Below are 72,089 nucleotides of genomic sequence, written 5' to 3'. Positions count from 1 at the left end.
GTTATTAATATCATGAATATATTTGTGTTTAGTGCCTGGTACATGGTGCCTTGTTGTGTTGTATTTTGTGCCTTTAAATCAACGCAGCAGATCCAAGCAACAGCAGCCTCCTGAGCACCACACCCTCTGCTGAGGAAAAGCAGCCGTACGTGAAACCTCCCCCCACCAGCCAGAAGAGCCACCACAGATGATTGTTAAAAAATACTATGGACAGCTCTACTCCAACAAACTAGACAACCTGGAGGAAATGGACAAATTCCTAGAAAAATACAACATTCCAAAACTCAATCAGGAAGAATCTAAAAATCTCAACAGGCCAATAACTATGGAAGAAATTGAAGCAGTCATCAAAAAGCTTCCATCAAACAAAAGCACAGGACCAGATAGCTTCACAGGGAAGTTTTACCAAACATTCAAGGAAGAACTAAAACCTATCCTCCACAGACTACTACAAAAAATTCAAGAGGAAGGAACACTTCCAAGCTCATTCTATGAAGCCAGCATCACCCTAATACCAAAACCAGGTAAAGACAACACAATGAAAGAGAATTACAGGCCAAATATCCCTCATGAACATAGATGCCAAAATCCTCAACAAAATCTTAGCAAATCGGATCCAGCAGTACATCAGAAAGATCATACACCATGACCAAGTAGGATTTATCCCAGGGATGCAAGGATGGTACAATATCCACCAATCAATAAACGTGATACATCACATAAACAAATTGAAAGAAAAAAACCACATAGTCATATCAATTGATGCAGAAAAAGCATTTGACAAAATTCAACACCCATTTTTGATAAAAACTCTCAGTAAGGCGGGAGTAGAAGGATCATCCCTCAACATAATAAAAGCCATATATGACAGGCCCACAGCCAATATCATACTCAATGGACAAAAACTAACACCATTTCCCCTAAGAACAGGAACAAGACAGGGATGCCCCCTCTCACCACTCCTGTTCAACATAGTACTGGAAGTGTTAGCCATTGCAATTAGGCAAGAAGAAGAAATAAAAGGCATCCAAATTGGAAAAGAGGAAGTAAAACTGTCCTTATTTGCAGACGACATGATATTATACATACAAAACCCTAGAGACTCCATCAAAAAGCTACTAGACTTAATATATGAATTTGGCAATGTAGCAGGATACAAAATTAACCCCAAGAAATCTGAGGCATTTCTATACACCAATAGTGAACTTTCAGAAAGAGAGATTATAAAAACAATCCCGTTTACCATCGCACCAAAAAAATTAAGCTACCTAGGAATAAACTTAACTAAAGAGGTAAAAGACCTCTACTCAGAAAACTACAGGACATTGAAAAAAGATATAGAGGAAGACATAAACAGATGGAAGAACATACCGTGTTCATGGATTGGTAGAATCAACATCATTAAAATGTCCATACTACCCAAAGCAATCTATAAATTCAACGCACTTCCCATTAAAATACCAACGGCATACTTCATAGATCTAGAACGAACTCTCCGAAAATTCATCTGGAATAAAAAAAGACCTCGAATAGCTGCAGCAATCCTGAAAAAGAACAAAGTAGGTGGGATCTCAATACCAGATATCAAGATGTATTACAAAGCCACTGTTCTCAAAACTGCCTGGTACTGGCACAAGAACAGACATATAGATCAATGGAATACAATAGAGAGCCCAGAAATCGGCCCGAACCAATATGCTCAATTAATATTTGACAAAGGAGGCAAGAACATACAATGGAGCCAAGATAGTCTCTTCAATAAATGGTGTTGGGAAAATTGGACAGATATATGCAAGAAAATGAAACTAGACCACCAACTTACACCATACACAAAAATAAACTCAAAATGGATAAAGGACTTAAATGTACGACAGGATACCATAAAAATTCTAGAAGAATCCAAAGGCAAGAAAATCTCAGACATATGCCGAAGCAATTTCTTCACTGATACAGCTCCTAGGGCACTTGAAACTAAAGAAAAAATGAACAAATGGGACTACATCAAAATGGGAAGCTTCTGCACAGCAAAAGAAACCATCAACAAGACAACGAGAAAACCCACTGTGTGGGAAAACATATTTGCCAATGACATATCTGATAAGGGCCTAATCTCCAAAATTTATAGGGAACTCATACAACTTAACAAAAGAAAGATAAACAATCCAATCAAAAAATGGGCAAAGGACCTAAATAGACACCTTTCAAAAGAGGACATTCAGAAAGCCAAGAGACATATGAAAACATGCTCAAAGTCACTAATCATCCGAGAGATGCAAATCAAAACAGCAATGAGGTACCATCTCACACCTGTCAGACTGGCTATCATCAACAAATCAACAAACGACAAGTGCTGGAGAGGATGTGGAGAAAAAGGAACACTTGTGCACTGCTGGTGGGAATGCAGACTGGTCCAGCCACTATGGAAGACAGTATGGAGTTTCCTTAAAAAACTGAAAATGGAACTCCCATTTGACCCTGTGATCCCACTTCTAGGAATATATCCCAAGAAACCAGAAACACCAATCAGAAAGGATATATGCACCCCTATGTTCATAGCAGCACAATTCACCATAGCTAAGATCTGGAAACAGCCTAAGTGCCCATCAGTAGATGAATGGATTAGAAAACTGTGGTACATCTACACGATGGAATACTATGCTGCTGTAAAAAGGAAGGAACTCTTACCATTTGCAACGTCATGGATGGAACTGGAGAGCATTATGCTAAGTGAAATAAGCCAGTCAATAGAGGAAAAATACCACATGATCTCACTCATTCGTGGACAATAGAGACCATTATAAACTTTTGAACAATAATAGATGCAGAGGCAGAGCTGCCTCAAACGGATTGTCGAGCTGCAGCGGGAGGGCCGGGGAGGGTTGGGGGGCAGGAGGTGGGGGGGTAGGAGATCAACTAAAGGACTTGTATGCATGCATATAAGCATAACCAATGGACATGGGACACTGGGTGATAGGGGAGGCTAGGGGACTTTCTCGGGCGGGGGGATAAAATGGATACAAAAAAAAAAAAAAAGAATAGCAATTGATCGTATAGGCCTTTTTTTTAAAAAAAAAAAATAAAACATAGTGATTAATCACAAAAAAAAAAAAAAATGGGCAAAGGACCTAAATAGACACCTTTCAAAAGAGGACACTCAGAAAGCCAAGAGACATATGAAAACATGCTCAAAGTCACTAATCATCCGAGAGATGCAAATCAAAACAAAATGAGGTACCATCTCACACCTGTCAGACTGGCTATCATCAACAAATCAACAAACGACAAGTGCTGGAGAGGATGTGGAGAAAAAGGAACAGTTGTGCACTGCTGGTGGGAATGTAGACTGGTGCAGCCACTATGGAAGACAGTATGGAGTTTCCTCAAAAAACTACAAATGGAACTCCCATTTGACCCTGTGATCCACTTCTAGGAATATATCCCAAGAAACCAGAAACACCAATCAGAAAGGATATATGCACCCCTATGTTCATAGCAGCACAATTCACCATAGCTAAGATCTGGAAACAGCCTAAGTGCCCATCAGTAGATGAACGGATTAGAAAACAGTGGTACATCTACAGGATGGAATACTATGCTGCCCTAAAAAGGAAGGAACTCTTACCATTTGCAACAGCATGGATGGAACTGGAGAGCATTATGCTAAGTGAAATAAGCCAGTCAATGAAGAAAAAATACCACATGATCTCACTCATTCATGGATAATTGAGACCATTATAAACTTATGAACAATAATAGATACAGAGGCAGAGCTGCCTCAAACAGATTGTCAAACTGCAGCAGGAAGGCCGGGGAGGGTTGGGGGGCAGGAGGTAGGGGGGTAAGAGATCAACCAAAGGACTTGTATGCATGCATATAAGCATAACCAATGGACATAAGACCCTGGGGGATAGGGGAGGCTAGGGGATTGTCTAGGGCGGGGGGAAAAAATGGACACATATGTAATACCCTTTGTAATACTTTAAGCAATAAAAAAAAAAGAATATTATTGACTAGAGGCCTGGTACATGAAATTCGTGCACTTTTGGGGGTGGGGGTCCCTCAGCCCAGATTGCAAGAGGGCACAGGCCAAGCCGAGATACCCCACCAGTGCACGATCAGGGCTGGGGAAGGACACAGGAGGTTGGCCAGCTGGAGAGGGTTCCAGGACATGTCTGGCCTGTCTCACTCAGTCTCAATCTGCCGGACACCAGCAGCAAGCTAACCTACCAGTCAGAGTGCCTGCCCCCTGGTGGTCAGTGCATGTCATGGCTAGCGCTTGAGCTGCCTTAGCATATCATTAGCATACAGTATTATGCTTTGATTGGTTGAACTGATGACCAGACGACCGGACACTTAGCATTTTAGGCTTTTATTATATAGGATTATATTCCCTATGCTGTACTTTATATACCTGTGACTCTTCTGTAACTACCAATTTGTGTTCCTTAATCCCTTCACCTTTTTCACCCGTCCCACCAAGTCCCTCCCATCTGGCAACCGTCAAAATGTTCTCTGTATCTATGAGTCTGTTTCTCTTCTGCTTATTTGCTTATTTTGTTTTTTAGATTCAATCATTGATAGATATGTATTTTTTTAATGTAGTTTTATTGATTTCAAAGAGGGAGAGAGAGATAGAAACATCAATAATGAGAGAGTATCTTGGATCAGTTGCCTTCTGCATGCCCCACACTGGTGATCAAGCCCACAAACTGGGCCTGTGCCCTGACTGGAAATCAAACCATGACCTCCTGGTTCATAGGTTGATGCTCAACCACTGAGCCACACTGGCTGCGCAGATATATGTTTATTGCCATTTTATTTTTCAGATATTTCTTCTTCTTCTTCTTCTTCTTCTTCTTCTTCTTCTTCTTCTTCTTCTTCTTCTCCTTCTTCTTCTCCTTCTCCTCCTCCTCCTCCTCCTCCTCCTCCTCCTCCTCCTCCTCCTCCTCTTCCTCTTTCTTTTTCTTCTTCTTAAAGAAGAGCCTTGCCCTAGCCAGTTTGGATCAGTGGATAGAGCATTGGACTGCAGACCAAAGGGTCCCAGGTTCCATCCAAGGGCATGAACCTTGGTTGCAGGCTCCTCCCCGGCTCATGCAGGAGGCAACCAATTGATGTGGTTCTCTCACATTGATATTTCTCTGTCTTTTCCTCTCCCACTCTCTCTAAAAATCAATGGAAAAATATCCTCAGGTGAGGATTTAAGAAAAACAAAATAGAGCCTTTAACTTTTCATGTAATACTGGTTCGATGGTGATTAACTCAAGCTTTTACTTGTCTGGATGTTCTTTATCTGACCTTCAATTATAAATGACATCTTTGCTGGGAAGAGTAATCTTGGTTGTGGGTCCTTGATTTTTATCATTTTGAATATTTCTTGCCAATCCCTTCTGGCCTGCAAAGTTTCTGTTGAAAAATCAGCTGAAAGTCTAATGGAAGCTCCCTTAGAGATAACTAACTGCTTTTCCCTTGCTGCTTTTAAGATTCTCTCTTTGTCTTTAACCTTCGGCATTTTAATTATGTTGTGTCTTTGTGTGGGCCTCTTTGGGTTCATCTTGTTTGGGATTCTCTGCATTTCCTGGGAAGTTTTCTGTCGTATTTTCAAATAGGTTTTCAATTTTTTGCTTTCTCTCTTCTCCTTCTGGTACCCTCATGATACAAATGTTGATGTGCTTGAAATTGTCTCAGAGGCTCCTTACACTATCCTCATTTTGGGGCGTTCTTTTGTTTTTTTCTTTTCTGATTGGATGTTTTTATGCTTCCTTATATTCTAAATCACTGATTTGACTCTCAGCTTCATCTATTCTACAGTTGATTCCCTGTAAATTATTCTTCATTTCAGTTAGTGTAACCTTCATTTCTGACTGGTTCTTTTTTATGGTTTCTATGTCCTTTTTATGCTGTTGAAGTTCTCACTAAGTTCATCTACTCTTCTCCTAAGTTCATCCTTATATCCAGAATTTTGAACTAGGTAGCTAATAGATTGCTTGCCTCCATTTTATTTATTTATGTATGTATGTATGTATGTATGTATGTATGTATGTAATCCTCACATGAGGATATTTTTCCATTAATTTTTAGAGAGAGTGGAAGGGAGAGGGAGAGACAGAGAGAGAGAGAGAGAGAAACATCGATATGAAAGAGACACATGGATCTCTCACATACACCTGATCAGGGCTGAGGATTAAACCTGCAACTGAGGTAAGTGCCCTTTCCTGGAATTGAACCTGGGACTCTTCAGTCTGTGGGTTGATGCTCTATCCACTGAGTCAAACTGTCTAGGACTTGATCCCATTTTTTTTTTTTTAGTTCTTTTTCTGAAGTTTTGTTCTGTTGCTTCATTTAGGACATGTTTTTCTGTACCCCACCTGGATACCCCACCTGGACCTGGATATCCCACCTGTACCTCTTAGAGCCAAGGTTAAATAACTTTTGGTTTCCTTAAAACCCCTTGCCCCAGCTGCCAAGGTTAAATGCACAACTGTAAAAGCTTGCCTGGCCTAATACAAACAAATCTTTAGAAACCACTAAGGTAGAAGGCCCTGCCCACACATCCAAATCCAAGCCCCAAAGCCACAGGTCATGGCATTCCCCAAATCCTCTCCTTCTTAACCAAAATCCCACTGTTTTAATATTTCAACACTCCCAGCCAAGGACCAAACACTGGAATCTCTGAAGGGTCAGGTCTCTTCTCATCTGAGTTATTAATCAATTGAGGGAACAAAACAAAGGGTGGCAAATGAAGACCAAAACATCATCAACATCCTATCTAATAACAGACAAACATGGTAATTGACCGTACCTTCGCTATGCCACCCATCGGCTAATCAGCGAGATATGCAAATTAACCACCAACAAAGATGGTGGCTAATTTGCATACTGCAGGCAGGGAGGGACAGTGCAGCCACCAGTGCCAGAGCTGCCATCCAGGCCCCCGTGTGAGACCCCAGAAGCTGCCCAGAAGCCGGTGATGAGGGGAGATGGGGGTCCCCTGCCCAGGCCTGACACCTCTGGCAGAGGCATCAGGCCTGGGCAAGGGGCTGATCTGGCGATAGGAGGGTGATGGGGGTTGACGCCTCTGGCCAAGGCGTCAGGCCTGGGTGGAAGGTGGAGCTGGCAATCGGAGGGGCCTGGGGGGTCCCCTGCCCAGGCCTGACGCCTGGGCCAGAGGCATCAGGCCTGGGCCGGGGGTCCAAGCCGGTGATTGGTGTGAACTTCAGAGGAAACACCTTTTCTGACCACTCATTGGCTAAGCTCCCTGTATGCCACTGGTAATATTCTTAGTAACTTGGGTAATAAGAATCTAAAAAGGTGATCTAGGGTTTTTCACCACACTCCTGGCGAAAAAAATGAAGGTCTGCTGCTGGAGGGCTAAGAAATGTCGCATCCTGCCCTAGCAGGTTTGGCTCAGTGGATAATGCCTTGGCCTGCCTACCAAAGGGTCTGGGTTCAATTCTGACCAAGGGCATGTACCTAGGTTGCAGGCTCCTCCCTGGCCGGGGCCCAGGTCAGGGCTCATGCAGGAGGCAACCAATCAAAGTGTTCCTCTCACTTTGATGTTTCTCTCTGTCTTTCCCTTTCTCTTCCACAGTCTCTAAAAATCGATGGAAACATATCCTCAGGTGAGGATTAAAAAATAATAATAAAGAAATTATTATTATATGAAAGAAACATCTTCAAAATGCCTAAAGAAAGTTGTCATTTTTTCATGGTGAAGGGACTGGAATCCGTGTTGATGAAAAAACCTTGCTGGCTGTGGTGACTGGCAGTGGCTGCAGCAGTGGGGTGATGGGGCTGGTGCCTTCCCCTGATCAGCCCGGTCACCTCCCACAAAGGGAGGCCAGACTGCGGCTTAGGCCTGCTCCCCAAGGAGAGCAGGGAGCGGGCCTAACCATCAATAAGGACATCCCCTGAGGGCTCCCAGTATGTGAGAGGGGGCAGGCTGGGCTGAGGGACACCCCCCCCCGGTGCACGAATTTCATGCACTGGGCCCCTAGTTAATAATAATAAATATAAATAAATTTTGAGGTTGAAATAGAGACCATGACTAAATTAAGCAGATGGCCAAGTTCTAATAAAGCAGAATACCTGCTCCATCCTAAGGGCAGAATGGATGGGCTTGAGTGGAACATGACGTTTGCTTTTCCCAAGATTACCAATCAAGTTAATGACTGCACAACCCCCTCCCGCCCCGCCTCCCCCAATGGCTGAGTACAAGGCCACAGGGAAAGAGGCTAGGAGAAGAACTAATAGGACACCATTTATTTGGAAGGAAACATAACATGGAAGAATTGTTCTCTTGCCAAATTATTTTATGAACCAAATTGTTAATGCAAGTCCATAATCCTATATCTATATGATTCCAAAGTCAAAAAAGCTCTGAAACAAAACATTTTCTTACACATTTGTGGAAAACTCATGTGGTGGCAAAATCTGACCAGACTTGATACAAGGTTATCTATGGTCTTTGTTGATTATTGATGTTTTCATGCCAAAACATCAATGTGTGTAATTATGGGGTGCTTTCCCAGATCCCACTGAGTGTATTTTTTAATTTATTGATTTTTTAAAACTTTTTTTTTTTTTCAGAGAGGAAGGGAGAGGAATAGAGAGATAGAAACATCAATGATGAGAATCATTGATTGGCTGCCTCTTGCATGCCCCACACTGGGTATTGAGCCCACAACCCAGGCACGTGCCCTGACCAGGAATCAAACCTGTGACCTCCTGGTTCATAGATCAATGCTCAACCACTTAGCCACACCAGCCAGGCCTAGTTTATTGATTTTATGAGAGAGAGAGAAAGAGAGAGAGAGAGGAAAGGAGAGAGAGAGACAGACATTGATTTGTTGTTCCACTTATTTATGCATTCATTGATTGATTCTTGTATGTGCCCTGACCAGGAATCAAACCTGCAAAGTTGGTGTATTGGGACATCACTCTAACCAACTGAGCTACTCGTTCAGGGCTGGGTGTGTTATTAAAAACACAGTACATGTCCCATGTTACCTTTCTAAAAAGCCAGACAATTCTAAATGATTTGAATTATGAAACATACTAGACATCAAAAGTTTTTGATGAGGAATTGTGTTCAGTGTGGAGATAATAAGTTGGTTGAATATAAATTAGTCAGCATCTTGGGAATGTGAGGAAAGCAAGTGTAGAAGAGGAAAAATATCTTTATTCTGCATCCTTCTAAGTTCTTGGTTAGTCCCCTATAACAAAAGGCAGGCTAATAAAAGAAAAGCTTATCAATTTATTTAACTAATTTTTACATGACATGGAAACCTTCATAAGGAAATGAAAACCCAAATAAGTAGTCAAAGCTGAGTTTTTTATGCTAGGTTTAATGAAGAGTGGAGAGTTGTGGGAAAATGTGATAGGATGAAAAAAGTATGAGTTAAGTGTAGTAATCTTGGGGAAAGAGCAAAGTCTCTTTTCTGCTTTTCTCCAGGTTTAGGGAGAGCATTTCTCACATAAGGTTTTCTGTCCTGCTTCTGGGGAAAGTCAGGAAAATTTTTCCTGCACATAACGCTTCTCAAGTTCCTTCAGCTAAAGATATTCTATCTGTTGGCCCTGGCTGGGTAGTTCAGTTGCTTAGAGTGTCATACTGTACACCAAAAGGGACAGGTTCATTTCCTGGTCAGGGAGAGTCCCCGGAGACAATGGATAGATGTTTCTCTCTCACATCAATGTTTCTCTCTCTCCACCTTCCTTCTTCTCTCTCTAAAAATTCAATAAAATCATTTCCTCAGGTGAGGGTTAAAAAGCAAACAAATAAAAGAATCAACCAATGAATGCATAAATATGTGGAACAACAAATTGATCTCTCTCTCAAATCAAATTTTTAAAAAAATTTCTATGGCATTTTTGGCATTTCTATGGCAAGATGGCATATTTTGGGGAAGCATATTCTGAACACTGTCACAAGGGAGGGAATTTGTTTAGGGTCCTTACTTGGGTTGTGAAAATAAAGGTGAGAGTTTAGAGTAATTAGAATATCCTTGATAATTTATTTTTTTTGGGCAATTACATATATACAAAAAGGACACCTAAGTAAGAGAGGATCATTCCATCCGGAAAGGTAGATGCCAATGCAGAAATGCTGCTGGCACAGTGCCTGGAGTCATAGCGGTGGGGTGGGGGCATTGCCAGTCACCTGGAGTGAGCTGGAGGCCCAGGAAGATCATCCCACTTTTCTACAGAAGGGCCCAAGTAAATATGTCTCTCTTCTTCGCATCCGGTTCTTGAGTAGGGGCAGCTGGGGATTGAGAAAATGAAAGGAAGAGACAGACACAGAGATGGAAGAAAAAAGCTGGGGCCGGGTGGGACCACTGTCCTCTGACAGGGACAGTGACAGAGACCCAGTGCCAATCCAGCGTGCTTATTTTATACAGCAAAAAAAAGTAAGTTTTACTAAAAGTCAAGACAAAGGAGATTATGTGCATTCTTGGGTGGGCCCCAGTCGTATTCATTCCTGGTGCTTGGCTGGATTTAAATAACAAAACCTACTCCCTGGCACCTGGGCTGAAGGTCAAGCTGACAATACTCCTGCCTTTTGGCAAAACGTGTTTCCAGGATGTGGCTTTGCCAACAACGCCACTGGCTTCAGCTTACAATAATTAAAGAAATACCCATGTGCCTTCCCAGGCGCTCTCTACAGGCCCAGACTGAGGTGTGCAAATGACAAGTCTATGCCAAGAAGGATTTGAATTCTTTTTTTCCTGGTTGATGAGGAATTGAAAATTTCCTGATTCAATGCTGATGACATAGTTCCATATAAATAGCCCAAACCATCTGGACACAATCAGGCCCTTCCTGAACCTGCCCTCTTGGAACATGGACAATATACAATGAGTCTTCTAACAGCCAACTCTGCCTTAGTGTGCAAAAGCATATGAAATTATTCCACTAGCAATGGAAAGACACAGGTACATCCCAAGACAATATTTTCTTCTGAAGAGAATTTCTGATTGCTACCCATTTCTGATTTTGGAGCCATGGAAATATATCTGCCATAGATTTGCAGAATTTTTGTTAGTAGATAGAAGTCATTTGTTTTCACCTCTCAATCAGTGAAGGGTTTTCAAGCTAGAGGATGTAAATAACCACTAAATAATAATGAGGTGATGATACCTCACCGTTATGGAGCACCTACTCTATGCACAACACTAAGCGCCTTGCAAGGGTGATCTCATTAAATAATGTGAGTAGTTACCATTTCTTGAGCACCTTCTCTATGCCAGGCACTTAATTTACACACATTTAATCCTCACATCATATCAGCAAGCTGAGTAGTATTCTCACCTGCCATTTCACTAAGAAAGAAACTGAGGCAAGTGAGTTAAGAAATTTATCTGTAAGACAACAGAGTGACTAAGTGGATGAGTCAGGGTTGAGATTCAAATGTTTAACCCCAAAGATGGCCTAGGCACCATGCCGGGTTCAAGCCCCAGCGGTCCAGGGGTTTCCAAAAGTGTGGACGGCGTCGGCGAAGAATGAAGGACATGGAGACAGCGTTCAAGTCATCAGCATAGTTGGGTTATTTTTATTGTCCTGTTACAGCTGTATTTATACTCCTTGATTCTATAAGCATGCCTCTAAATCACGGTATGTTTTGGGTCCTCCCTTGACCTACAGTTCCTTGTTTTATGTTTATAGTTTCTTATCTGACCTTTGCTAAAAATCTTATCTCTATCTAGTTCTGTTGATTTTAATCCTATCCATTCTATTCCAAAGGTTAGGGCTAGTTTGTTATCTCCATTCCAAGGTCACTACTCTACTGCTCTACTGTTAAGCTACAAGGAAGTAACTGAAGGAGATTATCCTATTCTGTGGCCCAAGTAAAGGTTATGTCCTTTTAACCTTGCTGGTGGTCTTCCTTGGGACTGCCCTGCGTCGGCAGGTTTTCATAGGCTTTGGTGCTTTCTCTGGTGGGTAGAACCCTGGGGGCCTAGCAAGTCCCAAATTTATTGCCAACAGTCTTAGTCTAAGTTCTTCATAAGTAGTACACGGTATTTCTGCAACACTAGGGGGTTTTACTGATTTATTCCCTTCCTTAGTCCCATTAATCCCTAAGTCCAGGGAAACATCCCCACCTGGGGAAACAACCTTTCTCGGGGAGGTGGCCCTGTTTAGAACACATAGCGCTAAGAAGGGGAGCAAACATATTAATGTTGTGCCCAGATTTCAAGATTCCCAAGAACCCACAGGGAGCCAGCGAGTCCGATGCAAAAGCAAAGAGTCATTTATTTCAAACCTAGGTTTGGCTCCCCTGCCCCCCCTTACTGGCACAGCAGCAGGTGGCAGAGAGAGGGAAAACTCTGTGTGGAGAGAGGTTTTATAGGGGGTTGGGGTAAGGGGAGGAGAAAGGACTGTGGGCCCTGCCGATTGGCCAGGCGCGAGTCGGTGTCTCATTACACAGGATGTGGTCATAGTGATGGCGTGCACTTCCCTTGACTATCATTGGCCAGTCCAGAGAAATCCTGGGCGTGGCCAGCAGCGGCTTGGCTTCTGGGAAGAAGCCTTGCTGAGCACATGGCCAAGGTAAGATGGAGGGCATAGCCCTTACCCTGGGGCAAGGTGGAGAGCGTAGTCCTCACCCTTTCATTAAGAACAGTATGCCATATACGTCAGGTCCCTTGAAACATATGCTGTGTGGATGTTTCTTCCCTGAAGCGACTGTGTCAAGCAGCAAGGATGGACCGGATTTGGGCAGCACCAGCCAATCAGACTGTCGTGAGCAAGGGAATGTCCCTGAAAAGAGTAGCTCGCACACGTTTGTGTCTTTCCACAATGACAGGTTTATTAGGGGAGACCTCCCCAGTAAGCCAATAAAGTCACATGCAAGTTATACACAGAACAGGGGAGCTATTGGTTCTACTTCTCTGGAGTCCAGAGGGTAATGCCTTAGGAGGCTGTTGTGAAATTAAATCTATGTTTGGTACTTATACACATAGTAGATGCTCAATAATTGTTAGCTTTTTTTTTTTAAGTCCTCTGATTTACACTCCTGATATTAGCAAACATAATTCTCACAAAAGTCCAAATAAAATAATCTGGGATGAACTCTACTTACTCTCCCAAACATAATTCTTTAGTTCACTCTCAAGGTGATCTGGTCAACCCCAGCATCTTGCCCTGGAACTAAAACCTTTGCGTATTCTTGGCTTCAATTTATCTCCTCTCAGAATAGAATCTCACACTGCAACCACCACCCCAACTGAAGCGAATAAAGTATTTCTATTATCTTGCTTCCATTGCTTAAATGTATATACCTACTCTGTGGCAGTTGCATTTAATTTGTAATTGTTCATTTGCATGTCTATCTTTCCACGGCATTGTTTCTTTAGGAAGAGGACCAGATCTTTTCTTCTTAGCACCCCTCAGAGCCCAGCATAATTCTCTACATATTATAGATGCTCAGAAACTAAGCAGAATGAATAAGAGAATGAACGAACAGTTTGAGTCTCTAGTTCTACAACATTGATTCCGGCTACCTAGACTGACTTCTTTCTCCATTCCACCTTTTCCCACCCTCCAGACCGCAGGACACCACACAGGTTCTCACTGTCGGGACAGACAGACACACTCCAAAAGCAAACCACATGACACACACAGCACAGAGGCTTGAGAGCATGTTCCTCTGAAATGAAGTGGGTCTTATCTGAGTTCTGAGAGAGAGAGAGAGAGAGAGAGAGAGAGAGACTGGAAAGAAATTTTCAATTCCAGGTTTGGTTTCACAGGCAGCAAGAACTTTTAAAAACTGCTTCCAGAACAGAAGGCCCTGTTTTCTAGCGCATCAAAGGAAAGGAACTTTGATTTAAAAATAAGATAGTAGCAGAGCCCAGAGAGTTGGAGAACCTTTCACTTATTCTGTTTTGGGAGACTGGCTAACATGAAGGAAGGATGCTGAGTGGATGTGCTGATAAGAAGTCTCATCCCATCATTGTTTATATTTTTTTAGCTTGAGGGTCTGAGATCCTTTTAAGAATCAAATGAAAGGAAGAGGCTCTCTTGCTAGAAAATACGTTTACAGGCTTTTGCCTGGCTGGCACATGTTTCTGTCGGCCTTGCACGCTTTTGAAGAAGTACATTTGCCTGTCCGAGAGAGATTTTCAAGTTCCCGTGGCGCCTGTCAAGAGCATTTCTAACCACCACACCCCCGGCCACCAGCACTCACTGAAGAGACCAGGGCTGGGGACCTGGCCTCTGACCAGGCAGGACGGGGTAGCACCGCCCCGAGGCCCTGACCCCACCACGGGCCTCCCCTTCCGGTCTCCACAGCCCCAGGATCTGGCTGAGCGCCTCAAGCAGCCTGGCCTGCGGGGTCGGGCTTTGCCTGTCGCCCGGCAGGACGGGGTAGCCCCGCCCACGAGGGCGGGTCTCCAGGACGGAGCTTCCGGTTCCCACCTGTTCCTTCCCAGGTAAGGGAGGCGCGCGCCCGCCTGGCGGAGTTGGGGCGCGCTGGCCGTGCGCGTCCGCTGTTCACCGTCTGCGGGGCGGCCGCGGACCCCTCAGAGGCTCAGGGCGAGTCCGAGCCCCGGGAGCCGGTCCGGAGGAGCCCGAGGAGCGCCCGCTGCCTCCCCTTGCGGGACGCAAAGTGGAAGTGCGGCAGGTGAGCCTGGCGGGGCAGCGGGAGGCAGCACCCCAGACGGCACTGGGCAACGAGGGCGGGGGAGGAAGAGAAGTCGAGAGTGAAGAGAAGGACAGAGGAAAGGTGTTCTGAAGGCCGAGGGAAGCGAGTCTCCGCCCGAGCGGAGTGCCCCCTGGGTCACATGCCACTGCGATGCCTCGAGGAACACTGCCCCGACCCGCGGGGCATGCAACGTGGGTGCCGTGACGATTCCTGTAAGAGAATGAGAGGATAGGAGACGCGAAGAAATGCAGGCAAGACAGGAGTCTGATCAAGCCTCAAATTTTTATTTTACAGCGGCAGAATATATATTGTTCCAGGGACGGGGGTGGGTAGCAGGGGTGGGTAGCAAAGCTTATAGTAATAGCCTATCAGCAAGTGGCAGCTATTTGCTTGTGGTGTGTGACAAGTGGTGTGTGACGGTTATTCTTAATTGCTGACCAAACCGCAGGACGTACGTGGTTTCTGGTAACTAGGAGTTCCTACCAGAAACTTATTGTTCTTAAGATGGCTTTGCCGTGGTTTCTGGTAACTAGGAGTTACTACCAGAAACTTATTGTTCTTAAGATGGCTTTGACTAGGCCAGTTTCTCCGATAGCTCCCAATATTTCCTCCCTTTTTCTTTATCAAGGGTGGGCTTTAACCGACTGGGGGAGTAGGGACTTGGTTCCCCCTGTGGGATTGTGGAATCCCACCATTAGTGGCTCTTGGTATCTTTTGGGGAGGAGAGGCAGAGCAAATAGCTATGTATGGATACCAACCTCTATGCAAACCAGGTGTGCTCACGGGGAAATCCAGAGGCGGTTGAATTTTTGTCACCTTCCCTTGCAGTGCTTTGCCGTGCACCCAGGTCGGTGCCCATGCCTTTCTCCTTCTATGGGGAGTAGGCAAGCATCCCTCTGGCTTTATGCTGTCCCCGCAGGGAGGGAGTTTTGGCAATCATTATAATCACGTTCACGGTCTAACATGGCTAGACGGTGGTAGTGTACCTGAATAGGTTTGGCCAGAATGCTATCAACTTGTTGTTTTATAAAGTTTGTTAATTTTCTAAAGGCCAGGGGCCAAAGGTTAGGAATAGGAAAAAGCTGACAAGGGGGCCAAGAGCAGGAAGCAGGTAGGGTAGGAGTCCATTTAAGCCGCTCCAAAGGGGGTTTTCGAATTATTCTCTCCGTCTCTTCACCAGATCTTCTTGCAGCTTCTTTATCTTGTCTCGGACGATCCCGGATTTGTTGGCATAAAAGCAGCAGCGTTCCTGTAGGGCTAAGCATATTCCTCCCTGTTCTGCTGTGAGCAAATCTAACCCTCTTCTATTTTGTAATACTACTTCAGCTAATGAATCTATCTGATCTTGGAGATCATTGATAGTGCCTGAGAGAGCTTGGACATCATCAATTAGCTGGTTAGATAATTTATTATAGGTGTGTAATGCTGTCCCTAGCCCAGCTGTACCAGTAACTACAGCTCCAGAAATTCCTAGGCCAATAAGTAAAGGGATAAATTAAACAGCCCGCTTGCTACGCCCAGCTTTATAATCGAAGCTGGGTAAGGGAACAGGTTCTCCCCCAGGGATGATGTCAATATCAGGGAGAATACTGGCTTGCACACATAATCCTGTCCAATTTATAGGTAGGGCCGTGTAGGCCATATTTCCCCCACATACAAATACTCGCCCTGGAGCCGGACAGAGGGCAAAATTGTGGTTATCAATAGAAGAGCAGTTCACAAAGCTAGCAAATCCTACATTTAAGTTATAGCTGTTGTTTTGGGGTTTTTTTTGTATGCATGAGGAAAGATCAAATGCTACAGGCTGTGTTCTAAAGGGTATGCTGAGGGAACAATTATGGTAGGAGGTGATATTGGAGTTGTTATCAGGGATGACAAGGGGCATGGGTGTGCCTCGGGTCATACATAGCCAGCAGTCTTCTGCAAGGGAGGGATTGGTGGTATTTAAAGCTTTAAGCGTGGCTTCTAAGATATCAAAGGCCTGAGTGTCTAAATCAATACCTCTTGATTTGGGTAAGGCTAAAGGGTGGTAATGTAGAGGAGGATACATGCTTTTAAGGTATTCTTCAATTTGTTTTTGAATGAGGGTTTCTCTGACTCTGTCTGTTGGTCCACCACCGTCAGATATGTGGGTTGGCGCTTGTGGAGGCCAGCAGACAGGTTTGCCAATCTCGCCACGGCAAGAGGCTTGGGCATATTTTTTTATTTTATTTTTTTATTTTTTTTATTATTTTTTTAAATTAAATCTTTATTGTTCAGATTATTACATTTGTTCCTCTTTTTTCCCCTCATAACTCCCCTCCTCCCAGGTCCCACCCCACCCTCCGCCCTCACTCCCCACCCACTGTCCTCTTCAATAGGTGCACGATTTTTGTCCAGTCTCTTTCCGAATCTCCCACACCCCTTTCCCCCCCAAGAATAGTCAGTCCATTCCCTTTCTATGTCCCTGATTCTATTATGATCACCAGATTATTTATTCACTTGATTCTTAGATTCACTTGTTGATAGATGCATATTTGTTGTTCATAATTTGTATCTTTACCTTTTTCTTCTTCTTCCTCTTCTTAAAGGATACCTTTCAGCATTTCATATAATACTGGTTTGGTGGTGATGAACTCCTTTAGCTTTTCCTTATCTGTGAAGCTCTTTATCTGACCTTCAATTCTGAATGATAGCTTTGCTGGATAAAGTAATCTTGGTTGTAGGTTCTTGGTATTCATCACTTTGAATATTTCTTGCCATTCCCTTCTGGCCTGCAAAGTTTCTGTTGAGAAATCAGCTGACAGTCGTATGGGTACTCCCTTGTAGGTAACTGAGTTTCTTTCTCTTGCTGCTTTTAAGATTCTCTTTGTCTTTTGCTCTTGGCATTTTAATTATGATGTGTCTTGGTGTGGTCCTCTTTGGATTCCTTTTATTTTGGGGTTCTCTGCGCTTCCTGGACCTGTAAGTCTATTTCTTTCACCAGGTGGGGGAAGTTTTCTATCATTATTTCTTCAAATAGGTTTTCAATATCTTGCTCTCTCTCATCTTCTGGCACCCCTCTAATTCTGATGTTGGTACGCTTGAAGCTGTCCCAGAGGCTCCTTACACTATCTTCGTATTTTCGGATTCTTTTTTCATTTTGCTTTTCCAGTTGGGTGTTTTTTGCTTCTTCGTGTTTTGAATCTTTGACTTGATTCTTGCGCTCCTCTGGTCTGCTGTTGGGAGTCTGTATAATATTCTTTATTTCAGTCAGTGCATGCTTAATTTCTAGTTGGTTCTTTATCACAACATTGAGGGTCTCATTAGATTTCTTGAGGATCTCACTACATTTATCAGCGGTCTCGCCAGTCTTTTCGAGGGCCTTACTAAGTTTATCGGCAGCTTCTAGACAGTTCTTGAGAGACCTTAAAAGTGTGGTTTTGAGCTCTATATCTTCCATTTCTGACATTTGCGTCCTGTTTCTTTGTCTCCGCATTTTTTTTATCTTTTCTTGGTGCACCCCCTAGTGGTCTTTGTGCGCAGTCTTGTAGTTAAGCCTTGATTGTTGTCGGTAATACAGGGGTGATTTGACCTCCAGGCTAACTGGCTATGCGAGTCAGCTGTGTCTGCAGTTGGAGAGCTTCTGGGCTGGATCTCTAGGGTGGTGCTAATCTAGCCTCTGCCTGAGGGTAACCAGCAAATGCCTCCCTGCAAGGCTTGGGTGGGGCAGGTCCCCGGGGATCTACAGGGCGGGCAGAGCAAGCGGTTATGGCTGCTCCCAGTTCCGTCCCTAGGGGCTCTGCCTCTCAGAGTCCCAGCAACTGCTGCAAACCTCGGAGAGAAAGCTGCCTTCGAGTTCCGACCGAAGCCAGACAGTCCTGCTTCTCCCGTTTGAGTCTGGGTCCCTAGAGACTTGCCCGGATCTGGAGCTCAGAGTCTGAAACTCCCTCCCGATTGAAAACAACAACCTCGCCCTCCGCCGCCAGCCCACTCCGCGTGCTCACTCCGAACCTGAGTATTTCACTTCAGCAGTGCGCCTCCTCTGAGTCTGGGTATGATATTCTCTTTCCTCCTAGTTGTAGAATTTCCACTCAGCCAGCCTTCCTGTGGTTCTGGATGATGTCTGTTCTGTCCTTTAGTTATATCTCTGAAGTGGTTGTTCGAGGCAGCAATCTCCGGCGTTAATCTATGCTGCCATCTTGGTTTCTCCCTCAACAATCGGCAAGAGGCTTGGGCATATTTAGAATGTCCCCTGCTGGAGGAGTAATCATATTCGCCTCCAAATGAGCCACTATATTTTCTTTGCAGGATGGCGGTGAGCTGTATTTCACCCTCTGAATTAGTGCACTGTTGAACGGTGTTATAGCAGGTAGAGTGCATCTCAGTGGCTATTTGGCAGTCCGAGGGACAAGGCCCTGGCCTGCCATTAATCGTGGGTATGATTTTGGGCTTTCCTACACATTTCCAGCTTGTTTTGTATCCTCCTGTTTTTTGAGGCTCAGAGATAAGGTAAGCAGTGATGGAGCCACAATCAGTTGTTCGGGTGTATTGGTGGGTGTGGGGTGTCACCGCAGTGTTACCTCCCTTGCAGTCGCAAGGGGACCCAAAAAGATCTTTGGCTAGTTCATCTAAGCTCGGGGGGGGGGGGGGGGGGCGGCTGGAGCCCACCAAGGGCGGTAGTTAGCAGGATGGAGAGAATAACAACCGTCCGAGAGAGTATCATAGTTGTAGAGGGTTTATAGATTAATGGCCCAACAGGGACAAAAAGTCTTCCTCCAGGTATCGAATTAGGGTTGCTCTTACAGAAATATCTTACCCGGTTGTTGTCAAATGTTTTCATTTTCCTGTAAGAGAAAAGAAAAATTGTTCTCAGGGATTATTCCCCTGGAGAAGGGCGTTATTTCGAGGGATTAATGGGTTTAATTAGACGTTCAGGTAACCATCGTGGTCCTTCCTCTTGTGTGTCATAGACACATGCAGATCCACGTCCCCAAATGAGAACTGGATCAGGGCCATGCCATTTGGTGGTCATGGGATCTTTCCACATGACTTTAGCATATTGTTTTTTTGTCTCTTGGTGCCATAGCCGGTCTGCAGCAGATTTCCCTTCTGTCAAGTTGGAGGAAGTTTAGGGTGAACAAGGCATGATGTAGAATATTACGAGGAGAGCCCTTAGTGGGATAGATGTCAATTATTTTAAGTTTATTTATAGCATTTTTAAGGGTTTGGTGAGCTCGTTCTATTATTCTCTGACCCTGGGGGTTGTAAGGAATTCCAGTGATATGTTTAATCTGAAATTGATGACAGAAGTTTTTAAATGCTTGTGAGGTATAGCCTGATCCATTATCTGTTTTTATTGTGTGAGGTTTACCTATAGTGGCCAGGCATTGGAGGACATGGGCTATAACATTTTTTGAAGCTTCACCAGTATGAAGGGAGGCAAAGATAAATCCACTGTAGGTGTCGATGGACACATGGACATACTTAAGATTGCCAAATTCAGATATATGGGTGACGTCCATTTGCCAAATCTCATTAGGGAGTAGGCCCCTTGGATTTACTCCTAGGTGAGGAAGGGGAAGAAGAGTAACACATCCTGGGCAATTCTTAACTATTTGCCTGGCTTGTTCTCTGGTAATTTTAAACAAGAGACGTAATGTATGGGCATTTACGTGGTGAAGGTTATGATATTGCTTAGCTTTAGAGATAGGGTCTATTGAAAGGGAACATATGAGCCGAGTGTTTTTGTCTGCAAGGGCGTTGCCCTGAGAGAGAGGGCCGGGGAGATCAGAGTGAGCTCTAAGGTGCCCTATGTAGAAGGGTGTATTGCGTGCTACAATAAGGGCTTGGAGCTGATGGAAGAGAGGAACTGCATTGGTGGATGGTTTAATCTAAGGCACTGTTTCCAACAGAGGAACAGAAAATGCTATATAGGCACTGTCGGTATAAAGGTTAAAAGGGGTGTTGGTTAGTTTTTTGAATACTTGAAGGATTGCATATAATTCAACAAGCTGTGCAGACTTAAAGGGGGATGGGGAGGTATAAGGTTGGTTGTCAATGACATAAGCAGCGGTACCATTAGAGGATCCATCTGTAAATACCAAGGAAGCTCGTTTAAGTGGTATCTTTGAGGTGATTTTAGGAAATATAAATGGATGTAAACGGGCAAAATGGATTAGTTTATGAGGGGGATAGTGGTTATCGATCTTTCCCTGGAATGAGGAGAGAGATATAGCCCAATCATCCTCATTTTGTGTGAGCCAGTTTATTTGTTCCTTAGTATAGGGAAGAATGAGTTGATCAGGGTCTTTGCCAAAATGTTGTCGGCTTTTTTCTCTGCCAGTTTTTAAGAGGAGAGCAACTAGGGAGGGATATGGAACGAGAACCTTGGACGGAGAGGAGGGTAAGTGGATCCATAAGAGGGGGTTTTCTTGCCATAGGATTCCAGTGGGAGTATGGGGTGTGGCACAGATAATAAGAGCAAAGGGCTTGTTGTATGATATGAATGTTATTTGGTGTTGTTGTATAGCTGTATGAATGATGTGGAGGGTTTCTTTTGCTTTTGGGGAGAGAGTGCGAGGGGATAAGGGATCTGGGTCTCCCTGTAGAGTGTCAAAGAGAGGTTTTAGTTCACTGGTTGTGAGTTTGAGATATGGTCTAAGCCAATTAATGTCACCTAGGAATTTTTGGAAGTCGTTAAGGGTGTGTAAATGTGAGGTTTTTAATCCAATCTTTTGTGTGGTGATTTTATTTGAGTTTAACTCAAAGCCGAGATAGTAGTAAGGGCCTTTAAGCTGGATTTTATTAGGGGCAATCTGAAGCCCGAAAGAAGCAAGCTGGTAGGTTAATTCCTGGCTGCATCTAAGTACCTCGGAGGTGGAAGCCCCTGCTAAGAGAATATTATCCATATAATGGGTAATATAGATAGAGGGCCATCGTGTTCTGAGAGGGTCTACGGCTTGGGCAACAAATTTTTGACACAGTGTGGGGCTGTTTGCCATGCCTTGAGGAAGGACCTTCCATTGATATCGTTGCATTGGACCTTTAAAATTAGTGACTGGAAGGCTGAATGCAAAGCGTTCCCTGTCTTGAGGATGAAGGGGGATGGTGAAGAAACAGTCCTTGAGGTCAGTAATGATTTTGAAATGATTAGCTGGGATGGCAATGGGAGAGGGGAGGCCGGGCTGAAGGGCTCCCATGGTAAACATGGTTTTATTAATTTCTCTGAGATCCTGAAGGAGTCTCCACGCTCCGCTTTTCTTTTTAATTACAAAGACAGGGGTGTTCCAAGGAGAGGTAGTGGGCTCTAGATGTCCAGCCGCCAGTTGTTCCTGTACTAACCTAGTGGCAGCCGAAAGTTTTTCATTTGTTAAAGGCCATTGATCTACCCACACAGGGGAATCAGATTTCCATTTGATTTTGTCTGCAGGGGGTACAGGAAAGTCAATGGCCGTTATGAAAAATTTTTACTCCCTAGTCCTGAGCGATCAATTTTGGGATCAACTGAGATAGGTTGTCTGATGCCTTGATTATTTTTTCCAAGTCCTTGCCTAGGGAGGTAGCCCTGATTGAGCATTTGTTGAGTTATAATTTCATTAGGACTACACATAATGAGTTTTAACTGAGATAGTATATCACGACCCCATAGATTAACTGGAAGGTTGGGGACTACATAAGGTTGGACCTGCCCAGAGTTGCCTTCATCGTCGGTCCAGGTTAAGACCTTTGAGCTTTGTTTAGGATTGGTAGATTGGCCAATACCCTTGAGGTGAGTTATAGCAGGTGTAGTGGGCCAAGAAGTTGGCCAAAAATGGGCAGCAATGACGGTGGCATCTGCCCCCGTGTCTATTAGTCCTTTAAATGATTTTCCATCTAATTTAAGGGTAAGTAAAGGTCTTTCAGGAGTAATTTGTTGTACCCAGTACGCATCAGAGGAGCCAAAGGCAGACTCCAACCTAGAGCGTGGAACAAAATTGCCAGAAGTGGAGTCTAAGGGCAATAATATAAGTTGGGCTATTCTTTGTCCTTTAAGAATGGTAATGGGGCCTGACGGGGCTGTAGCTAAAAGTGTAATTTGACCTGTGTAGTCATTATCAATGACTCCAGGAGTAACGTGGAGGCCAGCTAGGGTGGAACTACCGCGTCCTAGGACGAGGCCAAAGGTGCCAGAGGGTAGGGGCCCATAAGTCTCTGTAGGGATAAGTTGAATCCCTTGGTCTGGGGTTAGTATTGTGTCGGAGGAGGAACAGAGGTCCAATCCTGCGCTTCCTGGGGTAGCACGGCAGAGGGAGCTGATGCCTGTGCGGGAAGAATCTGATTCTGTGTTTGAGGGATGAACCTGATAGCCCCTTGGTTGTGTCCCGAGTGAGGGGCCTGGGGCTGGCCCCTCTGGAAGTTTCCCTGTTTCTGGGGGATGGGTTTGCCATCTATGTCTATCCTAGATCGGCATTCATTTGCCCAATGCTTGCCTCTTCTGCATTTAGGGCAGATTGAGGAGGGTGGTGGCCTGCCTTGTTTGCTAGAGGGACAATCCCGGACGAAGTGTCCAGGCTGTTTGCAATTAAAGCACGTTTTTTCTTGTGTGGTTTTAGTATAATCTTTGAGAGCAGCCCCTATGGCCAAGCCTATGGCGTGTGAGGTGCCTATGCCTGAAAGGCTACCACAGCGGTGGGGTCTGATAGTTTCCTGACAGGATGGGTTAGCATTTTCATAGGCGAGATGTTTGATAAAGGCGCTCTCTGTCTCCCCTCCGCCAACTACGCGTTCGGCAGCGTCAGTGAGGCGGCTGACGAAATCACTATAGGGCTCGTCGGGACCTGGCCGAATTTTGGCCAAAGAGGTGGTAGCAGACCCCTTAGGGGGGAGACGTCGCCAAGCCTTAAGGCCAGCGTTTTGGATCTGTGCCAATAAACCAGGGGGAAGGCAGCTTGAGCCTCATTGGTATCATAGGGACTCCGGCCGAGTCATTTGTCTCTTGTCCAAGGGCGGGAAGTTTTACTTTCGCTATTGCGTTGCGCAGTTTCTCGGCAGTTTTCTACAAACTCCGTGCGCCAGAGGACGTAGTCTCCCCCTGATAGTGTAGCACGGGCTCGGGAGAGCCAGTCATTAGGAGTGAGCCAGCGGTCGCTTAGACCCTCGAGTAAGGCGAGGGTAAAGGGGGCAGTGGGCCCATAATTACTTACGGCCGCTTTAAGATCTTTGAGGTGTTTAAGATGAAGGCGGCGGTATTTCTGGCTTGTATTTTGGCTCGAGGTAGGAGCAGAGTTAGGGGTAGGGTCCTCTGTGCCAGAGGTCTCATCGTCCGAATTTTGATTTTGATTTTGGTCTTTAGTCCGGGATTCTGGGGGATCGTCCTCTGGGGAGTCGTCATCCTCCTCTATTTCCTCGGCGGGGGGGGGGGGGGGGGGGGGGGGGCTGGGGTTTTGACTGCGAGTGACAGGGAAAGCATGAACGAGGGGTTTAGATTTTACAGTTTTCGAGGGCTTGGGAGCAGTTTGGCTGGGTGTGAGATGGGTAAGTTCGGCCTCGAGGGCCTGAAGTTCTTTAATGAGCTGGAGATGTTCACGTTTTGATGGAGAATGTCTTTCAACGAGGAGATTCCTGAGTAAGGGAGACTTTAGCTTTTCGAACATGGTCAGAGCAGGACGGGAGTCCCGGGAGAGGCTCGAGAATGGGCGCTAAAAAAGGGGGGTTGTGGGATGGAGGTGATAAGTAGGGAGGAGGTTTAAAGGGGGGAGCAGAAGCAAGTTGTGGGAGAGGGAAATCGTCATGGTGATAGCCTGCGGCTGCCTCCTCAAGGGTATCCTGATCTTCAGGGGGAAGGACATCAGTATCTGGACCTCGCGCAAAAGGGGCTTGGGACGGGTAAAATTCTTGTGTAGGGGCCGGGGGATTAGAGGGGGGTTTTGGATCAGGTTTCTTTGGGGTTTGGCCTGGAGGGTCAGATTTGGGGTTCTCGGGTATGTCGACAGAAATAGAGGGGCAAATGGAGGGAGGGCGGGATGAGTCTCTAAGGACAGTCTCGCCAGTTACAATAAGATTTTTGACATCAGAGTCATGGGAGTGGACTTTAAGGATATCATTAATAAGATTCCAATAGCTAAAAACAGAAACAGGAACTTTCTCGGGGCCAAAAACCCGATAATAGTCCTGGAGAGCGTCACCTACACGCTTCCAACATTTAATATCAATAGTGCCTTCTTTGGGAAACCATGAGCAGAGGTCAGTGATAAAGGTAAAAATGTTTTTCAAGTCTTTCTTTTTAACCCGAAATCCCCGCGCCTTGAGGGACTCCTTGAGTCCCCTGAGAAATAATTCATGAGAGCTCAAAGCCTGACCCATATTTCCGCCTCTTCCACGTAAGCCTCCGGGACGTATAAACCCCGTACCAGGTCAGCCCAGGAGTCCACGAGGAGACGAACCACCAAGGAAGATCAACGAACCTCAACCTCACAAAGGAGGCCCCTGTTCACGTGTCATAGGTCGGGATGTATAAGCCCCATGCCAGGTGAACGACCACTAAGACAAAGTGAACTCAGGGTTTTCGGATGAAGATCAACCAAGGGGAACGAAACCAGGGAACAAGCCTGAGTGATTCGGAGTTCTCTCAGTCGAACTCGGGTACCCTTCACTCTTCCCCGAGACAACAAGAGAGTGCTCGAAGTGGACTAGAGGCAGGAGAATAAGGGAGGGCAATGATGAAGGATGATGCCTATCCACAGTTCCAATGCGTTCACTTACCGTAACAGCAGGTCTGACTCGCAGGGTGGGTGGGCCCAGCGGCGACCAAGAAAACAGGCTGATCCCAGTGGCGCCTAAGAGGAGGTCCGGCCGGACACTTGAGTGAACGTTCCTAACAGGAACCGAAGTACGGAGGCCACGTTGGGCGCCAAGTATGCCCCGACCCGCGGGGCATGCAACATGGGTGCCGTGACGATTCCTGTAAGAGAATGAGAGGATAGGAGACGCGAAGAAATGGAGGCAAGACAGGAGTCTGATCAAGCCTCAAATTTTTATTTTACAGCGGCAGAATATATATTGTTCCAGGGACGGGGGTGGGTAGCAGGGGTGGGTAGCAAAGCTTATAGTAATAGCCTATCAGCAAGTGGCAGCTATTTGCTTGTGGTGTGTGACAAGTGGTGTGTGACGGTTATTCTTAATTGCTGACCAAACCGCAGGACGTACGTGGTTTCTGGTAACTAGGAGTTCCTACCAGAAACTTATTGTTCTTAAGATGGCTTTGCCGTGGTCTCTGGTAACTAGGAGTTACTACCAGAAACTTATTGTTCTTAAGATGGCTTTGACTAGGCCAGTTTCTCCGATAGCTCCCAACAGAACACTAAGATCCTAATGAGGGCATTGGATTTGGCTGAGAGCGGTGTGTGGGTACATCGTGTCCCACTTATACTGGAGCCCGGAAAGCTTTAGATTTGGCAGTGGAAACACAGGTTGTAAAGGACAGGTATGCTTAGTGTTGTTGGAAGTAAGGCGAGTCCCCAAGTCAGGGGTCCTGGTGGAATATAAAACATACTCGGGAGCCAGGCAGCAAGGCAAACATCTTTACCTCCTTTTAGAAGGGTGCGCACTCATGGTCTGGAAGCAGCAGGCACACACAGGCTGCTCGGGGATTTATAACCCCTGACACACGTGACCTGTCCCTTGCTCCTGATTGGAGCTCAGGCGCACAGTTTTTCGTGATTGGCTAATTCAAAGGCAGGGGTTGGCCTTTGCTGTTTCAAGATGGCTCCCCTGAGTCACGCAGCCCAAAATGGCAGCTGTCTATACTGTTCTTTGACAGAAAAGATGACTTGTTTATTCTCACAATTCCCCCCTTTTCTTTATTTAAACTCTTCAAACTTGGCTGACATCCATTGACTCTCCTGCTCTGCAGTGTCTAGAAGACTAATTTGCTGTTTGGTCTTTTATGGGTTCACTCAGTGAGATAGACCACCAACTCAGAATTTAAATTTAAGAGCTGCCCTAGCCGGTTTGGCTCAGTGGATAGAGCGTCGGCCTGCAGACTGAAGGGTCCCAGGTACGATTCTGATCAAGGGCATGTACCTTGGTTGCAGGTGCATCCCCAGTAGGGGGTGTGCAGGAGGCAGCTGATGGATGTTTCTCATCGATGTTTCAATAAAATATATTTTAAAAAAAATTTAAGAGCCTTTATTAAGCTGGACAGCTGACTACAGCGCGTCCCTCCAGTAGGGGCTTCGCAGCCTGCAGTACAGACCGAGGGTACAGCAAAGCCTTTTATCTGCAACACTGCAAAGCATGCAGGGTTCACACAAAGTTTACAAGTACGAATGGGGAGCTAAACAGAGTCACACCTGGCTGGGTTGAATCATAATACATTGTTTTTCTAAGACAATCTAGCAATTTTTCTCTGCCATGATCCCGGACCATCATACAATCGGTAACCTTTCCATGCCTCAGTCCTTCCCCCTAGCACATTCTGTAACCCTTCCATGCCTCAGTCCCTCACCTTAGCGCAGGTCAGTGCAGTTTCGATTAACCCTTGGCTAAGACATGGGATGATGTGACATCCCATCACTGTAGCTCCTAATCAAAGGGGTGAAGTGGACACCATCGCTCTGCCGTGGTCGGCAAACCGTGGCTCCCAAGCCACATGCGGCTCTTTGGCCCCTTGAGTGTGGCTCTTCCACAAAATACCACATGTGGGTGCGCATATACAGTGCAATTGAAACTTCATGGCCCATGCGCAGAAGCCGGTATTTTGTGGAAGAGCCACACTCAAGGGGCCAAAGAGCCGCATGTGGCTCGCGAGCCGCAGTTTGCCGACCACTGGCATAGGGGATCTTGTCCTATGACATCTAAATCTAGTCCTAGCCAATCTTTTGACCTAAAGGCTGAAATATCCAAGTCATTCAAGTTATCTATAACCAATAACTTAACTGGGTAAGCACGATCCAGATTGTACACATTTCTCCAGCCCACATTGTAAGCCCCTGAAATTGCCAGATTCCCAAAGCAAATAGAACCCAGTACATGATGGTTATTAAGACAGCTCATGGTTTTCAACATCCGTTTCAAGGGGATATGTCCTGGTATGGCTGTTCAGGTTGAGGTGTGTCTGCCCTTAACCCATGTGTGATGGGTCCAACCTCACTCTGAAGTCCGAACAGCAGTCTCTGTGGTTAGCAAGACAGGTAAGGTCCTTCTCAGGAGGGTTCCAACTTGCTTCCCTTCCAAATCTTGATTAGAACAAACGTAGTCTTCTGGTCGATGGTGATAAACCAGAAACTCAAGAGTGCCTTGGGTCAGGAGGCCTTCTAACCTGAGAGAGATTAAAGTAGAAGAGATACCCAGTACACAGTTCTTAAGAAATTGGTCCCTAGTTTCCATTGTAGGAAGATCTTGAGGCATTCCAGGGCCTATTGGAATCACCTACAGCCAACTCTAGGTAAAAACAAAACAAAACACCTTTCTTAAAATTCAAACCCTAGGAAGGTTGTCAAACTTGATTTTACCAAAAGATTATATATTAAAGTGTATTGGACAGGAAAATAGGCCAGCAAACTTCAGTTCCTATGATTAAAAGATGATCTTTTTATTAAATACCTGATTAATATAACATAATTATTTCACTAGAAAAGAACTGACCAAAATAAGGCTTATTTTCTAACTTCATTTGTCCTTGGGTGTGGACAGCAAGTGACACTAATTGGATTTCTCCTATCAGTCTTCCTGAGAACTTTGGCATAAGCTATTTACCCTTCGTTTAGGGAGGCAAAATATAAATCACTGACTTTTAAGTGTCCTTGGTTTAGGGAAGACAGAGTTTTCTAGATGGTTGCAAACTGCTGTTTTAATATTTCAGTTTCCCTGGCTTACTGGCCTGTATCATTTAATCAATTTCCTTTTAACATTTTTTTTTAATAAACTTCTTATAATTTTCACGGACATTCTTACAACTTTCAAAAATATTTTTACAATTTTCAGAAATAACCACCTTTAGAAACCACCTTCTTTTTCCTTCAAAATGCATAGCCATGCCTTAGTCCTTCCATTAAGCATCTCCATTCCAATATTCTTTCTTTCTGTCACACCATCAGCGATTTGTATAGACCTTTTTTTAAAATTGTATTAGAATTCTTCATTCTTAGAAACCTTAATTTTTCAGTAATTTACTAAAAAGTAAACAGCCAGCGTTTCTTAGATTAACATTTACCAACACACTTTTTGTAATTATTCTAAAAGACATTAATTAAATTTAAACCGGTTTTAATATTAAAAATTTGGTTTGGACCAATTTCTTTTTTTAATCAGGCCAATAAAATATTATATCCTAGGTGAAATTTTACCACACATATTACACATAAAGACTACAATATATTTTGAACTACTAATTTTTCCAGGGGACCTCAGGCCGCACCCCCCTGCCCGGTGGGGCTTGACAGGGGACCTCAAAGTGTGTCCCCCGACCTGAGGCTGCACTCCCAACCTGGTGGGGCTTAATGGGGGACCTGAGGCTGTGCCCCCTATCAAGCGCCAGGCCAGGGGACCTGAGGCTGCGCCCCCTGCCTGGCAGGGCTTGATGGGTGTGAGGCCGGCCGGGTCTGGATCTTGCCCAATGAGGGTGAGGCCAGCCGGGTCTGGGTCTCATGTGATTTCAAGGAGCATGCAGATGGGCGGGGACTTGACTCTGGGTCCCATGGCGCACCCAGACTCTGACAGGAGGAAGATTTTCATGTACATTTTACTAATTTTCTTTCATCCCTGACACTTCTATTATAGAGAAAGGGCAAATAGCAATATTAAAGTATTTCCTCTAATTAATTCCCATTTAATGTGCATGAATTTCATGCACTGGGCTGCTAGTATTAAAATAAAATATGTCACAAAGTATACAGTTGAAATTACTGCAATGAGTAAGAGGACAAAGAAATCAACATTTTCATGCAATGAAAACATTTTCCTAGTTCTTTGAGGCCCAAAATGAGGAATTTGTGAAACAAACTGGATGTACCAATGAGTGTACCAGTGTACCAATCCATTAATATTTTTTCAAATTTAATTTCCAGAGTTTTACTTTGCATAATAAGCACTGTCATTTTGTGCATACAATAAATCTACATTTGGAAGAAGTATTCAAGTTAATATTTTTGTCTGTGCTTCCTTCAAGCTTCCTGAGCTCCAGCTGCTCTTTTTCCCCAAGAAGATCCATGAGACATTCCTCAGGTGAGTTCTAGTCCATAGTTCAGATTTTAGCCTCAGAAATACATCCAGGCCTGAGTAGAGGAATATGAAACAGTGGCCTCTGCTCCCTTTCACCTGTCAGGATGACCTCCCTCCTGAGAAAATCACATTCTGGGCATGATGAGTATCAGTTTCCCTGCCTGAAGCTCGGTTCTCACCAGCTGGGCTCTCCTCATCATTCTCAGATTTCTATGATGTCATCACTTAGTTTAATGGAAATTACCATCCCCTGGAGCCAGGAGAACTGAGTTACTGCCTGAACCTACATTTTTTTCTGCAGTCTATCCAGTCACTTTCCCTGGGCCTCACTGAGACCTGGGCAGCTCCAATGGCAGTTGTCCGAGATTTCCCAGGGCTGAGAGGTTTCCCAGGAGGCAGACTAGTATGCCAGAGCAGCCGCAGGCAAACTGGGTTGAGTTAGTCCGCCTCTTAAAGGTGGAGTTTGTAGTCTGTGCGCTAGTGCACATGTGAAGTTCTTTCCCTTCCTGTTGAGGATGTGCGGATGGGTGTACCCGTGTACCAATCCATTAGTATGTTTTTCGAAATTAAATTTCCAGAGTTTTACTTTCCATATTAAGCACTATCATTTTGTGCAGACAATAAGTCTACATTTAGAAGGAGGCTGTTGACAATAAATGTGGTAAGGTATCTGAGGAAACAACCCCTGCAGTTAAGTGACCCCTGGGTTTCATCTAGGCCTCTCTGCTCTGGAGATGGGGAACATCTAGAGGAAGAATTCTCACAGAGCCTTATCTTCCCTAGGTAGGACAGGACTTTGTGTCATCACAAAATTATCTTCAGTGCCATGGTAACTGTTTCTCTTCATCTGTTGCTGAGCCTCGGGGAAGTCTTGTTGGAGTGAGCCAGTGCTCTGACAGCTGACAGCAGACAGATGTGGCACTAGAGCTAGAGGAAGTGGTGACATGTGTCTCCATGGGCCTTCCTGAGAGCTGCCAATTCTGGCCACTGTTGAACTCCTCATCAATTTCAGATTTTTTACTTTTAGCTAAACATGATGTATTTAATTTTCATTTTTACTGAGATGGTTTTCCCTTATAGTTAGTGTTTTTTTTTTTTTTAATGTTATGAATGTCTTTTTTATTACTGCTTCTTTTTTATCCGTTTTAAAATTTTTTATCCTAGAAAATATGTTTCTCTTAAAGTTATTTTATGTCTCTCTAATTACTTCTGTGAGAAGGTCTGTCTTCTCCAGACACCTTTTCATCTGAAATCAGTAGCTACTCTTTCGTATTTCTGTGGCCAAACACATGAGTTTATTTATTTCAAGCAAATTACTTCAAAACCCAGGCAACAAGTGTACTTTAGGACATGGGTAACTGGCTCTTTTTAAGCTACGCATGCTCATGCAAATTCTTTTGAGGTTCTTATAGAAAGCTTTGCAGTGCAATTGTTTGCCATTTTTTAAAGTCAAAGTTGGCCCTAGCTAGTTTGGCTCAGTGGAAGAGCATTGGCCTGCGGACCGAAGGGTCCCAGGTTCGATTCCCGTCAAGAGCACATGCCTAGGTTGTGGGCTCAATCCCCAGTAGGGGTAATGCAGGAGGCAGCCAGTCAGTTATTTTCTCTTATCATTGATGTTTTATCTCTCCCCATCTCTGAAAAAAATAAAAATTTATTTTAAAAATAAATAAAGTCAATAGTTGACTTCCAGTGTTCTCCTTGTGATGGGCATTTCCTCTTCTCTCAGGATCACCTAAGTGGGTCAGAGCATCCTGAGCACTGGGTCTTGGTGGAGATGCCAGAATGAGAAGGCGCAAGAGTCCTGGTCCCCACCAACCAGCCTCCTGGGTGACCAGTGCTGGGCCTGGGACAGGGGCCACTGTGCCCCTGGCTGCCTCCTCTCCTGCCACCCTCACCCCGTTCAACCCACAGAGGCCCCCAGCTGAGTTTGGTGTGACCTTTGAGGATGTTGCTGTGCGCTTCTCTCAGAAGGAATGGTGCCTCCTTGATGAGGCTCAGAGACACCTGTTCCTCGAAGTGATGCTGGAGAACTTTGAACTCATATCCTCTCTAGGTTGCTGCTGCGGAGCAGAGGATGTGGAGACACCCACTGAACAGCATGTTTCTGTGAGAGTGTCACAGGCAAAGAACCCCAATGTAGCTTTGTCCTCCCAGAAGAGCCACCCCTGTGAGAGTTGTGGGCCAGTCCTGAGAGACATTTTCCACTTGGTTGAGCAGCAGGGAACACAACACAGCCTGAAACTGTTGAGGTGCGGGGCATGTGCAAAGCAGTTTTATTTCAGCAAGAAAGCCATTGGATGCGACCAGACGCTTGCTCAGGACCATGGTGTCTGTAATGGAATACAGTGTTTTGTGTGCCGTGAATGTGAAAAATCTTTTACAAATATCTCTGTTCTCCGTCATCATCAGAAATTGCACACAGGAGAAAGACCATACGAGTGCAGTGAATGTGGGAAATGCTTTAAACAGCACACCAGCCTTATTCGACACCAGCGAGTTCATTCTAAAGAAAAGACTCATGAGTGTGGTGAATGTGGGAAATTCTTTAGCCAAAGGGCAGTCCTCCTGAAACACCAGAGAGTTCACACTGGAGAAAAGCCATATGAATGTGATGAGTGTGGGAAATCCTTTAGCCAAAGTTCAAGCCTCGTTCAACACCAGAGAGTTCACACTGGAGAAAAACCATATGAGTGTGATGAATGTGGAAAATATTTTACCAGACTCTCTGGCCTTTATCGTCATCAGAGGCTTCACACTGGAGAAAGGCCTTATAAGTGCAGTGAATGTGGGAAATCTTTTGTCAGGAACTATCACTTGAGTGATCATCAGAACTGTCACACTGGAGAAAAACCTTATGAGTGCAGTCAGTGTGGGAAATCTTTTAGCACTAGCAATGGCCTCGTTTACCATCAGAGTCTTCACACTGGAGAAAGGCCTTATAAGTGCAGTGAATGTGGGAAATCTTTCGTCAGGAACTATCAGCTGAGTTATCATCAGAAATGTCACACTGGTGAAAAACCTTATGAGTGCGGTCAGTGTGGGAAATCTTTTACCAGTAGGAGAAGCCTCCGTTATCATCAGAAATGTCACACTGGCGAAAAACCTTATGAGTGCAGTCAGTGTGGGAAATCTTTTGCCGGTAGAAGTAGCCTCCGTTATCATCAGAGATTTCACACTGGAGAAAGGCCTTATGAATGCAGGTAATGTGGGAAATTGTTTACCTGTAGCAATAGCCTCCTTTATCATCAGAGATTTCACACCAGAGAAAGGCCTTATGAATGCAGCGAATGTGGGAAATTATTTGCCCTCAACAATCACTTGCATCATCATCAGAGTTCACACGAGAAAGGTCTCAGGATAACAGTGAAGGTGGGAAATATTTTGCCAGAAACAGTCACTTCTGTTGTCATCAGAGTGTTCACAGGTGTATGCCAATACTTTTGAAGGGAATAAAACTTTCAACGATCTTGCAAAGGGCCATGTGTCCTAATGTCTGCAATTCCATGGGTGATGGTCACTGGGGTGTAGGACAATAGGGTTTAGGGGAAAGCATAATTGCTACAAAATTACTGGCATAATAGGGATTGTGCATAATTCTTAAAATGGAGATAGGTTTCATTTATCTTCATCAATAACTCATAATGCAATGTCCAAGTCAGGGGAGAGGTGAATGTTTGTAACTTTGTCATGCTATATCACTGTTGTTCAACTGCATTATGGTGAACCTTTTTTCAGATGTGCATTTGCTATCTCTAAATTTGGTTAAATATCTGAGCATATGTTTTGCCAAATCTATGAATTTTGGCAATTTTCTTTAACAAATGGACAGTGAAACAACAAAAATGCAGGTTAGAATTTCACTCATTTTGTGTCTTTTTTGCTTGGTAGGATAAACGTTTTTCATATTGGAAAAAAAATAAAATCAACAATTGACTCAAAAAAAAGAATACGGCCGAAACCGGTTTGGCTCAGTGGATAGAGCGTCAGCCTGCGGACTGAAGGGTCCCGGGTTCGATTCCGGTCAAGGGCATGTCCCTTGGTTGCGGGCATATCCCCAGTGGGAGATGTGCAGGAGGCAGCTGATCGATGTTTCTCTCTCATCGATGTTTCTAACTCTCTATCTCTCTCCCTTCCTCTCTGTAAAAAATCAATAAAATATATTTTTTAAAAAAAAGAATACGTTTATATGCACACAATATGCATGAAACATAATTTCGAATTCGGAGACCCTTAGAATTAAGAATCAACCCTCCATATGGATGCACCCATATATACTGACTCTCTCCTTGCTGTTTTCCCACTCTTTCGGGTCTTGGCCTACCTGGAAGAGCCCTAGACCTGTGTGACATAACATTTGAGGAGGGCAGGAACAAAGAAGGCATGAAAAGAGATCTATTCTTCCTCTCCCAAGTTGAAATGCCAAACATGGTTGTCCATAGAAGTATGCATGTATTCGTTGATCATGTTCTAGGTCAGCTATTTTCAATTTTCATCTCATGGCACACATAAACTACTAAAATTCTGCGGCACACCAAAAAAATATATTTTGCTGATCTGACAAAAAATTAGGCATAATTGCTCGGCCCAGCTGACTTAGTGGTTGAGCATCAGCCTATGAACCAGGAGGTCACTAGTTTGATTCATGGTCAGGGCACATGCCCAGGTTGTGGGCTCGATCCCCAGTGAGGGGTGTGCAGGAGGTATCCGATCAATTATTTTTTGTCCTCATTGATGTTTCTATCTCTCCCTTTCCCTTCTCTACAATCAATAAAAATATTATTTTAAAAATTAGGCATAATTTTGATTCATTCAAGATGGCTAGTATTGTATTGGCTATTGTTATTTTTTTTTATTTGGCAATCTAAGGGTAAAGAGGTCAGTGCCCCTGACCAAATAGTCAGGTCCTGCATGCTTTAAAAATATTTGCGGCACAATGGTTGAAAATCGCTGTTCTAGGTTATTATTATGTCTATATTTTTGGTAGCTGGTGGGTTAATAAGCTGTGAGTTCTCCTGGAGACAGAATCACTCTTCTTGTCTCTAAGGAACATGTGTTTAATTTGTTCCATCCAAACAACTTCTGAATGAGGCTTTGGAATTTAGTAAGTTGGGGACTTAGTAAGTTGGGAACAGTCTGTGTTCCATTTGTGAAAGAGGAGAAAATATCCTTTGAGACAGCCATGGAATTGGGCTACAAGCCCAAAGATGGAAGAGGATGCACATTAAAAATTGAACTACATACATATCCCACGACATTAGGACTCTGTATCTCTCAGCCCTTTGTGTTCTCTGTGGCCTAACGCATCACTTCTGTGGCATTGGTAGGTGTAGGGCAGGCTATGCTTCTTCCAGCTGATAAGAATTTTTATAGAAACTGGTGTGGTTTTTTTTTTTTAAAGAAAATCTGTCTATAAGCTTGAACAACCAGCTATTTTAATGACCTGAAGCTACCTAAGATTTGAGTAATTTGGACTCGATTTTGATTTGCATCAAAATAATTAAATCAAAAAAGGGGGGATAGTGGAAAAATACCATGTAAGGAAAAATATCCTGTAACTAATTTACATCTGGAAAAATTTTTTTTCATTTGTAATGCTAACAGCAAGACACCCATGAAAAACATACGTGGTGTCAAAATAAGCCAAAGGAAAATCATTTGGGCAAATATAAAAAGGACCCCAAGTAAAATTCCCTTTAACCTTCGGTCAAGAATATGTTTGTATGTTTTCAGAAAATAACTTCAAGACCATGTGGATTCCTGCAACAGAGAGGAGTTCTCAGGAATGCTCCAGCCATGAAGACAAGAGGAAAAACAATCCAGAGATGGAAGACGCTGACGACGCTTTGCCATGCTAGCAGTCAGCAGCTGTGCGTCACTGCAGGTTGCCCAGGATCAAACCAGAGAGGGTCGGACCTGCATTGCCACCATTTGTCCACCATCCAGAACTGAAATATCATTGCTGACATGTACACATAAGGAACTGTCGGACATTGAAACTTGGACTCAGAACTGTTGGACATTGAAATTGGGATTTAAACATTCTTTGTTCTTAAAATGTTATGTTTAAGTTTTAAAATGTTTTGGGTTACGGATTGGCATTGTTTTGTTATTGTTTTAATAGCCAGAGTTTTGTTCTTTTTTTTGTTTGTTTTGTTAAATATATTTTATTGATTTTTTACAGAGAGGAAGGGAGAGAGCCAGAGAGCCAGAAACATCGATGCGAGAGAAACATTGATCAGCTGCCTCCCACACATCTCCCACTGGGGATGTGCCCGCAACCCAGGTACATGCCCCTGACCGGAATGGAACCCGGGACCCTTCAGTCCGCAGGCCGACGCTCCATCCACCGAGCCAAACCGGTCTCGGCAGAGTTTTGTTCTTGATGTTTAAGTTTTATTTCCATTATAGTAGCTAATAATAAAAAGGGTGAGATGTGGGAAACTGATATAGGGTTGAGCCTCGGACTGACCTGCTGGCAAAGTCACAGACAAGTCCCAGCTTAGAGGGCTCAGTCCTCTTAGCATAATTAGGCTTGACTTTATAACACTCCCCAGATCTTACCTGGGAAGCTAATGGGCTGAGGGAAGTGCAGGGAGTGTAAACATGATCAAAACAGGTGAAACTCACAAGAACTGTAACTATGGTAAGCACTGCATTGTTTACCTCAGACTATAAAAGGTCTGTAGGGACTGAGCATGGGTGGAAGTCCTTCCTCTTGAGTTGGACTTACCTGCCTGGTCCCCCAATATTTCCAAATTATCTCTTGTCTTTTCTATTTCATTTGTGCGTGGTTCCTCTTCCAGATATTGAACCCTGAACCACGCGGGACGTGGAGGGAAACATTTACTGACATCCAGATATCGGTAAATTTTCCATCGATTAAGAGATGGAAAATTAATATATAAATATTATTTGAGATGATTTATCAAAAAATAAGGCAATAAGTAAGAAAACTTACTTATTTTGATGAGAATCAATTAATTGATGGTAAACATGTAAATGTTTTCCTCCACATCCTGCATGGTTCAGGGTTCAATATCTGGAAGAGGAGCCGCACACAAATGAAAGAGAAAAGACGAGAGATAATTTGGAAGTATTGGGGGACCGGGCGGGTAAGTCCAACTCAAGAGGAAGGACTCCCGTGATGCTCCTTGCACCAATCTGACATGCTGTCCAGTAACTCATCTGGCTGTTTTATAATCAGGTTAGGACCTTCGGCCAAAATGTTGAGATAAGAGTCGGTGATCAGACAGTCCATCTCAATAATCTGGTCCTTTTCGATGTCCAATCCCATCACCTCCAGGCCCACCCAGACCATCCGCTGGGCCATGCTCTCTCCCGCCGCCATGGCTGCGCCACCTTCGCGGACACCCCGCGCCCGGAACTGCCCGCGGCTCCCACCCACATCTCGCAACAACCGGGAGCACAGGGAGCCGCCTAGCATCGCCCAGCACGTGCAGCCGCTACCCCAGCCTACAGAAAGCACAAGAGAAATTGAATAATTCATGAATGATGTGCATTTATGATTTATGTACTCCTGGTAACTCAGAGAACATCAAACACCCTATCTCCTGGCCTGACATTTCAAGCAGCATTTGGGGAAAGGGGACAAGATAGAACACAGGAGATGTAGTGTTGACTTTATATAAGGCAATAAGTAAGAAACCTAAGTATTTCTTGGGAAATAAATTCAAGGATGATGAAAATAATTGGTGGCTTTGAAAAATATAGAGATCTCAAGAGATTGACTATTGATGCCATGAGAGAAATTGTATTTGCTCTTGTGTGTTATAGCTTTCTCTCAATGCTTTGTCCTAATTAATTCTTCATGCTGTCTTGTGATTTTTTTTCAGTCTTTCTGAGTATTCCTATCCTATATAATAAAGAGGCAATATACAAATTAACCCTCATACCCTCACAAGATGGCTGCTTACAACCAGGCCAGCAGGGGGGTTAGTGAGGGACAACCAAATGACTGAACAAGCAGGCTGCGTGGGGCAACCAGGCCGGTGGGGGCAGTTAGGGGCGACCAGGCCGGCAGGGGGGCAGTTGGGGGCTACCAGGCCAGCGGGGGGGGGGGGGGCAGTAAGAGGTGACAAGGTTGGCAGGGGGGGGGCAGTTAGTGGTGACCAGCCTGGCAGGGAGGGGGGCAGTTGGGGGAAATTAGGGGGGCGGGGGGGGGGCCAGTGAGAGGCAACTAGGCTGGCAAGGGGGGCAGTTAGGGGCAATCAGGCAGGCAGGCAGGTAAATGATTAGGAGCCAGTAGTCAAGGATTGTGAGAGGAATGTCTGACTGCTGGTTTAGGCTAAACCGGCAGTCGGACATCCCTCAAAGGGGTTCCGGATTGGAGAGGGCGCAGGCTGGGCTGAGGGGATCCTCCCCCCCCTTCCCGTGCATGAATTTCGTGCACCAGGCCTCTAGTTTCCTAATAAAATCTTAACTTTGAAAAAACCCTGTGATGATTAGGAAATGGACATTATTTTGTCAGTTTTCAACATACTGAACTAGTTTGTTGTTTGCAGACATTTTTTAAAATACCACAGACTCCTGTCGCCCCTTACCAGCCATGTCCTCATCCTTAGCCCACAGGTCCTAGGCTGGGAGGCTATTTCTGGCATAACTCATTACTGGGTGGTGGGTTACCCTAATCTAGAGCCATCCTATCAAATGATCAAACAGAGAGTTATGGGGGTGGGTAGGTGGTAGTAAGAATGACATAGTATCTTTCATTGGTAAGTTATGTTTTTTTCTCCACAAATATAGTGACCGTATCAATTAAATTGGGAAAAATTATTGATAAAAATAAAAATTTATTTTAGAATCTTTCATGAGTTTTTATGAAGTTCAATTCCATGCGTATTGGGGACATTGAGGCTAAAGCACGCCCTCCACTTCTGGTCCTGAGAGCAGTGTATGTCCCCTGAGCCAGCAGGGATCAGATAGGATGCCTCACTGCTTAGACCTGGGCTTCCCCTCCCAGTGTTTAGCTAAATCCCGATGATGAACAAGCTTTTGGTGAAACATGGGTGGTTTTAAGGTTCATTTCCCCAGGAACCATCAAGTTCTGCCTTCTCCAAGAAGCTACCTCCGTTAAAAACACAATCTCACTGTTATCTTGGTCTTTATTAAAGATAAAAACCTGACTTTAACACATTCCAGTTCTGCTGGGGGGGGGGGGGGGGGATTCTCATATATTGCCTCCTGCCACCCCTTGTATAGATGGAATTGATGGAAAAAATCACTCTCCCTGGCAGGTGGTCCTTAGCATGGATTTTAGCTCTTTCTCTTCAAGTATAACTAATATCTTAGTTAGCTCGGGCAGCTATAACAAATTACCAGAGACTGCTGGCTTGTAAACAACAGATTTTTATTTCTCACAGTTTTGGGGGCTGGGAAGTCCAAGGTGAAGGTGCTGGCAGATCCCATGTCTGGTGAGAGCCCTCTTCCCGGCTTGCAGATGACGATCTTGCTGTGTCCTCATAAGGTAGAGAGAGATCATGTCTCTTGTGTCTCCTCTTGTAAGGGCACTAATTCCATTTTGAGGGCCCCATCCTGGTGACCTAATTACCTTCTAAAGCCTCTCCTCCAAATACTGTCACATTGAGGACTAGGGCTTCATTATGTGAATTTGGGGGAACGCAAGTTTTCAGTCCATAGCAGAGTGTATTCCAAAGTTTTTTGTAAAAAACAAACAAACAAAACCCAGGAACTCTGAACAGATAAAGGACACTCAGTGGGCTACAGCCATGGGGGTCCATAATGTCCTGGCTCCCGGCTCTAATGCAACATTTAACCACCTCACACATTTACTCCCATAACTGCTGCATCACTAGCAGTGGTTGCTCCAGGGACCCAATCATTCTAGGGCTTTGCAGAAAGCATGTTAACCTGTATAGGCAATCATCTCAAATTGTGCCATATCCAAGCCTGCTGTTAGGGCGAGATATCCCCGGAGCAGGTGTGAATCCACCACAGTGGGTTCCAGGCTGAAGACCTCTGAGGAGGATCATCCATGAGGACAAACTGACTCCATGAAGTATGTTGTAAAATATGTAGTTCCTCTTCTCCTTCCCCTCCCTTGGGTTTTTTGAAGAAGAGTTTGTGTGATATGATTAGACTCTGTCTTACTTTTTCCTTTAGGACAAAGAATGAAGTCAGTTGCTTTAGAAGAAAATATAAGCATCTTGCCCTACAAAGAGGAAAACTGGGCTCTTTAGGAAATGCAGGCCCCAATTAAATAGAAACAAAGTGAAGCAGACCGCGAGTAATGGAAGCAATGATTACCTAATGGACTAAACACCTCACAGGAGAAATCTTGGACTCAGTCTGATGTAGGCTTCATAGTATGAACATCTCCCACAAACCACAAACACTAGTGAGCCAAATCCAACTGCCAGCCTGAGTTATGATGCTTCTATGGGGCTTGAATCTATGTACCCAATATTAACAACCTATAGTCTGAATACTGTGAACCAGCTGTGCTGTGATGAGTCCAGCTAAAGGAGCAGTGTCACCGTGGAGCTGGTCTCATTTGTCATTACAAGGGTAGAGGTGGGTGGTGGGAATGAGAGACTTTCTAATACATCTGCTTTTGCTAAGATGGTTTCCTCATCTGATATTCTCTCTGGAGCAAACTGCCAGAATTAGGATCTGTCTCCTGCCATGACCTGTAGTGACTAGTGGGCAACTCACCTAAAAGGGGACTGAGTGTAGAGCATAGCAGCCTATGACGTAGGCTAGAATGTCAGCCAGAGAAAAACCCCTAAACCAAGTTGTTAAAAAACTAGAGGCCTGGTGCACCAGTGGGGTCCCTCGCCTGGCCTGCACACTCTTGCAATCTGTGACCCTTCGAGGATGTCACACTGCCAGTTTTGGCCCAGTCCCTGCAGGCCAGGCCAAGGGACCCCACTGGTGCATGAGTCTGTGCACCAGGCCTCTAGTATGCATATTAGATCTTTGGTTAATCTCTTTTTGCCCTCCCCCCTCCCTCTTCCCTCTGAGACTCATCAGTCTGTTCCATGTTTCCATGCCTGTGTGTTGAGCATCTGCCCCCTTGTGGTCAGCATGCATCATAGCTACTGGTCCTCTGGTCTGCATCATAGCTACCGGTCCTACTGCTATTCGGCCTGGGCCAGAATTGATTAGAAATGAGCTACACACAATGGCAAGTAGGTTTAACTGGCACACTAAGCCCATCCGGCTCTCTAGAGCATTGTATCTGAGCCCAACAGGAAAGAGGGCCACGTTCAGTGGCAATATCTACCATGGACCAGGGATGGAAGAGTAATAGCCATGTGCTATATATATGCCATCTCTAAACTACACACTGACATTGAAAGTCGGTGTAGAAAAGTAGGTTGGAATCTAGTAATGGAAAGCTTTGACCATTAGAATGAAGAGTCTGGCCTCTGTTTTGTGAAATTTTGTGGTTCATTTGGTCTGAACAGTAGTTCTAAAATTATGGGATGCAAATGCCTTTCACAGGATCCATTCTCTGAACACATGTATTCAGAGAGCCCTCTTCCTGGGTTGCAGAAGAGGACTCTCACTTGCCAGCAGGTCTACACAGCTCCCTGTTGTCCTCCTAAACATTCAGTCACATCTTACGCTTAAATCACCTGAAAGTATTTGAGTTTGCAGTCCTGTTGGAAGAATTCGAAAACCACTGAAGGATAGTGGGCTAAAAAATAACATGCTCAAAATATATTTTAGGAAGATTATTCTTGCAGAGATGTAACAGATAGATTGGAGAAGGAAGAAAAAGAGAGTAGAAACTGCAATACCAGTTAAGAAGTCCTTGAAACCCTCCATGTAGGCTATACGTACCTAAACTACAACTGCGGGAATAAAAAGAGCTATGTTGTAGAAGTGATATCAAGGTGTAGATTGGGTGTAGGGGATGGGAAGAAGAGAGACTTCAAAATGATGTCAAAATTTAAACCTGAGGACTGGGTAGAGACTGGTGATCCAAATTTAGGCTGGAATGTGGGGAGGAAGGAGATGAGTGAATGACTATTAGAACTCAGTTATTTTTCTGAAGATGCCACTGTTACAGATGGGCTCACTCACAACACAGTATTTCCCTGAGAAAAGCTGTGATTTGGACATGGCGTCTCATCCTTTTTTCCAAGATGAATGGAGCAAATCCAATTTGGACAGCTGGCTGGGTTAAAGGTTTAGTCTGTGGCCATGGAATAAAGCCAAATTAACTGGGATGAAATCTGTGCCCTTGACCAGAGAGCAGAGAACTCACTGGTAGTTGGCTTCAGCCATTTCTGTTATAACATCTCATCAAGTATTGGCTTCCTGTCCGTAGCTTCTTGCCAGCTGGATGGTCACCTTGCCCAACTGCCTGGCATAGCTATAGAGAGATGTGACACTGAACTTGGTTGATCCCTCATCTCTCTTGATCAAGTGTGGGACTGACAGGGTGAGGATGACAGAGAGTGGGAGAGTATGGTGAAATTAACAAGGGTGGGTACAGTTGTGCTGGATGCCTAGATTGCACCCTGTCTGTCCAATTGGTCTACGTTCCCTGCTTCATGATTCCAGATGTGGGGCTTGCTAAGGGTACATCCCCTACCCAACATTTTCTCATCAATGCTTGATGCCAAGACCCATTCTCACCTGTTAAGTTCTGGTTCATTTATCAGTTAACTTAGTGGCTTGGTATAACCTTTTCATTGTTTCTCGTGATTCCATAGGATTGACTGGGGCTTAGGTGGATGTCTCACAGGACCTTTGTGCAGCTGTGGATGAGGCTGGAACATCCAAGATGCTTCATTCACAAGTCTGGCCCTTGGCAAGGACAGCTGGAAGCTGGACTCAGCTGGGCTGCTGGTGGCTGAGTCTCTTGCTCCCTCCCATGTAGTCTCAGGCCTCTCCCTTTCCACATGGCCTCCTCACGCGGTCTCTCCAGCACTGGAGGCTGAACATCTTACAGGGCACCCAGGGGTTTTCAAAGCACAAAAGCTGAAGCTGCCACACCTTCTGAAAACTTAAGCCCACAAGTTGGCACAATGTCACTTCTGCCTTGTTGTGTTGGTTAAACTGGGTCATACAGCCAGCTCAGATTCAGAGTTGGGAAAGGCCACAGAAGGAAGGAATGTTAGAAGGAGCTTTTCATGGGGTGGGAGGGAGGACGCGGAGCTCGGGCATCCAATGGATTCCCAACTCCCTCAGAACAAAATCCTCTGAAAATATCTGTGGATTGTACTCCACAGCCTCTGGTCTCAACTATACCCTCCGTCTCCCACTTTCCTCTGGCTTCACTGGCCACCTGGGAGAGGTGGGTGGAAGGAGGCATTCAGAGAGGTGGTGGTGGGAGTCTGAGTGAGTCTTATGGGACATGTAGGAATCATTTATAGAGACAACTGATGGTAAGGAAATCCCCAAAGAGGGCAGAGCATTGAAGAGCAGTGAGGATTTTGAAAATAGCCAGTTGCATAGTTAGAACATAGAGTAGCTATTGAGGTTTGTAGATGATGAGGCTGAAAGAGACAGGAAGGGCCAGACCATGAAGGAAGAAAGTATATGCCAAGCCAAAGAATTTAATTTGGTTCCCTATTGAAAGGTTGTAAGCAGAAAGAAAAAAAGAAAAAACTCGATTAGATTTGCATTTCAGAAAGAGCACTCTGGCAGTTTGGAAGATGCACTGGAAAGTGTAGGGAATGAAAAAACAGACCAATTAGGAGGTTATTACAAAATATCAGGAAAGATATGGTAAGAGTCTTAGCAGGGCTGTCCATGGTGTGTGAGTCACTGGGCAAAATATTGGGGGGAGGGCTGCCTATAAAAATTTTGATTAAAAATGTATTACAAAATTTATGGGCCCATGAAAGATGATTAACTGGTGATTTAGAAAAAAGGTAGAGCACTTACAAGTATTTTCTATCCACTCAGTGTTTGCAAAGATTCTTTGCAGTATCCAGGCCCCAGCTGTTCTTATTCAAGTCCAGGAACTCTCTCTTCATGCTCTTTATTGTTAAATATGCTCTTCCTGGCTAATTCATATCTTCCACTGCAAGAAAAATGTAGCAGTCATTACTCACAGTGCATGGCTCTTTGTAAGCTGTTAGTATAGGAACAATATAGATCTTTCTGCTCCTATAGTTCCCTAACACCAGTTATTTCATGCTGGTTCCTTCATTACTGATGCGGCACCACCCACCATGCTGCCTGTGAACAGTGGCTTCCAATGACCCCCTCAGAGCTCATTATGCCGTGCATTAATGCTGGCCATACATGCAATTCTTACCAAGGATATGCAAGAAAATGTGAGCAATAATTCATTTTCTGTGCATGTGATATTTATTGTCCAGAATTGTATACCTTAACTGTAAAATAGCACATATTCCAAGCATGCTTTCTCTTGAACTCTTTAGGCCATAATCACTGCATTTGTGGAATATCATCTCTATTAAAGTTGAACATATTTCTACCTTCCACACTGCCACCCCCAATATGGATAGAGGAGGAGCCCGTTGGCCTAGTGGGAAAAGCATAGTTCCATTCATTCAAGGAATAGCCATCCCTCATCTGACAGGCCTTAAGGCCAACCTGAGCGAGAGCAATGCCATCATATCAATCAGAGAAAAGAAAGGACATTGATCAGAAGGCCTGTTCCTATTGCATGGCAACAATCTCAAAAGCCTTTGGAAGAGACAGGCCTGGTCCCCGCTGGAGGACTTCCTGACATGCGGTGCATGGCCTCAAAAGGAGTGTGGTGACTGTCCTGGGCACCGGCAACAAGGGGTTGGAGGTACAGGAGTCCCTCTTGTGAGTGTCAGCACTGCTCTGGCACCTGAATCTTAAACAGTCCTGTGAAAGAAATACCACCCTGGCCAGTAGGGAACAATGTGCTGATCAGTCTGTACTTCTGGAATTGGGGTCCAGCCACAGGACCCCAGAACAACCCACAGATGCAAGTTCCAGACTTCCTTGGGGCAACTGGTCAACCACCCATACCAGATAGAGTTTCAGAAAGTACTCTGAGGAGGAACCAGGGGCCAAGGACCATGTGAACTAGGGGTTCTTCACCTGGATGGCACTGCTGGAGCCAGCCAGTCCCAGGCACTGGGGGAGACAGAAACCTTCAAGAACAGCGCTCTAAAACACTTTGCCACAGGGTCTTAGGTGCCCTGCTTGCCCATGTCTAAGCAGGGTGCTTGCAGTTTTAAGGTTCTCACACTGTAGTGAAAAGCTGGAGGTTCATTGGAGAGATTCTTAGATGATGCTGAGAGAAATGATGCATAATAATGATTTCCAAACTCTTCTTTCCCCTCCCCCTCTCTTGAACATATATATTTTTTTCAAACTAATGTTACAGGGAACACCAGTATGTAAAACAGATACAAAGCCAGGTCATGGTGGTTGAAATGGGACATGAGAGCTCAGAATCTAGTTTATGCCCAAGTTTAGTAGCTCTACCCCTGAGACGCTGTCTGCTGGATCCTAGGAAAACCTTAGGGGTCCATGGACCACAGTTAAAACCACACATCTAAAGAATGTGCATGTAGGCTGGGGTGGAATTTAAGGCTGTTCACCCCACTATTAGCATTACAACCATCCACCAATATCTTTCATGGGGTGCTTTCTAATCTGTTGAAGAACTTAATTCACTTTCCTTAACTTTTTAAGTTTCCTTTCCTCCTCAGAAAGCCAATTCAAATCTTTATTAGGTCTTGTAATTCTCTCCAGTTCCCCATTGCCCTATACAAAACCATAAGGAAATTTTAAGGAAGGGAGTTATTATTTTGAGTCAGTCTATAATGACTCCTTCCCTGAAAAATGCCAAAAGAAAAGATAGTCTACTCAAATCCTTACAACTTAAATCAGTGGTTCTCAACCTGCTGGCCCTTTAAATACAGTTCCTCATGTTGTGACCCCAACCATAAAATTATTTTCATTGCTACTTCATAACTGTAATTTTGCTACTGTTATGAATCATAATGTAAATATCTTATATGCAGGATGGTCTTAGGCGACCCCGGTGAAAGGGTCGTTCGACCCCCAAAGGGGTCACGACCCACAGGTTGAGAACCACTGACTTAAACGAATCGGAGCCAAACATGTCACACACCTGTGCTTGGTTCTGTGTTGAGGAGGGTGTCCCGGCGATTCCATTTAAGGCCCAATTGCAAATGACTTATTTTCTCTGGAAAGTCATGAAATTGTTTCTGTGGTTTTTAAAAATGTCTTTACAGAATGGCTCCAGGAGGGTTTCACTGTTTTCTGAGAAACAGCAAAGCTACGGTGCATTGAACTGGAATGACTGACAGCAAAGGAGGCGGACCTCAGCGCCCCCACACCAGAGATAAAAGAGCTTTGAAATTTGTGCCCACCAGTTGACAGTATTTTCTGGGAAGCCTCACACTGGAAACCTTTTAAAGGAGCAGCACTCTGTGCTCCACACCCAGAATAAGTTAGCTGAAATCATAGTGCATATCCCACCTGTCCCGGCGCTTCCAGAGTTAAAGGCCAACAACCTACAAAAGTGGCTTCACTGACGATGTAGAAACAAAACCTAAATGAGTCGTAAGAATATCAGGTCAAATGTGACCCCTGAAGAAAATGTGAAACAACCAGAAGAACTCCGTTTCAGTGGCCTGCAAGCAAAGGCCTGGCTAGGAATTGGGAGAAGGAGCAGAGACTCAGAGCCAGACCAGGGCAGGGCCTATTCCACTGGTGGTTGGTGTAAGTTCATGAAATAGGAACTGCTGTTAGTCACTTTCCTCTTTGAGTGTTTGCAGAGTGATCCCTGATGTTTTTTAGTTCCATGTCTCACCAATCTTTGAAAAGATGCCACTTTTTGAGAATTTTTAAAAATATATTTTTATTGATTTCAGAGAGGAGGGGAAAAGGAGAAAGATAGAAACATCATTGATGAGAGGGAAACATTGATTGGCTGCCTCCTGCACGTCCCACACTGGGGATTGAGCCTGCAACCTGAGCATGTGATCAGGAATCAAACCATGACCTCCTGGTTCCTAGGTCGACACTCAACCACTGAGCCATGCCGGCTGGGTTTGAGAATTGACTGACTTGCTCCTATGTCCTCCTTCCTCTCCCACCACCCCTCAAAGTGGGAGGTGCATATTATTAGCTCATGAAGTTGATCACCCATCAGGGCACAGCTGTGTCATCTCCTCTGAAGCATCCTTGTTTCTTTTATTCTGAATTAAGCTATGTAGCCACCATGAGCTTTACACCTTATCTTTACACCTATGCCTTGCACTTTATTGTGTTGTATATTTTAATGAGTTGGGCCTGTAGACACAAATCCTGTCTTATTTATACTTGATTCTCTGACAACATCCTCACAGCATTTGACTTTTCTGGATTTTCTGATCCTTGGATCTGAGTTGAGAATTCCACGGACTTGGTAGATTTTGAAACAAATAAACCTATGTTTATTTGGCCATTTTAATGACTGCTTTTGTGAAGTGCCTGTCTATGTCTTTTGCACAGTTTTCTATTGGGTCACTTGGCTTTTTCTTATTAAGTTGTAGTGTTCTTTCTATATTCAGGATAAGAATCCTTCATCAGTTGTAATTATTGCTAATATCGTCTCCCACTCTGTCTTCCCTTTTTGTTCTCTTAAAGATGTATTTTGTTGAAAAGAATTCCTAATTTTATATAGCCCAATTTATCATTTTATTTATGGCTGCTGTTCTTTGTGTCTCAAGAAGTCTTTACCTAGCCCAACTCATAAAGGTAGTCTCCTAGCCCTAACCTGTTTGGCTCAGTGGATAGAGCGTCAGCCTGCGGACTGCAGGGTCCCAGGTTCGATTCTGGTCAAGGTCATGTATCTTAGTTGCAGGCACATCCCTAGTAGGGGGTGTGCAGGAAGCAGCTGATTGATGTTTCTAACTCTCTATCCCCCTCCCTTCCTCTCTGTAAAAAATCAATAAAAATATATATTAAAAAAAGGAGTCTCCTAAATTTTCTTCTAGAAGTATTATTTTCTTTTCTTTTCTTTTCTTTTCTTTTCTTTTCTTTTCTTTTCTTTTCTTTTCTTTTCTTTTCTTTTCTTTTCTTTCTTTCTTTCTTTCTTTCTTTCTTTCTTTCTTTCTTTCTTTCTTTCTTTTCTTTTCTTTTTTTTTTTACAGAGAGGAAGGGAGAGGGATAGAGAGTTAGAAACATCGATTAGAAAGAAACATCGATTAGAAAGAAACATCGATCAGCTGCCTCTTGCACACTCCCTACTGGGTATGTGCCCGCAACCAAGGTACATGCCCTTGACCAGAATCGAACCTGGGACCCTTGAGTCCGCAGGCCGACGCTCTATCCACTGAGCCAAACCGGTTACGGCTAGAAGTATTAGTTTCTTTTTTCACATTTAGATAACCAATCCATCATAGAAAAAAAGCAATCAACCTTTTTTAGACAGAGCTATGTACATGTCCATAGCTCTTAAAATAATAGAGAGTGAGGAGGCAGGGGGGCAAAAGGGAGGACCTTAGGGCCTTGTTAAGGGAGGGTATTAGTGAGATGTAGTTTTACGTAATGGTTAAGAACATAGTTTATGTCAGCAAATTCTCTAAGTTCAAAAGCTAGCTTTACTATGTATGTGATGCTGAACATTTTATGGCACCTCTTTGTGCCTCATCTATGTCCTCATATGTAAAATGGGATTAACAATATCAAATTAGGCTTGAGCAAATTCTGACATCTTTTTGGCACTTGATAGAGAGCTAAAATTAAAACATTTCATTTTTGACCTTGTAATTAATGGAAACTATTAAGCCTTTACTTTCATAAATACTTAAAATGGATTTTGTGTTAACTATATAGAGGGTGGTGTTTCAGACTACTATCATGAGATAATAAACACAAGAGAATCAGTGATAGTTGTTTCACTTATCAGTGATGGTACTATTCCCTAATTACAGTGGCTAATCAGTGATAATATTTCAATCAACAGGTGACTTTTTATATTTATCAATGAATTTCCAATGAGATTGGAGAACAGGTCTCAATCTGATTGCATATCAAAATGAACTTTCTCCAGGACTAATTTAGAGCATCTCATCAAGATGGCTTAAGTCACACGAATAAAGATGAATCTAGGCCATACGGATATGTAGCCTATAAAGGAAGACAGGCATTGACAGAATAACACCAGTATTAGTGTTCTAATATGCAAGATAATTAGATTTCGGGTCTAGACTCTTCTGAAAACAACACAAGCAGAGAAGTACATCAGGTCAAGATTTTAATTCAGAGAGTGGGATGAGAATAAATATTTTGTGGGTTTTTCTTATTAAAGGGTGACCTCTATCACGGCGTATGTGTTAAGGTCTGGTATATATTTGGCAGTGTGAAATCTTTGATGTCTTTGATTCACGTCCCAAAGTAGAGAAAGAAACACAAATGAAGAGGAAGTGGGATTTATTTGGATCCCTTGTTTCCAAATGCAACACATACTGCATTGACATTTCTTACTGCCTCAGGTCACCATTAGGTTAAGACTAAAGAGATTATTCTTTTCTCTGGGGTAATAAGTAGGCAAATGACTTGAGCAGCACATTCTATGCCACACTCTGATTTAGGAGTGGCTGTGATTATAAGAAGTCCTGTTCCATTTTCATGTCTTCAATCTCACTTTGAAAAACATCCACCATGATGGCCACAAGAGGCTTCAAGTTCCACTCTCTCTACTACCTTTGCTCAGGATCAAGGGCCAGAAGAGTCACTGAGACATCTTATCAGAAGGGTTTAAGTTAGTCTGTTTTAAGGAAAGTGTTCCACTCACACTGACTCTTCAGCTACTTTTCATCCCACAAGGCCAGATAAGATGGGCCTACAAGTTAAGTGTATGGGATAATAGGTCAAAGAATATAAATCAGGGATGCTATTAACCAGGAGATATTCATAGCTCCTCCCATGCCTTCCCTCATTTTACCCCCTCCTTGATAAGGCCAGAAAAAAGACAAAAAGCCCAAGAGCTCAGACTAGTCTTTGAAAACTACATTCACCATGTTGCATGTGGTCTGCTCTAGGTCACGTGGGTGTACATGTGGGCTTGGCCAGACCCCAACTAAATATAACATGCTTGGACCAGTATTATTTTCTGTGCACGTATTTCACTCTAGAACAGAATTCAGGTGTGCAGGGTTCCTTGGCATCAATCCCTCCATCACCTTATATTTCTATTAGAGGCCTGGTGCACAAATTCATGCACCAGTGGGGCCCTCGGCTTGGCCTGCAGGATCAGGCTGAAACTGGCTCTCCAACATCCCCCGAGGGGTCCCAGATTTCCAGAGGGCTCAGGCCATGCCAAGGGACCCCACCAGTGTACAATCAGGGCTGGGGAGGGACTCGGAAGATTGGCCAGCTGGGGAGGGACCGTGGGAGGGCTCCAGGGCATGTCTGGCGTGTCTCACTCAGCCCTGATTGGCCACACCCCAGAAGCAAGCTAACCTACTGGTCGGAGCATCTGCCCCCTGGCAGTCAGTGCACATCATAGCAAGCGTTTGAGCAGCCTTAGTATATCATTAGCATGTTATGCTTTGATTGGTTGAACGAACGACCAGATATTTAGCATATTAGGTTTTTATTATATAGGACAGGTGGCAGAGATTTGGTGAACCAATAAAGCATATCACCTGAGGACCAACATTTGGACAGTAGAGGCCCTCAGAGAGTAAGGGAAGCTTTTTTAAGATTTAGTATTAGGGATTCCTTTTGGGTGCCAGTTTGTCCAGGACTTAAAATGCTGGACCAGCAAAGAGGAGTGGGAGCCAAGGCCAACTCATCAGTCATCTCTGCTGATGGAGCTAGAGGCTCTGACAGCCCTGCTCTGGAAACCCAGCCAAGGAGTCAAGCCAGGAGGATGAGGTCACCGGTGCCTTATTAAAGTCCATGTGTAACCAAAGTGGGTGGCAGGGAGAGGGCTCTTCCCAGAGGACACTCTGTCTTCTTGCTTAGTCAAACAAGGACAAGTGCATTTCAAAACGTGTGACATTTCAGCAGGAGGCAGGTCCAGGTCCACAATCCTTTCTCGGCTATTACAAAACCCCAAAGAGGAGGCCTTTTTTAAGTGTAGGGGCTAAACTCACGAGAGCAAAAGCAGTTCTGACCCTTAGTTGTGTGTCTCAGAGCTTTTACCCCTCAGTATTACATCTGCCATGTGCATTTTTGCTATTTTATTTATTTTTTAAATTTATGTTTATTGTTGAAACTATTATAGATGTCCCCTAAATTTGGGTTTAATTTTGCTCTTTGAGAAGAGTTAAAGCTGCCCCTGTAGGTAACAGGGAATAAGAAAAAAGAGGGGTGGGGGGGAAGGAGCTGTTTTAATCAATAATGCAGTAAGAAAAATTAGTACAGAAGACAGATCATGGTGTCTTCATGAAACAAATATCAAAATCAAAAGTAATTTACGACCAAGAGCAAATGGCAAATTGCAGAAGGTTTTCTGTGCGTTGATGATCAAGAACTAATGAAAGGTAAGAAGACATTGCAAAGGACACACAATGCAGACCATTGATAAAATGAATTTGACAATGGAGACGTGAACATATACCACTACTTTTGCCACGAGTCAAGCTAAAATATACAAAAATTGAACATTGAAAGCAATGCAAATATTCAGCAGGCAGTTGTATTAGTCAGGGTTCTCCAGAGAAACAATTGGGCAATCATTCCCGGTTTTAAGACCAAAGGAGATAGGAGAGATTTGAAATTGTTGAGAAACACTGGACCCTTCTCCTCATTATTTTTTCTTACTCCATTCTGCTATAGAGTTCTCAGACTCAGTCTCTAAAGGGAGCTAAATGCAAAAGAAACACTTCACTGAGAAATGTTGCTTTCAAGAGCAATAAGCTATACCTCAAACCAAGAGCTCTCAGACTGTGACTAGCTGAGCTTGTGGACAGGAACCCTTCCTCATCTGGTGAGCAGCATCCTTGGGCTCTGCATCCCATCGCTAATGAGGAAACTGGCTGTCCCAGGCAGAGAGGCCTCTGTCCTGAGGGATTCCGAATTGATGGCTGCCTCCCAGCAATGACATTGGACTGTCACTTTTTCTCCATTCCCTTTTCTTTTGAACTGAATGCAGGCTTCACAAAACAACAGCTTTTGGGAGGATAGACACAATGATTTGCTCAACAGAATGTAGCATTTTTACAGAAATATGTTGCTTTTTCATGTATAATTGAATAAAAACATCATGAATGTCTTTATTGGTGTAACTGTAAGCAGCATAGAAAGACTCTCAGCGTTGAAAGAGATTAAAAATTACTTATCCCAAACATGAGGGAATCCTTGCTGAGACGTCTCAGCTTCGGAAATGCTTGTATATCAGTGAGTGTCATAGCAAGAAATAGATGGCACACTCCAAGTGGGTCCCTGAAAAGTGATTATTTACAAAATGTGGGCAGGCTTTATGAAAACCAATATGAGATTTAGCAGGACTTTGAGCCTAACAAGATCAGGGAGCCCCCACCTCCCCTGAAGGGACAATGGAAACAGTGGTTCCTGAAACTCTGAGAGGGTATCTGTCTTGGTCAGCTGGGGCGGCCATAACAAAATACCATAGACTGGGTGGCTTAGACAGCACAACTGTTTCTCACAGTTCTGGAGGTTGGGAAGTCCACAGTTCTGGCAGATTTGGTTCCAGGTGAAAGCTAGCTTCTGGGCTTGCAGACAGCTGCCTTCTCACTGCATCCTCACAGGGCAGAGAGAGCAAGCTTTGGCCTCCCTTCCTTTTTTTATAAGGCATTAATCCCAGCCTCATGACCTCCCCTAAACCTACTTACCTCCAAAGGCCCACTTCCAAATACCATCACTTTGGGGTTAGGGCTTCAAAGTATGAACCTGGGAGGCATGCAAACATTTAGTCCGCAGAGCAGCAGAATGGAGAGGGCAGAAAGCAGCTGTCACCTTCCACAGCAATGTTACATCAAGAGAGCCAGGGGCATAGGTGTCCAGATCCCACTCTTCACTGGCTCTCCCACTGGCCAAACTCAACAAGTAGCAGGTGGATAAGGCGGCCAGTTGATGTGGTGCATGTCCGTCCGCCTTCTTTGGCAGTGAGCAGTGGGGATGTGGCTGTGGAGAGGCAAATGGAAAATATCCAACCAGCCTCGTGGACTACTTATTCCCCTGGAATAACTAAATGTGGCCATGTGTATACGGCTCTTAGCAGTGCCTACAATGCTATAGAAGCTCAATCAATGCTAGTGTGCTGAGTATAAATTTTGTGGAACCAGACCTTATTACTCAGGTGTGCACACTTTGGTTTTTTTGATTGTTTGTGGGTGTTTTCTTTTTCTTAACAACTGAATCTGAATCTCAAGTTTCCAATTTCTGTTGAGTAGATTGCAGAAGACATAATCTTACCAAATCATTATAACTCAGCGATTTTTGAAAAATGTCTTTTCTTTCTTTTTTTTAATATATTTTTTATTGATTAAGATATTACATATGTGTCCTTGTCCCCACGTTACCCTCTACCCCCCCCCCGCGCTCATGCCCTCACCCCCCCCCCCCCCGTTGTCCGTGTCCATTGGTTAGGCCTATATGCCTGCATGTAAGTCCTTTGGTTGATCTTTCCCCCTTACCCCCACCCTCCCCTACCCTCCCTCCAAAGCCCGACAGTCCAATCAATGCCTCTCCGTCTCTGGATCAGTCCTTGTTCATCAGTTTATGTTGTTCATTATATTCCACAAATGAGTGAGATCATGTGGTATTTATCCGATCTCCAGTTCCATCCATGCTGTGGCAAATGGTAAGAGTTCCTTTTTCTTCTTCCTCTTCTTAAAGAATACCTTTCAGCATTTCATATAATGCTGGTTTGGTGGTGATGAACTCCTTTAGCTTTTTCTTATCCGTGAAGCTCTTTATCTGACCTTCTATTCTGAATGATAGCTTTGCTGGATAAAGTAATCTTGGTTGCAGGTTCTTGCTATTCATCACTTTGAATATTTCTTGCCACTCTCTTCTGGCCTGCATGGTTTCTGTTGAGAAATCAGCTGACAGTCGTATGGGTACTCCCTTGTAGGTAACTGACTGTCTTTCTCTTGCTGCTTTTAAGATTCTCTCTTTGTCTTTTGCTCTTGGCATTTTAATTATGATGTGTCTTGGTGTGGTCCTCTTTGGATTCCTTTTGTTTGGGGTTCTCTGCTCTTCCTGGACTTGTAAGTCTATTTCTTTCACCAGGTAGGGGAAGTTTTCTGTCATTATTTCTTCAAATAGGTTTTCAATATCTTGCCCTCTCTCTTCTTCTGGTACCCCTATAATTCTGATGTTGGTACACTTGAAGTTGTCCCAGAGACTCCTTACACTATCTTCATATTTTTGGAATCTCTTTTCTTTTTTCTTTTTCGGTTGGGTATTTTTTGTTTCTTTGTATTTCAAATCTTTGACTTGATTCTTGGGATCCTCTTGTCTGCTGTTGGATCTCTGTATATTATTCTTTATTTCAGTCAGTGTATGCTTAATTTCTAGTTGGTCTTTTTTCATGTCCTCCATGGTCTCACTATACTTATTGAGGGACTCATTAAATTTATCGGCGGTTTCCATAAAATTCTTGAAAAACCTTATAAACGTGGCCTTGAACTCTATATCCAGTCGTTTGCTTTCCTCCATTTCTGCCATTTGTGACCTGTTTCTTTGTCTCCGCATTTTGGCTGCTTCCCTGTGTTGATAGAGTGGCTTTGTGTGCTAGGTGTCCTGTAGGGCCCAGTGGCTCAGCCTCCCCAGTTACCTGAGGTGGACACTTTTGGTGCACCCCCTTGTGGGCTTTGTGCACAGTCTTGTTGTAGCTATGCCTTGGTTGTTGTAGGATCACTGGGAGGAATTGACCTCCCAGCCAATTGGCAGTGAGAATCAGCTGTGGTTATGGTGGGAGAACTTCTGTGCTGGAGACACCCTTCTGGGGCAAGACTTGCTTCAGTGGGGCTTTGGTGCTCACTGAGACTGCACCCTGAGTGTGTCCCTTATGGATCTGAGGAGTTTTGATCTGGATGGTCCCCCTCTGACCACTGGGTACAGTGGCTCTTGGATCTAAGGAGGTGCTAATTTAGCCTCTGCCTGAGGTTACACAGCAGGAACTACGAAGAGAACTGCAGATTCCCCTTCCTTTTTTTTGGAGTTTGGAAGTGCCCTGATGAGGCTCAGCTGTGAAGCAATGCAAGCCTCTGTGGGGCCTTGGGCCTTCTCTTGGAAGTTCTGGGTCTGTCTGGCCCGGCTGCAGTTAGGTAATTACAGGTTGCAAATGGCCGGGGCATTCATATGCAAAAGCCTCTGCCACAGCCTGGGTGGGGTGGGGTCTCAAGGAATCAAAGGGCGGAGCAAGCAGCTATGGCAGATCCTCAGCCCTGCCCTAAGGAGTCGCGAGTCTCAGTGTCCTGGTAACGGCTGCAAGCACCTCTGAGGGAAAGCCGCCCTCAAGATCGCCCACTGCCAGACAGTCCAGTTTTTCCCCGTATGAGTCCTGGGTCCCCAGAGACTTCCCAGAACCGGAGTTCAGAGCCATCGGGAGCTTGTGACTCCCTCCAGATTCAAAAAGACAGCCGCGTCCTCAGGTGCCAGACCCTTTCCGCGCGCACGAGCCCCCTACCTCTGCACTTTGCTTCCGCAGCTCCTCTGGCTCTCAGTGTGCTTTTCTTTCCTTCTAGTTGTAGAATTTACACTCAGCCAGCCTTCCTGCAGTTCTGGATGATGTCTGTTTTGTGTTTTTGATGTATTTTTCAATTGTTGTGGGAGGCAGCAATTTCCCAGTGTTTATCTATGCCGCCATCTTAGTTACTCCCCTTCTTTTTTTTTTTTTTTTTTTTACTACAAAAGAAAACTAACTTTATTCCACAATGAGTTTTGAAAAACCATGTTAATGTTATACATTAATTTTAAAGAGGGGCATATTTATACTGTACATTTGGAGGTTGATGGAAGCCTATTTGATAAAGAGCAGATAAAATCATTCAAGTAAAAATCTTTATTCTGATGTTAAAATAATTAATCATATTGGAGAACTTATATTACTTTGTTTTTAATGTAGTGTGTGTGTGTGTGGGGGGGGGGGGGGTAGTTTCCTGATAAGAATGATGGATAGTTTATTTGATTCTTTAATTTTCTCTTCATTTTCTTTTCTTCAGGGAAAACAGTTTTCTGAGGACAAAAAATATTTTGTTGACTCCCTTTGCCTCTTGGATACCCCACTCCCTATCATCTGGTTTTCTGGTACCAAACACTTATCTTATTCACTTCTGATCTCTCCAGGTCTCCTGGAAACTTGATCTGTTTTCTTCATTGTTAGTATGGTTCTTATCTAAAACCCTTGGGATGGAACATGCTATGAGAAACTGCTCCCCAAGCACCATGCTTGTTTGTGAGAATGTTAAGGATCTTCTGTTTCAGTTTATTTGCTGTAACGTGATCTCAATGTTTTGCAGCACTAATGAGATGGTCACACATCTTTTCTTCCTCTCTCTTATCAGCAGCATACTGGGCACACTGCGACTTAGTATTTTACTTCCGCACTGCACCTCCTCTGAGTCTTGGTATGCTTTTCTCTTTCCTTCTAGTTGAAGAATTTCCACTCAGCCAGCCTTCCTGTGGTTCTGGATGATGTCCATTCCGTCTTTTAGTTGTATTTTTGAAGTGGTTGTTCGAGACAGCAAACTCCGGTGTTTACCTATGCCGCCATCTTTGTTTCTCCGAAAAATGTCTTTTCTTTAGACAAATTGCCACATTCAGGATTTTCCAGGTCTGATCTCAATTCCTGAGGGGTCTTATGAATTATCTGGGCATTGGTAATATGGCTCACTGCCACCCTCTGTCCTCTTCTGTGATATTAGCATCTGCCTTTTCCATTTCTATGGTTTATAACATGCACCCTATTCTCTGAGTCTTTCAGGCTTTATCCTTAATATTCACAATCAAACTTTGGAAATATAAATAAATAAGCCAAGTATATTTCATCCTCACTTGTCCCCTTAGCTAGATATTCATGTGTAATGAATGGTCTGTACCATACAGAGCAGTCTTCAAATTTGGTGTTGAAGCATCAAATGTCATAGTATTTTGTCTGAAGTAATTGAAATAACCAAGGTAATATTTAGTCAAAGACAAAAAGCTATTACTTATTTATTATAATACTGATTTGGGGGTGCTTCATATTTATTAGGGAGTGAATAAGACTGGCCACCTTGGAGCCCTACATTCATGATATTTGACCTACTTTCTCAAGAGAGATTTTAATTATCATAGAAGTGTAAGTTTGAGGTTTGGCTGTCCACTGAATTTCTGCTTCTGGATAATAACGAATTTATTCTTTTGGCCTCATTAATATGAAAATGGAAATACATTTGCTGGAATTCAGTGTGTATATGCTGCAAGGGGATAAAATCGCTGATAATACTTTGATTTTTAAAAATGTATTCTGGAAGGATGATTGCACAGTTTCAAATGCTCTGAATATTGGAATTTTGACATTTTGGAATAAAATTAATATGACCTGTGGGTTGCACCAACATTCAAACAGAAAGAATGGTGCTGATTCTAGATTTGAAGGTCATCATCTAAATCCAACTAATGAAAAAGGAATGTGGAACCATGACAGTCAGGAGGAGTTAGTTAATCTCTCTGCCCTTTGTGGTTAGTTCAGAACAGGTGAGGACCTAAAGTTTAATTCCTTTGTCCATATTAACATGTGTGCATTCAAAAGAAAAATAAGAATGAACATTCTTTCCTCAACATGCACACCCAGAGTTCAGTAGTAATTAATGCAAGATTCAAACTTGCTAAGGGCTTTGTTAAATTATATAAAATGCAAGTACTTACATACACTGTCTTTGCTAAAACACAATGTATTCTCAATGTACTACTATTAGTTGCTCTTGAGGGACAGTGCTTGGTGTTCATTGAGTAACAAGAGAAGAACCAGTATAAATGGTAGAGAAATTATAAGAGCAAACACCTATTTTGTGGTTTCTCTGTGCCAGACTCTGTGATAACCACTTTACATATATTAACTTATTTAATTCTTCCAATAACCCTATTATGTTGTTACTATTCCTGTCATACCCATTCTACTGATGGAGAAACTGAGGCAAGTTTTAACTAATATTTGCTGAGTGTCTACTATGTACCTGACATTGGCCTAAGAATTAAGAATGCAATAAAGCCCTAACCGGTTTGGCTCAGTGGATAGAGTGTTGGCCTGCGGACTCAAGAGTCCCAGGTTCGATTCCAGTCAAGGGTAGGTACCTTGGTTGCGGGCATATACCCAGTAGGGGGTGTGCAAGAGGCAGCTGATCGATGTTTCTCTCTCATCGATGTTTCTAACTCTCTATCCCTCTCCCTTCCTCTCCTTGGAAAAATCAATAAAATATATATATTTTTTAAAAATAATGCAATAAAATCCCTGGCCCATTTGGCTAAATGGATAGAGCATCAGCCTGCATACTGAAGGGTTCCAGGTTTGATTCCTGTCAAGGACACATGCCCAGGTTGCAGGCTTGATTCCCAATAAGGGGCATGCAGGAGGCAGCCAATCAATGATTCTGTCTCATCATTGATGTTTCTATTTCTCTCTCCCTCTCCCTTCCTCTCTGGAATCAATAAAAAAATATATATTTTTTTTAAAGAATTCAATAAAAAGTATCCTGCCTTCATGGAATTTACCATCTAGTGGTGAGAGACAAAAAAATAGACTATAAATATGTTAAATCATATGACTAATTAGAAAATGAAAAGTGATACGGAAAAAAAGTAAAGCATTAAAGAAGGAAAGGATTGTGTCTGTGTGCATGTGTGAATATGCAATTTAAAGTAAAGATGATGGATACAGAAAGCCTCATCAAGAAGGGAAAGAGGCCCTAACCAGTTTGGCTCAGTGGATAGAGCATTGGCCTGCAGACTCAAGGGTCCCAGGTTCGATTCTGGTCAAGGGCATGTACCTTGGTTGCGGGCACATCCCCAGTGGGGAGTGTGCAGGAGGCAGCTGATCGATGTTTCTCTCTCATCGATGTTTCTAACTCTCTATCCCTCTCCCTTCCTCTCTGTAAAAAATCAATAAAATATATTAAAATAAAATAATAAAGGGAAAGAGCCTTAGCCTATTTGGCTCAGTGGCTAGAGTGTTGGCCTGTAGACTGAAGGGTCCCTGGTTCCATTCAGGTAAAGGGCACATCCCTGGGCTGTGGCCTCGATCCCCAGTAGGGGGCATGCAGGAGGCAGACCATCAGTGATTCTCTGTCATCATTGATGTTTCTATCTCCCTCCCTCTCCCTTCCTCTCTGAAATCATTAAAATTATTTTTAAAAGAAAGAAGGAAAAGAAAGGGAAGGGGGAAATTCAGGAACTTAGCTTGGAGAACCTCTGACATTAAGGCATCAGGAAGATAAGAAGGAGCCAGCGTCGGAGGCCTGGCAGGAGAAGCGAGTGGAGTAGGGAAACAACCAGGTGGGCGTGCTGCCTGCAAGGCAAGTGAAGGCAGAACTGCAGAGAAGGTGCTGACGGCATGTGCCAAAAGCTGCTGATAGTTCAGATAAAGTGAGGATTGGGACTGGATCATTAGGCTGTGCACTGTATGGATTATCAGTGACTTTGACAAGAGCAGTTTGGGCAGAGGGGTGCGGGCTAAATCCTTTTGGAGTGGATTTTAGCAAGAATGCAAAAACAGAATTGAAGACAGTGAGTTTAGACACCTTTTAAAAAGAGTTTTGCTAGTAAAATGAGCAGAGATAGCTGGAGATAAAAGTGCACGTTGGGGTGTGAGGGAAAGAACAGCATATTTGTACGGTGATGAGAATGATCCAGCAGAAAGGATCAGAGAGATTAGGTAATTTGCTCAAGGTCACAGGACCATGTCGAGCAGAGAAGAGCTGTCCCAGACAAAAGATGAGGTAATCCAGACAAGCCCACCCCCAGAAGCAGAGCACTTAGCCAGCCTGGCAGATGACTACATATTCCTGAGTGAGCCCAGCCAAGACCAGCTTAATAAATGGTGGTTGTTCTAAGCTACTAACTTTACAAGTGGTTGTTATGCCAAAAAGGTAACTGTTACTAGGTCGAATTATTTACATGTGTTTGGGGTACAAGTCACCACATAAGTTCAAGATCATAACTAATATATGCAAAACCTGTCATTAGTTTCATTATAATGAGATTGTAAGAGACCTTTTGCTCTCAAAGGTCTGCCCAAGTACAATACTGTATATTTTATGCGACATTTCTAATTTCCCTTTTCACTAGTAAAAAGGGGAATGTAATCACCTTCAGTAAATTATTGATGATGTGAAAGTTGATATATCTTGTCTAGACAACACCAAGCAACTGCTTTCTCTTGCTCTAGTGTGTCGTAACTGACATTTTTTACACCGCCTTTATTTCTTTTGTAAAATCATGAGAGCATTGTTTGCAACAAACATAAAAACAGTCTTCAAAATTCTTCAAAGGTCATTTTGTCATAAAATAAAGAGCAAATGTATGAATTGAAGAAATATTGAAAAAGAAACAAGCATTCCTATGTGTTTCTGTTACTGCAATCAGTCGATTCAAATAAGAAAGCATGACAGTGGATAAGTAACTCGGCAATTGGACGGCCATGAAAGAAGGGATTTTTGGCAAAGGCAAGGTGTAATCTTGAAATGGGAGAGATGGAAATCATAATAAAACCACTACCACATGCAATATGTAGCTTGAAAAAAAATTGTGGTTTGAGTGAAGCTGAGTTTTAAAACCAGATGGCTACTGAAATGCTAGTCCTAATTTGTGTCTTTCTCATGAAGTGTATGTTGCCAAACAAATTCCTGTTTTCCAGGAATGGTGAAATCGTCATTGATCATGTGCCTCGGGAGGAGGAAGAATTTGGGATGAAAATGTATATTGCCGCATGACAAATTACCCCGAATTTTTGTAGTGCTAGTTTCTGAGGGTCAGGAACCAGGAGCAGCTTATCTGAGTGGTTCTGTCATCTGGGGCTGCAGTCTTCAGGAAGCTGGGCCGAGACTTTGAGGAGAATTAGACGCATTCCCGTGGCTATTGCAGAAGGCTTCAATGCCTCACATTTTATCTTTGTAACTTAATCTAGGAAGTGACGTACAACTCTTTCTGGTCAAACAGACCAACTTTAGCATCATATGGGAGGGAACTACACAGGATGCGAATTTCAGGAAATGGGATTGTTGGAGGCCATCTTGGAGCTGGCTTTGTTTATAGTTTACTAGGGGCCCGGTGCACGAAATTCGTGCACTGGGTGTGTGCGGGGGAGTGTCCCTCAGCCCAGCCTGCCCCCTCTCACATACTGGGAGCCCTCAGGCATTGACCCCCATCACCCTCCAATTGCAGGATCGGCCCCTTGCCCAGGGGACCCTCATTTCCCCCCATCACTGGTTCTGCCCCCAGCCCAGGCCTGATGCCTCTGGCCCAGGCATCAGGCCTGGGCAGGGGACCCCCAGAACCCTCCAATTGCTGGCTCTGCCCCTTGCCCAGGCCTGATGCCTCGGCCAGAGGCGTAGACCCCCTTCACCCTCCGATCGCCTGATCGGCCCCTTGCCCAGGCCTGACGCCTTCGCCAGAGGTGTCAGGCTTGGACAGGGGACCCCCATCTCACCCCGATCACTGGCTCTGGCCCCCGCCCAGGCCTGAGGCCTCTGGCCCAGGAATCATGCCTGGGCAGGGGACCCCCATCTTCCTCTGATCGCATGCTCCACCCCCCGCCCAAGCCTGACGCCTCTGACCCAGGCTTCAGGCCTGGGCAAGGGGACCATCATATCCCCCCAATCCCCGGCTCAGCCCCCCACCCAGGCCTGATGCCTCGGCCAGAGGAGTTGACCCTCATCACCCTCCGATCACCAATCACCGGATCGGCCCCTTGACCAGGCCTGAGGCCTCTGGCAGAGGTGTCAGGCCTGGACAGGGGACCCCCAGCTCCCCGTGGTTGCAGGCTCCGCCCCTTCCCAGGCCTAACACCTCTGGCCTAGGCGTCCGGCCTGGGCAGCGGGGACCCGCAGTGGCAGCGGGGGGGGGGGGGGGGGAGGGGGCGCTGTGATCATGGGCTTCGCTTTAGGCCCAGGCAAGGGACCCCTAGCTCCTGGGACTGCCAGCTTCGACCGTGCCCAGCTCCCATCGCTGGCTCCACCCCCACTTCCTGCTATCACTGGCCAGGGCAGAAAAAGCACCTGATTCTCCGATCATGGCTGGGGGGCAGGGCAAAGGCGGCCCTGGGTTTCCAATCACTGTCAGTGGCAGGGGGCTTCTTCCTGCTTTCCCTTTCGCCTCCCTGCATTGTGCCTACATATGCAAATTAACCGCCATCTTGTTGGCAGTTAACTGCCAATCTTAGTTGGCAGTTAATTTGCATATAGCCCTGATTAGCCAATGAAAAGGGTAGCTCGTACGCCAATTACCACTTTTCTCTTTTATTAGTGTAGATTCTTTTATAAAGAGTCATTTGGGAGGTCACGGTTAGATTCCTGGTCAGGGCATATGCCGAGATCGTGGCTCGATCCCCATGTGGAGCATGTGGAGGAAGCTGATAAATGATTCTTTCTCATCATTGATGTTTTTTTTGTCTCTCTCCCTCTCCCTTCCTCTCTGAAATCAATAAATATATATCTATATATTTTAAAAAGAGCCATTTGGCCCCACTAGTGAATGGCCCAGTGTATACCCCTATATCTTCTTGGGTTTAAACAAATCATAGTCACAGGGAGTTGGAGTTAGAAGAAACTAGACCAACCCCTCGTTTTCTCCTAAGATTCATCAGGATGGAGTAGGAAAATAAAGCCCAGAATCCTTAAATCATTTCCTCAGAATCATCCTCCTCAGAAAAGCCTATTCAGAATGTTATGTTTAGATCTATCAGTACCTTTTTAATAAAACATTTGAATCAATAGTATTTTGTTTATGGTTTATTTTACTGATAAATCACAAGAACTCAAAAGTTGAGTTAAATTTAATTTTTCACAGTTCAGTATTCTTTCAAGTCAATGTTATCTTTTATTAATTTCTAAATATCTATTAAGTTTTATTTTGTGGCAAATGTATGTTAGATACTGGATAAACTGTTTAACATAAGAGAGAGAATCCCCTTTCCCAATGAATTCTACAGTCTTTTGGAGGAGAGGATCTGTTTACTGAACATTGAAATATGTACTGTGTGGGATACAAAAATGAGGAAAATATTATGCTTGCTCTAAAGGAGCTTAAAATCGAGCACAACTCATTTTGGAATTGTACATTTAAGATGCTAATTGGCATACTTTAACCCTTTATATAAATGGCTACCTAGCCCTGACTGGTGTGGAGCTAAAAGGCTCTAAAGCCATGTTGGTGGGGGCTGGATTTGTTGCTGGCAATCAAACTGGCTCCATGTTACTTTAATGTGTTTAAATTTTTAATGTTTCTGTAAGATGTTCTTGTTATATAAACACTTAGAGTATATGCATGAAAGAGAAAAGTGATAAACGGAGTGGACACAGTTAAAAATTTCTACTTCTAGGCTTCATTGGGGTACTTAAAGAATGCTAAATGATGACAATTGCCCCAATTACCAGCGGCTTGTAAAGGCATCACATGTCAGTAGGAAATTAGTTTTTAAAATAGAGGTGACATCAGGCCCATGATGTGCATGGCACCAGGAAAGATGTGTTTTTTCCCCAAAGACTGGGGATGCCACAAGTTCTTCTTCTAGCTTTATGGTGATTGTAGCTTCATCAGTCAAGTGTTTGTATCCAGGAACAAAACCATGAATTTTTTGCAAGGAGCTGACTGTATATGAGATAAATTGCTTCCTTGCAATATCCCGTTGAGAAGGATTTTGATGGAAAAGTTTTTTTTAGATGACTTCCACAGTCCCCATTGATTGATTCAGCTCTTTGTTGGGTGCAGTGTGTACTCCATTTGTTCATCTGCGCCAGGGCTGGCTCTCCCAGTGAGCAGCCAATTTGAGGGGAAATGGAGCCAGAGATAACCATTTTTATTTTATTTTTCTGCACGGTACATAGCAGAATATCACATCCAAGAAGGCACATAATAAATGTTCTTTGTAAAGGCAAGAACTGCTGGCAGCACAGTGTCCGAGCTCAGGAGACATTGGGCTTGTTTTTTATTGTCCTTCCTACATAATACTGAATCTAAATTCTTTAGCATTATAAAGTAGCCCATTCCCTTTCACCGCAACATACTCAGATACTTTGTGTTCATCATATCTTCTGAGAATATTGTGGTGAAAAGGGAATGGACTTTCGAATTAGACAGATATTAATTTAGCCATTCTTTTGTTCAACAAATATTTGTCAAGAATGTACACATACTGCCCTAGCTGGTTTGGCTTAGTGGCTAGAGTGTCAGCCTGTGGACGGAAGGGTCCCAGGTTCCATTCTGGTCAAGGGCAGATGCCTGGGTTGCAGGCTCAATCCCTAGTAGGGGGTGTACAGGAGGCAGCCGATCAATGATTCTATCTCATCATTGATGTTTCTCTTTCTCCCTCTCCCTTCCTCTCTGAAATCAATAATCTATACTAATAAAAGCCTAGATCCATGGTCGGGAAACTGCAGCTCGCGAGCCACATGCGGCTTTTTGGCCCCTTGAGTGTGGCTCTTCCACAAAATACCACGTGCGGGGGCACGTACAGTGTAATTGAAACTTCATGGCCCATGTGCAGAAGTCGGTTTTCAGCCTGGGCAAGTCTATTTTGAAGAAGTACTGTTGATATTTGCTCTGTTGACTAATGAGTTTGCCGACCACTGGCCTGGATGATCCTTGCACCCTTGCAAGGTGCCCTCACATCATCACAAGATGGCAGCCACAAGATGGCCAGCAGGGGAGGGCAGTTGTGGGTGATCAGGTCTGCAGGGGAAGGCAGTTGGGAGCAATTGGGCTGGCAGGGGAGGGCAGTTGGGGGCAATTGGGCTGGCAGAGGAGCAGTTAGGTGTCAATCAGGCTGTCAGGGGAGCAGTTAGGAGGTGATCAGGCTGGCAGGCAGGTGAGCAGTTAGGAGCCAGCAGTCCCAGATTGTGAGTGGGATGTCCAACTGCCGCAGGGATCGGGCCTACACCAGCAGTCAGACACCCCCCAAAGGGTCCCAGTTTGGAGAGGGTGCAGACCAGGCTGAGGGACACCCCCCACCCCAGTGCACGAATTTTGTGTACCGGGCCTCTAGTAATATACAAAAAAAGAGAAAAAAGGAAAAAAGAATGTACACATACTAGTGAACAAAACTGATAAAAAGTCCTACCATCTTGGAACTTGCATTCTAGTAACTAAAATGTGTTGTGTGTCAGAGAGTGATAGAATACTTTGGAGAAATATAAAGTGGGGAAAGTGAGGGATAGCAGAGTGTTGAAGTTCAATTTTAATAGAAGGGTTAGGGAATGCCTCTCTAAGAAGGTGACATTTGAAAAAATATGTGGAGGAGGTGATGAAGGGAGAGTGTAGATATGGGGGAAGAATGTTCAGGCAGAGGGAACAGCTAGGACTAAAATCCTACAGTGTAGTAGGTCCAGCAAGCAGGCCAGCATGACCAGAGAGGAGGCCTGAGTCTAAAACTACTCACCTAACCTTCATAAGCCACCTAACCTCCTTGAGCCTTGCATCCTCTAAATAAGTAGAGATGAAAATGTCTAAATAGTTTGTAGGAGTGTTCTGAAGAGCAAATGAAATAAGAACGGGAAAGGAACTAGCAAAGTGCCAGGTATCCAGATAAGAGCTTTAATTAAACTGTAAAGAATGTTTCATAGCAATCATACTGTTTTTGTTTCTTCTTCCTGGAAAATAAAGGAAATAACAATACATGGCAGGATTCTCCTGCGCAATGAAGGGTGGCAGAATATGCCACCCCAAAATATGCCTCTTTGACATGAAGATTATTTTGAGAAAGAACAGACACAGGAGAAGCTCTAAACAGAAGTTATCCTTTTGTAAGGAAATCTTCATTTGCAAGGGTGTCTCTTCTTTGTAAGGAAGAGAAGGATGACTAAATCATAAGACACGCATCAATGGAGAAGGCACCAACTTAAATCCATATAGAAAAACCTTACATTGTTTATCATACTTTTCCTGGTCACCTCCCATAACTAGCCTCCTTCACATCCTCTCTTTTTTTATTTTAGCTGACGATGGTATTTAAGCCTGAGTTGTAAACCATCTCTGAGAGTTATTAATTTTTTCTTAGGTATCTCTCATACATACATGAGGTATACATGTTGATAAACTTCTGTTTGTTTTATTTTTCGAATTTGTCTTTTTGTTACAGAATTCCAAGCAGAGAACTTAGCAGGGTACAGAAAAAATTATTTTCCCTCCCTTACAGGAGTAAATATAGTAATACATGTACACTACTACCAAGCAGACACATGGTAGACCCATAACTAGTTCTCACTGTCATCAGATGCTTCAATAAAGCATTCATTAGTATAGAAGTAGATAAAGTTGGGAGAGCAACTCTAAGTCACCAACAAATAGGACTAAGTGAAAAACAAGCACTAGATTCAGGGCCCAAGATCCCAGGAAATATGTGAGCAATGGATCTGACAATCAGGGAGAAGTGAGAATGAATTCCATCAAGGTTTTACTCAAGCCCAAGGCAGGCTTGGTGGGTAATCTAATTTATTTGAAGGGACTGTAGTGGGAGACATAACAGAACAGGGGGAAAAACTAGGTGAACTTGAGGCTTAAATATAAAGAAGGAAATATAATTAATAAATATCATAAAGTTAAGAAGGTAGAATCATCATAAGCAGACTTGGCCATGAATGGGCGTAATTGGTCCAAAGAAACAGGCTCAGATGGAAGGGAGAGAGATTAATGCTGCAGGTCAAGAACATATCTACATAGGTGAAAACCCATCACTGTTAGGTGAGAGAACAGAGTGGAGAGCATTTGGAGGAGGATAAAAGTGGAGAAAGCCGTGACCAGTTTGGCTCAGTGGATATAGCGTCGGCCTGCGGACTCAAGGGTCCCAGGTTCGATTCCGGTCAAGGGCATGTACCTGGGTTGTGGACACATGCCCCGTAGGGGGTATGCAGGAGGCAGCTGACCGATGTTTCTCTCTCATCTATGTTTCTAACTCTCTATCTCTCTCCCTTCCTCTCTGCAAAAAATCAATAAAATATATTTTAAAAAAAAAGTGGAGAAAAGCAAAAGTGATATAGTTGTGGGAGGATACTAAAGACAGTTCCATCAAAAGTAGGAAATAGCTGTTGTGTTCCTGAATCAGACAGCAAATGCTGGCCAAGCTCTCCAGAAGATTATCCTCGGTCCAATTAAGGACAATGCATTAAATAAATTCTTGAAAGTCAGAGTATCCTGGTGGTTAACGTAATGGACCATCAAGGTGAACAGATCTAGCTTTAGATGTGTTGTGTGACCTTGGATAAATTCAACTCTTGATTTTCTAGCAATTAAAATTAGGGTAAATAAAGTTCTTATGAGAAAAATATAGTCTTTGAAAATGGTTAAACATTTTCCTAGAATTTTATCTTCCACGTAATGTAGAAAGTGACAAAGGGAGTTGTAATTTTGAATTTAATTTTGACTGATAAGGAAGAACCTATGAGCTGAGTTGAGAACATCAGAAAAAAGGGGAGTTAAAACAAAGTAGTTGCCTCCATTAGAGCCCTGGCCAGAGAGAGGAGCATTCAAGGCAAGAGCCTTGGATCAGAATGTTCCAGTGCATTCCTCCCGGAGTTTCCCAAAGCACAACTTGACATGAGCATTTTTTCCTCTTTCAATCAGACCACCCAGACCGCCACACATTTCACACCTCTTTGAAACATTCCTTTTTCTTTTGTCTTTCTGTTTGACAGTTTTGTGCAAACATCACCCCTCCTCCCCGCCACGACCTCACTCCCCCACCCCCGCCCCCGCAAGTGGTTCTGAAATCAGAGTCAGTAGCACTCAAGCTCTCTGTTTTATTTCACACCCAGCACATGGCTGCCACATTTTTTCTCCATTCCTCTTCTTTCTCTTTCCTCTTCTCTCTCTCTCTCTCCCTTTCCAGACTCATCTAAACTTAAATTCTAAATATATGGATTGAAAGAGAGAGGGGGAGAGAGCTTGAGTTTAGTGGGTGAGGACAGGTCAGGGGCGGGGATGGGGGGTGGGTGGAGAGGGAGGGGTGTGTGTGAGAGGCTACAGGTTAAATAACTTGGGGCAAACCCAGTATCTATTCCTGCCTTCGCCCCTGATAACAGAATCCTGGTTGTATTCAGAACTGCACTGTGTCCAGCCCAAGGTAGTGAATCATGATTGGGCACAACAAATCATTATGAACCTGCTCTGCTTCCCCAGCCTCCCTAGCTATTAAGGTGGAATGGCAGACATCACTCATGACCTTCCCTTCCTGGACACAACTTCCTTGAACTTAGGCATGACTATGTGACTTGCTTTGCCTAATGAAACATGAATGGAAATTTCACCTGTCATTTCTGGATGGAGGCATGTAAGATCTGGTGCACAATCCTATATGCTCTCTTTGCTTGTCTCAATAATAATAATAATAATAATAATAATAAAACAACTAACCTTGGCCCTTTCCACTGTCCCACCTTTCAATTGCTGCATAACAACCTCCAAATGAGTGGCTTGCAGCACCACTATCCCATGCTTCTGCGAGTTAACTAGGCTCAGAGAGGAGGTTCTTTTTGCAGGTCTCTTTGAGGTCTCCCATGCAGGTGCCATCAGATGGTGGCTGGGACTATAATATCCAGTGACTCTCTCACATGCCTGGCACCTTGGCCAGGATGGCTGGAAGCCTGGGCTTGGCTGGGTCTCTCTCTTTCTCCGTGTTATCTCAGGGCCTCTCACATTCCATCTCAACTCTCCCTGTGGTTTTCTATGTGATCTTTCCAGAGCATAGTGAAGGGTAGCAGAATATGCCACCCCATAATATGTCATGCTGGCACAAGGATTATTTTGAGTTGAATGCAATAAGAAGAAGCAGTTATAAGAACGCTCACTTTCCTGCTCGTATTTGCCTAAAACCAGGACATGAAATATCCTCCCCTCCCCCACCACCACCACCATGAAGGACAGAAGTTAATCACCGAGGACAACTTTATACACTCAGCCCATAGCCTGCACCAGAGGAATGTACATAGCAAACCTTGCTAAAAACTAGCCTTTATTTACCATGAATTTCCCATATTTTTACCTTCCCACAGAAACTCGAAGTCCTTTTCCTTTGTCTTAATTACTTTTCTAAAAATGTATTGGTCCCTTGCTAAGATGCTATCTAAGCCCAAGTTCTAACTATCTCTTTGATTTACTCATTGCTAAGTGCTCCCATGTATATGCATGATACACAGGCTAATAAACTGCTGTTTGTTTTTCTCGTGTTAATTTGTCTTTGTCAGTCAAGGTGCTTCCTGCTAGGGTAAGGAGAATCTGGAGGACAGGAGAATTTTTCCTCCTCTGTAGTAGCTACAAGGTGACACAGGGTTCTGAAAAACACGCGCCGCCGGACTTCTCAAGCCTCGGTTCCAGGACTGGCTTCACCACCACCACCTTGTCTTCGTTAAAGGAGCCCGGGCCAGGCCAAATTCGAGATGGTGGGAAACAAGCACTGTTTGTTGGTGGCCACTCTAAATCTACCACACTCATCTTTAACATCAGAAAATTCAATTGCACCTGGAAAAACCCAACTTTGAGTGGTAACAGAGAAGGTACCTGTCCATATTGTAGCTTGTCAGCTCTCATCCCAAACTCCCACTTCCAGATTTTTCTCAGTTGCTTCTGGTCATTGTATTGCTGAAGCTCCATTTCTTTCTGTTCTACTTCTCCCCCAAACAGGCCCTCCCTTCATTCTCCAAGGGAGTGCTACCACAAGAGTGACCGCGGGGAGCAAATGGGTGGAAATTAGACATCAGACATGTGTTCCTACACTGTTCCGCTTCTACTTCCACAGGGAGGCGATGCTGGCAGCCACCCCGCCCCTCAGACCCGCTCTCCTGCCAGGTTACTGAGGATCGTCCTGTCCCAGGTTTCCTTCTCCCCGCTTCCTTCCTTACACAGATTCCACTCTGTATATCTAACCAGATGAGGACGTCATTGTACATGAGACAATCTCCTTACCCCATGGAGAAGCACTTTGACTTTATCGTGCGGAACCTTATCTCCACCTCCCCATCCCACAGCTCTGGCTCTGGGCCTTGCCTTTCACACCCAAAAGGCCCATTAACATGTGAAATGGAAATAATACAAATTGATTTTGTGCTTTTTCTTATTAATATAATAACTTCCATTTTTACCTATCATAAATTTCTATACATGGTATTGAGCACCCATTCTATACAGGGCCTGGAGCCAGGTGATGTATATATGCTGTAGGGGAACTCACGTTAGATGCGACATGGTTCCAGCAGCAAAGGCATCTGGGAAATGTTGGACGCCATTAATGTTAACTCTCTGTAGCCTCAGGCCTGGCTGATTATCCAGAAAATGAGAAAACTGCCCAAAGATGAATGTCAGGCCCCAGATAGGAGGTTGATGAATGGATAGAGTATGGACAACTGCCTGACGTTACCTGTTAATTGCATTGTTCTTTCTGGTGGTCTATTTGACTACCCACTACATGGTGTTTACTATTAACCCCCTATAAAAAAGTATCCTGCTCTGGGAGGGGTGTGGATTTTTCCTGGCCACCTCTGGGAGCAACTGCGTTGCCTGTGTGTGTAAGTTTCTCCTATTAAAGCTCTTATGAATTTGAATAAGGCTACCTGTCAGTTCTTCAGAATCTAGCCTGAATTTCGACTTTCCCCCAACATATGGTGATGAATGAAATAATGTCAGACCCAGTCTGCTTCCAGAGAGCTTAAAGCTGCATACAGTTGCTTGTGAGGCACTTTTGCTGCCTGCAAAAGCCATTCATCTTTTAAGAATTAAAGTGAATGCCGTAACCGGTTTGGCTCAGTGGCTAGAGCATCAGTGGCTGAAGGGTCCCAGGTTCGATTCCGGTCAAGGGCATGTACCTTGGTTGTGGGCACATCCCCAGTAGGGGATGTGCAGGTAAAGTGAATAGGAAAAATAATAACGTTTCTTCTGTAGAAAAAAAACAAAAAAACAAACCTTTGCAAGAGCTATCTGCTTGCCTTTAGAGGATGGGCATTGCAGTATTAAGAAAGCAAAGAGGAAGGGAAACTCAATCTCCAGCTTTTGATATCAGAGCTGTTCAAAACTAAATAGTAGTCTTAAAAGGCAGTCTTTGTCAAGAGAGGAAATGATTTCTAAATTCCTTGAGCCATTATTAACATATCAAGAGAGCAGAGTCCAGTGGGCAAAATGAAATTATTATTCCAGGGAGAGAAACTGGGGGTAAGAAATGTCCCTGCTACAAAGGGGTATGGGAACTGCGGAACATGGAAAGAAGGGAGACAAGGTTGTAGAAGAGGCAGAGGAAGGAGGCTGTCTCCACATCAGAAACAGAAGAGCAGACAGCAATGGGGCTTTTGTCCTTCCCTTCACTGGAGCCCTGGAGGGAGACAGCCATGGGGGGAGGGGGTGTATGTAGTTGGGGGAGGGTTCTGGAGTGGGACAGGTAAGGGTGGGGAAATGTGCAAAGACACACCTGAGGTGGCACTCCAGACTCCTTACAGGCTTCCAGGTATAAGGAAGCTAGTTCTCAAAAGCCCTCAGAGGACCACTGGAAGTTGATGAGATTGAGGCTGGGGAACTTGCCACATGATGTGACTATGTGGGGTGGGCGAAGAAACCCCATTGCTGTGAATTCAAGGTGGGATGGGGAGCAATTAGGGTTAGTGGCTAGACTTCCAGTCTGAAATGTTTACTTCCCCATGAGGGCTGGATTTCTCCTTTCCCTCCCTGTCTTCAACAAAGCACCTAAGATATTTACTCAACACGGAATATTTTCAAATATAACATCCTATATAATAAAAGGCTAATAGCAAATTGACCAAACGGTGGAACGACCAGTTGCTGTGACGCACACTGACTACCAAGGGGCAGACGCTCAATGACTATCAGGGGGCCTAAGCTGTCAGTCAGACATCCTCCAGGGGCTCCCAGACTGCAAGAGGGCACAGGCCGGGCTGAGGGACACCCCTCCCTCAAGTGCATGAATTTTTGTGCACCTGGCCTCTAGTTAATTAGAAAAGTTAACGTGTTCTCCCCACCCTCAAACTGGATGTAAGCCTGGCTGCTACCAAGTGGGAGGCAAGCTCATGAGGGAGGTCTCTTACGGACAATAAAGTTACATGGTTTTTGTACATTTGAGCTTTAGTTTGCCTTGAGTTTGCAACTTCATTCCTCAGCAAATGAACAGGTTTCCTGCAGAGATGAATTGTGTTGCTCCCTCAGGATGCAAAAACAGCCACAATTTTTAAAG

The 72,089-nt window shown here is 44.1% G+C and overlaps 1 protein-coding gene across 4 annotated transcripts; it reads left to right on the top strand.

Annotated features, from left to right (window-relative positions):
* The first annotated feature begins 14,281 nt into the window (after nt 1–14,281).
* LOC132227957 (zinc finger protein 501-like) lies at nt 14,282–36,218 on the top strand. 4 transcript variants are annotated; one of them, XR_009451267.1, is made up of 5 exons: nt 14,282–14,614; nt 29,742–29,797; nt 31,521–32,043; nt 35,525–35,941; nt 36,186–36,218. XR_009451267.1 is itself a non-coding variant. In XM_059683673.1 (5 exons), the coding sequence occupies exons 3-4, from the start codon at nt 31,577–31,579 to the stop codon at nt 35,529–35,531; spliced, it is 1,425 nt and encodes a 474-aa protein (XP_059539656.1). In that variant the 5' UTR covers nt 14,282–14,614; nt 29,742–29,797; nt 31,521–31,576; the 3' UTR covers nt 35,532–35,941; nt 36,186–36,218. The 4 variants fall into 4 exon arrangements, 2 of the variants coding, with proteins under 2 accessions (XP_059539656.1, XP_059539657.1); XM_059683673.1 differs by having other exon boundaries at nt 31,521–32,994; XM_059683674.1 differs by lacking the exon at nt 29,742–29,797 and having other exon boundaries at nt 31,521–32,994.
* The last annotated feature ends 35,871 nt before the right edge of the window (nt 36,219–72,089 follow it).

This window comes from Myotis daubentonii, chromosome 2 (genome assembly GCF_963259705.1).
Source record: "Myotis daubentonii chromosome 2, mMyoDau2.1, whole genome shotgun sequence".
NCBI classification, from domain to species: Eukaryota; Metazoa; Chordata; class Mammalia; order Chiroptera; family Vespertilionidae; genus Myotis; species Myotis daubentonii.
This window is presented reverse-complemented; position numbering and strand designations above follow the sequence as displayed.

Bases quoted from the DNA above. Each gene is read 5' to 3' on its own strand.
- LOC132227957 (XM_059683674.1), top strand. From the start codon at position 31,577: ATGAGAAGGCGCAAGAGTCCTGGTCCCCACCAACCAGCCTCCTGGGTG.